This window comes from Pongo pygmaeus, chromosome 10, assembly GCF_028885625.2.
Source record: "Pongo pygmaeus isolate AG05252 chromosome 10, NHGRI_mPonPyg2-v2.0_pri, whole genome shotgun sequence".
Lineage (NCBI taxonomy): Eukaryota > Metazoa > Chordata > Mammalia > Primates > Hominidae > Pongo > Pongo pygmaeus.
Window position 1 is genome coordinate 8329721 of NC_072383.2, and position 51630 is coordinate 8381350.

The following is a 51630-nucleotide window of genomic DNA, read 5'->3' on the forward strand; positions in this document are numbered from 1 at the left end:
CTAGTGTGTTGAGGGTTTTTAACATGAAGAGATGTTGAATTTTATCAAAAGCCTTTTTTGCATCTATTTAGATGATTGTGTGGCTTTTGTTTTTAGTTTTCTTTATGTGGTGAATTACATTCATGGATTTGTGTATGTTGAACCAACCTTGCATCCCAGAGATAAAGCCTGCTTGATAATGGTGGATTAACTTTTTGATGTGGTACTGGTTTTGGTTTGCTTGTATTTTGTTGATGATTTTTGCATCTATGCTCATCAGGGATATTGACCTGGTTTCCTTTTTTATTCTGTCTCTGCCAGGTTTTGGAATCAGGATGATACTGGCTTCATAGAATGAGTTAGCGATGAGTCCTTCCTCCTCAAATTTTTGGAAGTTTCAGTAGGAATAGTTCAGCAGGAACCTCTTCTTTATACATCCAGTAGAACTCGGCTGTGAATCCACCTGGTCCTGGGCCTTTTCTGGTTGGTAGGCTTTTTATTACTGATTCAGTTTCAGAACTTGTTATTGATCTGTTCAGGGATTCAGTTTCTTCCTGGGTCAATCTTGGGAGGTTGCATGTTTACAAGAATTTATCCGTTTCTAGTTTTTCTAGGTTTTCTAGTTTGTGTGCATAGAGGTATTCATAATAGTCTCTGAGCGGTTTTTTGTATTTCTGTGGGGCCAGTGGTAATGCCCCTTTTGTCATTCTGATTGTATTTATATGGATCTTCTGCTTTTTTTTTTTCCTTTATTAGTCTAGCTAGTGGTCTATTAATCTTCTTTGTTCTTTTAAAAAACAAACTGTGGGATTTCTTGATCTTTTGTATGGCTTTTTGCTTCTCAGTTTCTTCAGTTCAGCTCTGGTTTTGGTTATTTCTTGATTTCTGTTACCATTGGGGTTGGTTTGCTGTTGTTTCTCTGGTTCCTCTAGGAGTGGTGTTAGGTTGTTAATTTGAGATCTTTCTAACCTTTTGATGTGGGCATTTAGCACTATAAATTTCCCTCTTAACAACTGCTTTAGCTGTGTCCCAGAGATTCTGGTATATTGTGTATTTCTCATTAGTTTCAAAGAATTTCTTGATTTCCACCTTAATTTTATTGTTTACCCAAAAGTCACTCAGGAGCAGGTTGTTTAATTTCCATGCAGTTGTGTGGTTTTGAGTGAAGAAAATCTCATTTTTGTGCTTCAGAGCCAGTCAATATGAGACGGCCAAGTAAGTAGTAATGAAGACAGATTTTACTTTGGTACATAGACTTTTTGGCCTGGGGAAGGAACACCAAGTACCATGTAGTAGAGTTGCTGATACATTTGGTAGTTTACTGTCTCATTTTAATTATAAGTGGCTAAAATTGCATTGCACTTTGCTCATGTTTTAGTTTTTTTGTAGCCTTTTCAAAAACCATTTCTTAAAAATTGCCTCTCAATTGTACATGAAGGAAATACATATGTGACTATAGGACTAATGTTCAGGAGTTCTTCATTAATCACATATTCTCCACCAGTCACACAATCAAAGGAAGGAAAGAAGGAGAATTTTATTTACTTGTGGATCCTTAGCCTGGGTCTATATAGATGGTTTTCACAGCATTTTTATGGTTTGACATTTATTTCAAAATTTTGCTAGAACTGTCATCTTCAGTTTCCTTTTCAAAGACATACAATACAGGGTGGTATATTTTCAAAAAAGCTCTGGTATACTTAAATTACCTGCATCTGAGCCAGTAGTGAAATAATTGTCCATTGTGACTTCATGTTCTGCCCCATCAATCTAAGGATAACATCATCCCCTCAACTAAACAAAATAATGCATTAAGACCCACTGTGGATTTTTTGGCTTGCTTGTCAACATTTTCTTTGTGCCTACTATATGTATTCTGCCAACGTACCTATTATTGGAAAAAAAAGTCATTGAAGCACTTTGTGTCAGCGCTGCATGTGGCTGCATATTAGCATGCGACCACTAGAGGGCATGCTCCTCCTAGCAACTGAAATAGTTGTAGGAATTTGCTCAGACTCCTGGTGGCAGGGGAAGCATTTATTTGTTTTTTATTTTTTATTTTCTTTTTCAACAATCTAAGATGGGACGAGAACAGGGGAAGCATTTAAAAAGAAAGAAATGAAGACTGGATGGGGGCATTTAGGAGAACAGGGGAAGCATTTAAAAAGAAAGAAATGAAGACTGGATGGGGGCATTTAGTCTATGGAGTCTAAGCCTGTAACTGATCGAAAGTTTGTTGAGAATGTAGAAAATAGCTGTTTGGACAGGCAGAAAATGAAGTACCAAATGATCCCTTCTTCATACTTTAATACTTTAATAAATACTTGAATGGGGAATATACTTAATTTTAATGACACCCACCTCCTCCTAGCTCCACCCATAATAGAGGATTAATGGGCAGTAAACAGTTGTGGTCAGGAACATGGATTTCGGAGAAGACAGACTTCTTTGCTACAAAATTTGTCTCTGCCACTTACTGGCTTTTTGACCTTGGAAAAATTAGTTAAACTTTGTTTGCCTCAGTTTCCTCATATACAAAATGAAAATAGTACCTATGGAATATTGTGACCGTAAAATAAATTTTAAAATTAAATTGCTTAGCTGGGCATGGTGGCTCACTTCTGTAATCCCAGTGCTTTAGGAGCCTATGGTGGGAGAATCGCTTGAGCCCAGGATTTTGAGGTTACAGTGAGCTATGATGGTGCCACTGCACTCCAGCTTGGGGTGACTGAGTGAGACACTGTCTCTAAAAAATATATAACGTAATTAAAGTGCCTAGAACAGGGCCTGGAATATGGTAAGCTCCATTTAAATATTTGTTGCTTGTACTAGTGCTGCTTCTAATTCTGGCTCTCCAGGTGTGTAATGGGATGGTGTAAGGGTGAAATGACAGGAGTTCTTTTTTTATTGTCTTAGAAGTGAGGTAGATGCCCAAGATTGGGGCAGGAAGTAGGAAGAGTCATCTGATAGAGGAGAAACGGGGAGTAAGGGATGACAGGGAGACATGCTTCCGAGACATGTTTCACACTGATTCCATAGTAAGGATTTAAATTCTTATTCTGTCTTTGTAATCCTGCTCAACCCCTTTTATAGCTTTTGTACTATATACCTTTTCACGTAAGAAACCCCAAACCAACTGTCTTCTTATCCTGTATATTTTGAGCACTGATCATTTGCTAGGGACTAACTAAGTGCTTTATAAAGATTGTCTCATTCAATCTTCACACAGACCCCTGGGATTCTTACTTCTGGGATTTCTTAATTCTTACCCTCTGGGGTGAAATATGGTTATCCATATTTCACAGACGAGGACACAGAGGCATAGAGGGGTTAAAACAAATTTACTAATTTGTACCTAAAGTGACAACATGCTAGTGTCAAAGATGATAATTAATGAATTGATTGTGGCCTACGTCTGCACCTTCATTTTATAAAAAGGAAACCTCCATGTTTGTATTAATATTCCAGCCAGACGGATCTAATTGTATGCTGCACTATTTCTTACTACAGTGCCTTTACGTCCTCTGGTCTTTCTGCCTCGAATACTTTTTTCCCAAGTTCCTGTTCATCCACTACAGAACCTTTCCTCAAAAGCTCAAGCAGAAACCATCTCTTCTTTCTCCTTTGTGCCACCACTGCACAGTGTATAACTGGGTCTCGTACTTCTCCCATTGTATTGAAATTATTTATTTACATGCTTCTCTATTAGACATTAGGTTTTCAAATTAGGAATCATGTCCCTTCCTTCCCCCATCCCCTAACTCCTAATACAGTGTTTGTCACATGATAAAGACATGATAAAGTATATAGAACAGTGTGAGTGCCCCCCTTCCTTGCCCTTTTCTCTCCTCAGTCCCTTCTGCAAAGTAAACCATTGTCAATAATTTTGTGTGCATCTTTCTGGACATCTTTTTTTTTTTTTTGAGACGGAGTCTCGCTCTGTCGCCCAGGCTAGAGTGCAGTGGTGTGATTTCGGCTCACTACAAGCTCCGCCTCCCAGGTTCACGCCATTCTCCTGCCTCAGCCTCCCTAGTAGCTGGGACTAGAGGTGCCCACCACCACGCCCGGCTATTTTTTTGTATTTTTAGTAGAGATGGGGTTTCACTGTGTTAGCCAGGATAGTCTCGATCTCCTGACCTTGTGATCCACCGCCTCAGCCTCCCAAAGGGCTGGGATTACAGGCGTGAGCCACCGTGCCTGGCCCAACATCTTTGGTTTTTTTTTGAGACAGAGTCTGGCTCTGTTGCCCACACTGGAGTGCAGTGGCTGATCTCAGCTCACTGCAACCTCTGCCTCCCAGGTTCAAGCAATTCTCCTGCCTCAGCCTGCCAAATAGGTGGGATTACAGGCGTGCACCACCACCTCCGGCTAATTTTTGTATTTTTAGTGGACACAGGATTTCACCATGTTGGCCAGGCTGGCCTTGAACTCCTGACCTCAGATGGTCCACCCGCCTTAGCCTCCCAAAATGCTGGAATTACAGGTGTACCTGCACCTGGCCTTCTAGACATTTTTTAAAGCATTCTCTCTCTGTGTGTATCTGCCTATGCAAAGATCCTTTAATAAAATAAAAATTACATGTAAATTATTTATATTATTATTTTAAAAATTAATAATGTTCTGAAGTTCTTTCTTTGCCCATGCATTTGTATTTACTTATGTTTAGCTTATGTTTAAAACTATTCAGGTTCTCTAATGTATGGATGTACCGTAATATATTTAACCACTGTCCTCGTTGATAGTAACATTTCTGACATTTTTGACACTAAATTTTACACTGAACATCTTTTACATATAATATATATTTAAATGAAAAATTTAAAGGATAGATTCCCCAGAAAGGGACTTGGTGGGAGAAATGCGATTAATTAAAATAAAAAAAAATTTCAACTTTTTTTTAGACTCGGGGTACATGTGCAGGTTTGTTATGTGAGTGTGTATATATATATGTGTGTGTGTGTGTATATATATATATGTAATTTTTTTTTTTTAGACAGAGCTTTGCTGTTGTTGCCCAGGCTGGAGTGCAATGGTGCAATCTCTGCTCACCTCAGTCTCCGCCTCCTGGGTTCAAGCAATTCTCCTGCCTCAGCCTCCTGAGTAGCTGTGATTACACGCATGCACCACCATGCCTGGCTAATTTTGTATTTTTAGTAGCGATGGGGTTTCTCCATGTTGGTCAGGCTGGTCTCAAACTCTTGACCTCAGGTGATCCGCCCAGCTCGGCCTCCCAAAGTGCTGGGATTACAGGCATGAGCTACCGCACCTGGCCTACGTGGGTATATTGTGTGATGCTGAAGTTTGGGATATGACTGATCCCATCACTCAGGTAGTGAGCATAGTATCCAATAATGTTTCAACCCTTGCCTCCCTTCCTCCCTCCCCCAACATTTAAAATTTTGATAGATTTATTTCTATATAATCTTCTGCCTAATGCATATACTTAATATAAATTCTGAGGCTGTTTGTTTCTCTATTTTGTCAACACATTATTTTAAAAATATTTAGTTAAAATATTGGGTGAAAAATATATTCATTTCTCTTACTACAGAGAGATTGTGCTCTTTTCATATATTTATTTACTATCTTTTTTTTTCATGTGTTGTCATGTGTTTAAGTTTTAGTTGTGAGTTTGTCTTTAGTGTGTTTTCCTTATGGGCGATCCTGTTCTACCTCAGTTGTGGGAGTACTTCTTTGGAGTGGTTTTGCATTTGCCTTTTCTAAGTCCTCAGGATTATTATCAGATTGAGACCTAATTTTACATTAAATTCCTGGCTCAGAGTCTCCTTTATATCATAAGTCATATAAGTTTGTACTCCAAAATTACATATATCATAGATAATATAAGTTGGTACTCCAAACTTACATACACAGAGGCCTGGGATTTTCCCTTCTGCTTTTTATCATGAATATTTTCAAACAGAAGTTGAATGAATAATACAGTTAATACCCATATATCCATTATCCATATTTAACAATTGTTGACATTTTGACAAATTTGGCTTTCTGCTTAGGTGATTTGTTTTTGTTTTAGTGTTGAGTTGTACAGTCTTTAAATTCAGAAAATGTTCTAGGGAGAAATTAGCAATGCACTCGAAGTCTCCTTAAAGCTCTACCAAAAGCTCTGATGGCTTTTTTGTCCCCTAGCAGCAGCCATCTGCGGGTACAAAGACCAGATTCTCAGACTCCTGCCCATGCTCAGAATTAGCAAACCTCAGAATAAAGCAGTTGTAGCAATCTGCTCACCTTTCAGATTTCTCTCTTCTTGAATCTTATTGTCCTCTCACCTGCTACCCAGGTTCTTATTGCCTAACAGGAGTGAGAGACTGGAAGAGTTAAATGGGGAAGAGGGAAAGCTAATACAAGGGTGCATTATTAAGTTGGTTACTGCTTTGGGCAACTAGGACTCCATTCTTCTGGACCTCTGAGGAGCTGTGTAGAATGCACCTTAAAATTGTGTCCCCAAGTGATAAAAGATGGGACAATTTATCCACTAGCTTCCTTCCATCATTGGATCAGGGTTTCCTCATGGGGTGTTGGCACCTGCACAGTTTCAGGTTTGTTCTGTATAGGGGGCATCCGTACTTGTAATGTCAGAGGAGCCCTGGGACGGAAAGCAAGAGATTCATGGTTGGCTGAGGCAAGGTGTTATCAGGTTGCACTTGCCCGAGGCTGGTTTCTGTAGCAAGAGCTGAAGTAAAAGGTGAAGATGTGATACCTACAAAAGAGGAGTCCATACAGTGCTCAAATTGCCCTAAAATTGGCTAGTGCCCTTCAAGCTAATTTGTTGCTTTTTGATGTACTTGCATTAATGTTTGAGCAATTCCTTTATTTCTTTTTTCTTTTCTTTTTTTTTTTTTTGAGATGGAGTCTTGCTCTGTCACCCAGGCTGGAGTGCAGTGGCATGATCTTGGCTCACTGCAAGCTCTGCCTCCCGGCTTCACGCCATTCTCCTGCCTCAGCCTCCCGAGTAGCTGGGACCACAGGCGCCCGCCACCATGCCCGGCTAATTTTTTGTAGTTTTAGTAGAGACGGGGTTTTACTGTGTTAGCCAGGATGGTCTCGATCTCCTGACCTTGTGATCCGCCCGCCTCGGCCTCCCAAAGTGCTGGGATTACAGGCATGGGCCACCGCGCCCGGCCAATTCTGTTATTTCTGATGGAACAAAATATTGTAGACTCACCTTGTATTTTCCTACAAATTTTTCTTTTTTCACCGAAAGCCCAGGGAGAGGTATTACTGCTGAACTCTTTCTAGTTTACCTTTCGCTTAATTTACAGTTTTGCAAAAATTATGAATTATATGGAAGTCTCAATTCCAGCTCCCTGTTTAGTGCTTGTCCAAGGCTTTGTTTCCTCATCTTTGTGTGTATTTAAATCCAAACCCTTAGCCATTACTGCATCTGATGATTTTCTACTCCAATTAGATGACTCTCAGCTCATGAAGGTTACCTCAAGTTGCATCTTTACCTGTTGTCCCATGTTGCTATATTCTGATTCACTGAGGACCCAATAGCATTTCTCAAGAATAGACCAATTACTTGCTGAGAGGGAATGATTCTAAAATATCCTACTGGCCTCCTTTGAATTCTCCTACCAATCTCCAGGTTGGTTTGTTTTAGGCTCCAATCTGCATGGATTTGCCAAAGAGGGTTCAAGCACCGCTAGTTTATTAGCGCTAAGTGCAGACTGTCTCCCTGTGGCCTGGCCCACCTGAACAGCCTTTTCAGTATGTCACCAAATCCTGGAAGCTTTTCAATTTTCTGGCAAATATGTTTGAACACCCAAAGTGAAATATATTGCCTTAAAAATGCAAAGAGGCCTATGAATCCTGCCTTTTAAAATGGCACATTATTTGATATTTTGGAGGGGATATTTAAGTGCCCTAGACATCAATCAGAATCAACTGAAGGGCTGGTTAAAACACCAATTTTTGGGCCCCATTCTCGAAATTATGGATTCAGTACGTCTAAGGTGGAGCCTAAGAATATGCATTTCTAACAAGTTCCCAGGTGATGCTGTTGGTTTAGGACCACACTGAGAACCACTGCCTGATAGACCAGGACTTCAATGGCATGAGGCTTACCAAGGCATCTAGGGTACTGTATTGTCCTGCTTTCCTTGTAGCATCTGTAGGATATCATCAATGGAGTGAACCAGCAGGATATCCTGTAAAATGGTGAGATGTTTAAGTTTTCTGCAGGATAAATGGTAGGCCAGATTGAAAGAATTATATAGATCTGAAGAGTTATATAGGTCTGAAGATGATGAAGGTATATTGTTTCTGCCAGGAGAAAAGCAATTTGATTATGATTTTTTGCTTATTTATTAACTGGAAGAAATAATATCCACCAGATAATATACATATATGTCATATATATATATATTTAATTTTTTCTAGACAGAGTCTTGCTCTGTTGTCCAGGCTGGAGTGCAGTGACACGATCACAACTCACTGCAGCCTCAACCTCCTGGGCTCAAGTGATCCTCCCACTTCAGCCTCCTAAGAAGCTGGGACTATAGGTGTGTGCCACCATGCCTGGCTAATTTTTTATATATATATATATATATATATATTTTGAGACAGGGTCTCACTCTGTCACCCAGACTGGAGCGCAGGGGTGATCTCAGCTCACCACAACCTCTGCCTCCCAGGCTCAAGCGATTCTCCTGCCTCAGCCTCCCAAGTAGCTGGGATTACAGGTGCACACCACTACTGCCTGGCTAATTTTTGTATTTTTAGTAGAGACAGGATTTCACCATGTTGGCCAGGCTGGTCTTGAACTCCTGACCTCAAATGACCCACCTGTCTCGGCCTCCCAGAGTGCTAGGATTACAGGTGTGAGCCACCGCACCCAGCCTAATTTTTACTTTTTATTTTTGTAGAAGTGGGATTTCACTATGTTGCCCAGGCTGGTCTCAAAGATCTGGACTCAAGCGATCCTTCTGCCTTGGCTTCCCAAAGTGTGAGGATTTCAGGCGTGAGTCACCATACCTGGCCATTAATAGGTATACATTAAGGGCCAAGTACTGTATTGACTTGCTGTAGACCTCGCATTTGGAAAGCAGCTAAAATTGGAGTCACCTCCTGATTAAATGTATGATCATCTACTCCCATTGTTTATGACCCATCTGTGTTGGCAAGATGAGTGATTTAAATCAAGAATATAATAGGAATTGCTTATGCTTCAGTTTTGAATCCTTTGCTAGTGGTACTAATCTTTGTGATTTCATTATAGATGCTTTACTGCTTTTGATTTTATTTTACTAGGAAGGGGAAGTTCAGGAGCTTCAATTTGGTTTTCCATCATAATGGACTTTACTTCACAGGTCAGGGAGACAGTGTGGGGATTCTGGACAACAGGAATTTGGGAAATAACCGGAGGGTGACTTCAGGCTCTCACTATACCTGCTGCTTTTGTGGGGATAGGAAACTTCTTGGACTTGGAGTGTTTGTGATGCTTTGGGCAATATACGGGTATCCTCCATATATTTCTTTATCAGTTCTTGAGATCACATTTTGTCACAATCGAGCCTCTCGTTTTCACTTGAGACATAGCAAAGCTTGAATTCAACTGGATTTGCAATTTTTAACCGTGGAGTCCAAGTAAAACTTTGGTTTTTGGTCTCTTCAGCCTGCAGCTACAAGCAATAAAGAATTCTTTTAATATAGTTATAGAAATTCTAGTTTTCAGTTTTTTCCTTGGGTCAAGAATTTAGGATATATTGAGTTTGTTACTCTCTTCCTTTGGGTTATCCAGTGCCATAAGAAGCAACTATTCTACTCTTACAGTTCTTAAATTCTTTCCCTTGGGGTTGCTTGGGCTCTTCTTTTTTTTTTTTTTTTTTTTTGAAGTGGAGTCTCTCTCTGTCACGCAGGCTGGAGTGCAGTGGCACGATCTCGGCTTACTGCAACCTCTGCCTCCTGGGTTCAAGTGATTCTCCTGCTTCAGCCTCTTGAGTAACTGGGATTACAGGTGCTCACTACCACACCTGGCTAATTTTTGTATTTTTAGTAGAGACGGGATTTCACCATGTTGGCCATGCTGGTCTCGAATTCCTGACCTCAGGTGATCCACCTGCCTTGGCCTCCCAGGGTGCTGGGATTACAGGTGTGAGCCACCGCTCTCGGCCTGCTTGGGCTCTTAAAGGCTTGTCTCCAATGGGAACTTTTTTTTAGGTGAGAATGTGTTTCAATTTGCCTATTTTGTCATTGCATGAAAAGGACTACCAAGTCCCATCTGTTAATACTAGTAGTACTTCCTCTTTTCTCAGCTTCAACCAGATTGGATAATAAATCTCAAATTTCCTTTATTTCACTTCTGTAGCTTTCAAGTATTTATGGTACAATTTCTGAAAGCAAATGCCTGGATTTGTAGCTGTTGTAGAATATGAAGAGCTCTGTTTCATAAAGTGGGAATATTCTTCAAACATAAGGAGAATTAGATGCCAAAAAGAATGAAAACCATTACTTGTGTAAATAAAAAGTGACTGAGGCAGGTCTCAATTGATTTACAAGTTTATTTTGCCAAGGTTGAGGGCATGCCCAGGAACAAAACACAAATCACAGGAGCATCTGTGATCGGTGCTTTTTCCAAGGAGGGTTTTGAAGACTTCAGTATTTTAAGGGAAAAGAGCAAGCAGGAGGGGAAGGAGGAAAGGGGGAAAAAAAAAGGGCAAGGGAGAGTAGACAAGGAGGCAAGTGGTTACTTTCTTGTGAAGCTCTGATTAGCACCCAGTGAGTCTACATTTTACATGTGAAAAGTGGGGGTAAAAGAAAAGTCATTTATGCATTCATCTGGGAGTAGACAGAGGGGTGATTTCTGGTCTTGTTCTTGTCTTCTACCTGTGAAGATAAGCTAATAATTTACATTGTCAGGTTAGATTCAACATACAATGGAATATTATTTGTCCATAAAAAAGAGGTTTAATTGGCTTACAGTTCTGCAGGCTATACAGGAAGCATAGCAGCTTCTGCTTTCTGAGGATGCTTCAGGAAGCTTCCAATCATGGTGGAAGGCAAAGTGGGAGCAAGGCACTTCACACGACCAGAGCAGGAGGAAGAGAGAGAGGGGTGAGGTGCCACACACTTTTAAGCAACCAGATCTCACGAGAACTCACTATGGCGAGGACATTACCAAGGGGGAATCTACCCCCATGATCCAGTCACCTCCTACCAGACCCACCTCCAACACTGAGGATTATAATTTGATGTGAGATTTGGTGGTGACACAGATCCAAACCACATCATCCTCCAAAACTCAGGTATTGCCAGTGTGATGATATTAAGAGGTGGGCCCTTTTAGAGGTGGTTAGGCCATGAGAGCTTTGTGGATGGAATTAAGGCTCCTATAAAAAAGGCATCATGCGGGGAGGAGCCAAGATGGCCGAATAGGAACAGCTCCGGTCTACAGCTCCCAGCGCGAGCGACGCAGAAGACGGGTGATTTCTGCATTTCCATCTGAGGTACCGTGTTCATCTCACTAGGGAGTGCCAGACAGTGGGCGCAGGTCAGTGGGTGAGCGCACCGTGCGCCAGCCGAAGCAGGGGCGAGGCATTGCCTCACTCGGGAAGCGCAAGGGGTCAGGGAGTTCCCCTTCCAGGGGTGACAGACGGCACCTGGAAAATCGGGCCACTCCCACCCGAATACTGTGCTTTTCCGACGGGCTTAGGAAACGGTGCCCCAGGAGAGTATAGCCCGCACCTGGCTCAGAGGGTCCTACGCCCACGGAGTCTCGCTGATTGCTAGCACAGCAGTCTGAGATCAAACAGCAAGTCCGCAGCGAGGCTGGGGGAGGGGCGCCCGCCATTGCCCAGGCTTGCTTAGGTAAACAAAGCAGCCTGGAAGCTTGAACTGGGTGGAGCCCACCACAGCTCAAGGAGGCCTGCCTGCCTCTGTAGGCTCCACCTCTGGGGGCAGGACACAGACAAACAAAAAGACAGCAGTAACCTCTGCAGACTTAAATGTCCCTGTCTGACAGCTGTGAGGAGAGCAGTGGTTCTCCCAGCACGCAGCTGGAGATCTGAGAACGGGCTGACTGCCTCCTCAAGTGGGTCCCTGACCCCTGACCCCCGAGCAGCCTAACTGGGAGGCACCCCCCAGCAGGGGCAGACTGACACCTCACACGGCCGGCCAGGTACTCCAACAGACCTGCAGCTGAGGGTTCTGTCTGTTAGAAGGAAAACTAACAGAAAGGACATCCACACCAAAAACCCATCTGTACATCACCATCATCAAAGACCAAAAGTAGATAAAACCACAAAGATGGGGAAAAAACAGAGCAGAAAAACTGGAAACTCTAAAAACCAGAGTACCTCTCCTCCTCCAAAGGAACGCAGTTCCTCACCAGCAACGGAACAAAGCTGGACAGAGAATGACTTTGACGAGCTGAGAGAAGAAGGCTTCAGACGATCAAATTACTCCGAGCTACGGGAGGATATTCAAACCAAAGGCAAAGAAGTTGAAAACTTTGAAAAAAATTTAGAAGAATGTATAACTAGAATAACCAATACAGAGAAGTGCTTAAAGGAGCTGATGGAGCTGAAAACCAAGGCTCGAGAACTACGTGAAGAATGCAGAAGCCTCAGGAGCCGCTGCGATCAAATGGAAGAAAGGGTATCAGCCCTGGAAGATGAAATGAATGAAATGAAGCGAGAAGGGAAGTTTAGAGAAAAAAGAATAAAAAGAAACGAGCAAAGCCTCCAAGAAATGTGGGACTATGTGAAAAGACCAAATCTACGTCTGATTGGTGTACCTGAAAGTGACGGGGAGAATGGAAACAAGTTGGAAAACACTCTGCAGGATATTATCCAGGAGAACTTCCCCAATCTAGCAAGGCAGGCCAACATTCAGATTCAGGAAATACAGAGAACGCCACAAAGATACTCCTCGAGAAGTGCAACTCCAAGACACATAATTGTCAGATTCACCAAAGTTGAAATGAAGGAAAAAATGTTAAGGGCAGCCAGAGAGAAAGGTCGGGTTACCATCAAAGGGAAGCCCATCAGACTAACAGCGGATCTCTCGGCAGAAACCCTACAAGCCAGAAGAGAGTGGGGGCCAATATTCAACATTCTTAAAGAAAAGAATTTTCAACCCAGAATTTCATATCCTGCCAAACTAAGCTTCATAAGTGAAGGAGAAATAAAATACTTTACAGACAAGCAAATGCTGAGAGATTTTGTCACCACCAGGCCTGCCCTAAAAGAGCTCCTGAAGGAAGCGCTAAACATGGAAAGGCACAACCGGTACCAGCCACTGCAAAATCATACCAAAATGTAAAGAACATCGAGACTAGGAAGAGACTGCATCAACTAACGAGCAAAATATCCAGCTAACATCATAATGACAGGATCAAATTCACACATAACAATATTAACTTTAAATGTAAATGGACTAAATGCTCCAATTAAAAGACACAGACTGGCAAACTGGATAAAGACTCAAGACCCATCAGTGTGCTGTATTCAGGAAACCCATCTCACATGCAGAGACACACATAGGCTCAAAATAAAAGGATGGAGGAAGATCTACCAAGCAAATGGAAAACAAAAAAAGGCAGGGGTTGCAATCCTAGTCTCTGATAAAACAGACTTTAAACCAACAAAGATCAAAAGAGACAAAGAAGGCCATTACATAATGGTAAAGGGATTAATTCAACAAGAAGAGCTAACTATCCTAAATATATATGCACCCAATACAGGAGCACCCAGATTCATAAAGCAAGTCCTGAGTGACCTACAAAGAGACTTAGACTCCCACACATTAATAATGGGAGACTTTAACACCCCACTATCAACATTAGACAGATCAACGAGACAGAAAGTCAACAAGGATACCCAGGAATTGAACTCAGCTCTGCACCAAGCGGACCTAATAGACATCTACAGAACTCTCCACCCCAAATCAACAGACTATACATTTTTTTCAGCACCACACCACACCTATTCCAAAATTGACCATATACTTGGAAGTAAAGCTCTCCTCAATAAATGTAAAAGAACAGAAATTGTAACAAACTGTCTCTCAGATCACAGTGCAATCAAGCTAGAACTCAGGATTAAGAATCTTACTCAAAACCGCTCAACTACGTGGAAACTGAACAACCTGCTCCTGAATGACTACTGGGTACATAACGAAATGAAGGCAGAAATAAAGATGTTCTTTGAAACCAATGAGAACCAAGACACAACATACCAGAATCTCTGGGATGCATTCAAAGCAGTGTGTAGAGGGAAATTTATAGCACTAAATGCCCACAAGAGAAAGCAGGAAAGATCCAAAATTGACACCCTAACATCACAATTAAAAGAACTAGAAAAGCAGGAGCAAACACATTCAAAAGCTAGCAGAAGGCAAGAAATAACTAAAATCAGAGCAGAACTGAAGGAAATAGAGACTCAAAAAACCCTTCAAAAAATAAATGAATCCAGGAGCTGGTTTTTTGAAAGGATCAACAAAATTGATAGACCGCTAGCAAGATTAATAAAGAAAAAAAGAGAGAAGAATCAAATAGATGAAATAAAAAATGATAAAGGAGATATCACCACCGATCCCACAGAAATACAAACTACCATCAGAGAATATTACAAACACCTCTATGCAAATAAACTAGAAAATCTAGAAGAAATGGATAAATTCCTCAACACATACACCCTCCCAAGACTAAACCAGGAAGAAGTTGAATCTCTGAATAGACCAATAACAGGAGCTGAAATTGTGGCAATAATCAATAGCTTACCAACCAAAAAAAGTCCAGGTCCAGATGGATTCACAGCCGAATTCTACCAGAGGTACAAGGAGGAGCTGGTACCATTCCTTCTGAAACTATTCCAATCAATAGAAAAAGAGGGAATCCTCCCTAACTCATTTTATGAGGCCAGCATCATCCTGATACCAAAGCCTGGCAGAGACACAACAAAAAAAGAGAATTTTAGACCAATATCCTTGATGAACATTGATGCAAAAATCCTCAATAAAATACTGGCAAACAGAATCCAGCAGCACATCAAAAAGCTTATCCACCATGATCAAGTGGGCTTCATCCCTGGGATGCAAGGCTGGTTCAATATACGCAAATCAATAAATGTAATCCAGCATATAAACAGAACCAAAGACAAAAACCACATGATTATCTCAATAGATGCAGAAAAGGCCTTTGACAAAATTCAACAACCCTTCATGCTAAAAACTCTCAATAAATTAGGAATTGATGGGACGTATCTCAAAATAATAAGAGCTATTTATGACAAACCCACAGCCAATATCATACTGAATGGGCAAAAACTGGAAGCATTCCCTTTGAAAACTGGCACAAGACAGGGATGCCCTCTCTCACCACTTCTATTCAACATAGTGTTGGAAGTTCTGGCCAGGGCAATTAGGCAGGAGAAGGAAATAAAGGGTATTCAATTAGGAAAAGAGGAAATCAAATTGTCCCTGTTTGCAGATGACATGATAGTATATCTAGAAAACCCCATTGTCTCAGCCCAAAATCTCCTTAAGCTGATAAGCAACTTCAGCAAAGTCTCAGGATACAAAATCAATGTGCAAAAATCACAAGCATTCTTATACATCAATAACAGACAAACAGAGAGCCAAATCATGAGTGAACTCCCATTCACAATTGCTTCAAAGAGAATAAAATACCTAGGAATCCAACTTACAAGGGATGTGAAGGACCTCTTCAAGGAGAACTACAAACCACTGCTCAAGGAAATAAAAGAGGATACAAACAAATGGAAGAACATTCCATGCTCATGGGTAGGAAGAATCAATATCATGAAAATGGCCATCCTTCCCAAGGTAATTTACAGATTCAATGCCATCCCCATCAAGCTACCAATGACTTTCTTCACAGAATTGGAAAAAACTACTTTAAAGTTCATATGGAACCAAAAAAGAGCCCGCATCGCCAAGTCAATCCTAAGCCAAAAGAACAAAGCTGGAGGCATCACGCTACCTGACTTCAAACTATACTACAAGGCTACAGTAACCAAAACAGCATGGTACTGGTACCAAAACAGAGATATAGATCAATGGAACAGAACAGAGCCATCAGAAATAATGCCACATATCTACAAGTATCTGATCTTTGACAAACCTGACAAAAACAAGAAATGGGGAAAGGATTCCCTATTTAATAAATGGTGCTGGGAAAACTGGCTAGCCATATGTAGAAAGCTGAAACTGGATCCCTTCCTTACACCTTACACAAAAATCAATTCAAGATGGATTAAAGACTTAAATGTTAGACCTAAAACCATAAAAACCCTAGAAGAAAACCTAGGCATTACCATTCAGGACATAGGCATGGGCAAGGACTTCATGTCTAAAACACCAAAAGCAATGGCAACAAAAGCCAAAATTGACAAATGGGATCTAATTAAACTCAAGAGCTTCTGCACAGCAAAAGAAACTACCATCAGAGTGAACAGGCAACCTACAAAATGGGAGAAAATTTTCGCAACCTACTCATCTGACAAAGGGCTAATATCCAGAATCTACAATGAACTCCAACAAATTTACAAGAAAAAAACAAACAACCCCATCAAAAAGTGGGCGAAGGACATGAACAGACACTTCTCAAAAGAAGACATTTATGCAGCCAAAAAACACATGAAAAAATGCTCACCATCACTGGCCATCAGAGAAATGCAAATCAAAACCACAATGAGATACCATCTCACACCAGTTAGAATGGCAATCATTAAAAAGTCAGGAAACAACAGGTGCTGGAGAGGATGTGGAGAAATAGGAACACTTTTACACTGTTGGTGGGACTGTAAACTAGTTCAACCCTTGTGGAAGTCAGTGTGGCGATTCCTCAGGGATCTAGAACTAGAAATTCCATTCAACCCAGCCATCCCATTACTGGGTATATACCCAAAGGACTATAAATCATGCTGCTATAAAGACACATGCACACATATGTTTATTGCGGCATTATTCACAATAGCAAAGACTTGGAACCAACCCAAATGTCCAACAATGATAGACTGGATTAAGAAAATGTGGCACATATACACCATGGAATACTATGCAGCCATAAAAAATGATGAGTTCACGTCCTTTGTAGGGACATGGATGAAATTGGAAATCATCATTCTCAGTAAACTATCGCAAGAACAAAAAACCAAACACCGCATATTCTCACTCATAGGTGGGAATTGAACAATGAGAACACATGGACACAGGAAGGGGAACATCACACTCTGGGGACTGTTGTGGGGTGGGGGGAGGGGGGAGGGATAGCATTGGGAGATATACCTAATGCTAGATGACGAGTTGGTGGGTGCAGCGCACCAGCATGGCACATGTATACATATGTAACTTACCTGCACATTGTGCACATGTACCATAAAACCTAAAGTATAATAATAATAATAATAATAATAATAAAAGAAAAAAAAAGAAAATGAAAAAAAAAAAAAAAAAAAAAAAGGCATCATGCATTGCTGGTCTATCTCTTGCCCATCTGCCTTCTGCCATGTGAAGACATGGAGTTCCTCCCCTTAGAAGATACAATCATCACCAGATAACTGAACATGCTGGTGCCTTGATCTTGGGCTTCCCAGCCTCCAGAACTGAGAAAATAAATTTCTCTTCCTTATGAATTACCCAGTCTCAGGTATTTTGTTGTAACAACACTAATGGACTGAGAAACTGATATGAGCTATAACATGGCTGAACCTCAAAAACACTACGTTAATACCAGCTAAATTAACTATCCTTTCTGCAAAAATGGTCTTAGTCTCATCTTTGGTGAAAATAAGATAGATTTTTTTATTTGTTTGCTATTGTTTTCTGAGACAGAGCTTTGCTCCTGTTGCCCAGGCTGGAGTGCAATGGTGTGATCTTGGTTCACTGCAACCTCTGCCTCCCAGGTTCAAGTGGTTCTCCTGCCTCAGCCTCCCTAGTAGCTGGGCTTACAGGCATGCACCACCATACTTGGCTAATTTTGTATCTTTAGTAGCGATGGGGTTTCACCATGTTGGTCAGGCTGGTCTCGATCCCCTGACCTCAGGTGATCCACCCGCCTTGGCCTCCCAAAGTGCTGGGATTACAGGCATGAGCTACCATGCCTAGCCTGTGTCTTTTTATTATGAAAGAAATACATGCTTATAAAATATCAAACAGTAAAAAAACTTTAAAGTAAAAATAAAAGCGCCCTATTTACTCCATCCTTACTTCTAAATACTGAGATTACTTTCACAGTGAACAGAATGGTCACTTGCCATCATATCAATATAAATAGTCTAACAAATATCTTGTTTTCATGAAATTAACAATACTGAGCTATTAAATTGACTTCTGATATCAACTACCTGGACTTAGGCCAAATTTCACAGGTTGAGGGCATGCCCTTCATAAGACTGCCATTACTTCAGATACCAGCCACAAGTTCAGGGGTTCCCAGGGGTGTCCTCACTCTGGATCAACTGACTACAAATTTGGGGGTTCCCATGATCCCCTCAGGTTTTATGATTTATTAGAATGACTCACTGAACTCAGGATAGTGCCATGCTTATGATTGCAGTTTTATTATAGCAAAAGGATACAAATCAGAACCAGCCAGAGGGAGACATGCATGGGGTAAGGCCTGAGAGGGTCCTAAATGGAAATTTCCATTGACCCCATCGATCTATCACTTTCTTAGAACTTTAATGTGTGATAATACACAGAGTATTGCCAACCAGGGGAGCTTCAATGCCCAGAGTTTTTATTGGGGTCCATTATGTAGGCATGATTGATTGAACCACTGGTCACAAGTTGAACTCAGTCTCTAGCTTCCCTTCCCCACCTGGGCTGATATAACATGGCTCAGGGCTCCAATGCTCCAATCACAAGGCTGGTCTTTCTGGCATGGCCAGCCCCACCCTGAATCACCTTCTTAGCATAAACTTTCTTGGAGCCCATCATGAGAGACCTCATCAGCATGAGATATACAGGCCCACCATGAATAACAAAGACAATCCTATTATTTGGAAAATTCCAAGGATTTAAAGGCTACCTCCAGGAAGTGGGAACAAAATCCAGGCAAATTCTTTATTACCCAAGTTAACTGCAACATGATACAATATTCAGAGAGCAAACGAACAAGTGAAGGCACGCTGTCAACCCCTCAGAGTTGTGGAACTTCCAGTCTTCCCTCGTAATAGGTACCATACCACACATGACATGCAATCAATACTAGTAAAGCTTGTCTTCCTTAAAACTTTAAATAAATATAAATAGATGTTTTAGTGTTTTTTCTCTGTGCCTTAGCAGATCCTCTTTATACTGCCTAAGGTACTTGTGCCCCATTTTGGAGATCACTGCCCAAGAGATCTCTTAGATAAATAATTTTAAAGGGATGAGGGGATAGATTCTATTATTGTTTCCAAATGTCTATGTTCTCCTTTGTGAAAGGATTAAACTTTGATACCCTTGACATGTCTTTCTGTAGACAAAGTATATTTCCCTGTCTCGCTTACAGGTTTGTCCAGGTAACTTGCATTGGCCAACAGAATCAGAGCAAATACAACGTACACCTTATCTGAATAAAGGATGCTACTACATGGTTCAGCTTACAAGAAGCTATTCTGTGGTCTCAGCTTCCAGAATGAGAAAACACTTGGAGAGGAGCCAAGCAGAGTTGCAGTCAACTCCAAGGTGACCCTAAGCACATGTGTAATGTGAGTGAGAAATACATGTTTGTTGTTGTAAGCCACTTGGATTTTGGGGTTGTTGGTGGTACAGTGTAATCCAGTTATAATGTGACTTATTCCAGGGAGAGAGCTATAGTTTTAGGAATATGGTTTGCTTTCTAATTATGAGCTTAGATTGTAAAGACTCTGAGAATCAATGATCATTATTTCAGGGAGTATGTGTGCATGTATACCTGTCTACGTGCATGTGCTGGTTAGGTCCAATAATTAATTTGTGGAGAACTTAAAATTCCCTTATCCTTCCCTTATGCTTTGTCATTCCCCTTTCCCTTTTCTTACTAAATAATTTGATTCTAAATAAAGCAGTAGCAAGATAGGTGTCTATGGTGAGGTGGCTGGGAGAGCAGCAGTGGCCTGGCACAGGGTGAGAGCTTTAGCAGGGTGAGAAGGGTGACTATGCAGGGTGTTGGCTTGACAGCAGTTCTGGAGCCCAAGCAGAGTGAGAAGAACATCCCGTGGGGGTGGGAAAGTATCCTGGCATGCAGAACCAGAGCGAGGAGATGTCCACTCCTGGCAATGGCCCAGTGCAGGGTGTCAGAGGATAAGATTGAGGAGGGTATCCATAGCAGGGGTAGCCTGATGTGAGAGGTCAGAGTCTGAGAGGTAAAGAAGGCATCTATGTAGTGGGATAGTCAGGTGCAGTGAGTTGGAGTGCAAGCAGGGTGAGGAGGGCATCCATGTATGAGATTACCTTCTATAGGGAGTCAGAGTCGCAAATGGCTGAGCAGACTACTCTAGGGCCAGCCTGGTGTGTATGTCAGCATGTGGGAGAGGTGAGGAGGACACCCATGCCTAGTGTTGGCTCAGTTGGGGCTGGGACTCAGCACTTAAGCAGGATGAGGAGAGAGAGCATCCTTGCAGAGGGTAGACCTGGTGTGGGTTTCAGAGACCAAGCATGATAAGGAGGGTGTCCATGTGGTGGGGTAGCCCAGTGAGGGAACTCAGATTCTAAGTAGGGTAAGATGGACAATATTGCTGGGGGATGGAGGACCTGCATGGAGTGTCAGAGCCCAAGCAGGATGAAGAAAGCTTCTATGCAGAGGGTAGACTTGGTGTGGGTGTCAGAAACTTAGCAGGATAAGGAAGTGGTCCATGTGGTAGGATAGCTCAGTGAGGAAGTCAGACCCCTCCAGGGTGAGGAGGGCTTCCACCTATAGGGTGACCTTGTGTGGAGCATTAGAACCTAAGGGGGTCTAAGTGGTGACTAGGGGACCAGCATCAGGAATCAGAGTGCAAGCAGAGTGAGGAGGGCTTTCCTGCAGAGGAATGGCCTAGCACAGGGAGTCAGAGCCTTGGCAGGGTGAGGGGGATGTTTGTGGGGGGATGTTCATGGGGGTGGGGAGTGGGCTGGCCCTTTGCCGGCACTCTCAGAGTAAGGAGGGAGGGCATCAGTGCAGGGGCTGGTGGCTTGGACTGGGGAGTCAGAGCCCAACTAGGAAGAGAGGGACATCTTAGCAGCTGGGAGACTGACGACATGCAGGCGATTGATCAAATAAGGAATAAGTGAAAGACGATGAAAGCAGGTTTCTTACTGTCACAGAAAGGAGTTAGGAATGTGGGAAGGGAGAAAACTAGAATGAAACCTGTGGTGTTAGATTGGAATTAGAGGAGTTAGTGTGAACTCATGGTGTTCAATAGATTTAGATAGAGAAATAATATAGAAATATAGAGGGGTGTGTGTGTGTGTGCGCATGCATGTATGCACGTGTGTTATGCAGGAGAAGGAATCAGCTGGGGGAAATTAAAAGGAGGATCATTTGAGGAGACTTGAGGGCAGAGAATCCAGGTGTGAGCTGGGAGCATGTCTATGGAGAGATTCCACATGAAGGGTTTAATATTTGGAGTGTTTTCTTCTAGGCCTTTGGAAAAAGTCATATTTAGTACTTTGTTTAAGTTTTTCCCCTTCTATACTGTGATTCTATTTAATTATCCTAACTGTTAAAAAATAGTCATATATATTGGAGGTGGTGTGGGGATTAAAAGGTTAGGGAAGCACGGAATAAAGGCTGGCCTTCCCTCTCCTCCAACATCCAATAAAGGGAGCTGCTTTCTGGAGATTCTAGCAAGATGAATGCAGACTTTTGATAGAGTTAGTTAACAACAAGGAAACACAGAAAGCATGGAGGCGCAGCTTCAGAAGGCATGGGGTTTAAACTTTGCCATCCCCACCGTGCTAGAGGAAACTGATTCTTGAAGGTGGGGAGGCTGATATGTGAGTTTTGTGTCAATGATACTCTTCGAATGTGGTACTAACAAGTTGCCTGCTCAGTCAAAAGTGATGAGATGAATGCAACATAAGTCTTTGTTCAGGTTGTTTGGTCAAAAGTAATTACATTTGTGTGTGGAAGCACACAAATTGTATGTTCTGCTGGTGAAGAACACGGTTTTCCAGAAAGACTCTAATTGCTTGGTTCTTCTTTTTTTTTTTTCTTCCTCTTTCCACAACCCTTTGAGTTCCCACTTTTATTACATTTGCTTGCATTTGTTTCAAGGCTGTGATTCTCACTGTACTGGTCCTGAGGAAAGGGCTTCTGTGAACTGCGGCTTTTAGTTTTTGTTGTGGTTCTTAGTTCTCATGAGACCTCTCCTGAGGATTTGTGCCTATCTGGTGCCTCTGCTCTCCACTAGTTGAGTGAAAGGAAGGAGGTAATTTACCACCATGTTTGGTTCCTATTTATAAGATGTTTTAAGAAAGATTTGAAACAGATTTTCTGAAGAAAGCAGAAGGTCTCTTCCCATTATGACTTCGGAAATCACTTATGCTGAAGTGAGGTTCAAAAATGAATTCAAGTCCTCAGGCATCAACTCAGCCTCTTCTGCAGGTAAAGATCATTTTCTGGGGGTCAGAGTGAATGATGAGGTGAAGGATGAGGAGAGGGTTTATGAATAAGGCATAGGTGTTGTCAGTTGCTGGTTGTCTGATTGAGTATGTCTGGGAAACACAAGAGTCCCAGAAGATTGAGTAGCCTGCAGATACGCATTACGGGGTGTACTGTATTGTGGAGAAGAAAAGATTTTGTACCACTCTCTTCAGCCTCCACTCTGCTTACTGAAACAGAGGTGAGAGAAATCCACTCCAGTTCTGAGCTAAGGCAAGTGCTCTGATGCTCCTGTGTTTTCTGAGGCTGAGTGGGGCTGGGGTTAAGAGATTGAGTACAGCTTCTGAAACCATCAATCCAGATGCAGGGGGTCCTGATGAATTTGTGAGATTTGTTTTTAGATCAGTTAGAGGGAAAGAGTTTGGGTGGACAGTGGTGAGAGTATATTTGTTGGTAATGGATGGAAAAGCAACAAAAGGCCATTGCAAATGAAAGACTAGAAAGTCTACAAAGAAAGTCTCTTAAATCTCCAGGAAACTTTTTCTGAAATCAGAGAACCTATTGCATGTTGCATATCTGAGACAGACTCTGTTTTGTTTGGGAGTAGATGCAAGGTAATTTGGGTGTCATGTGATATCTCAAGTATAGAGCAAAAGAGAGAAAAGAATGTATATAGAGTACAAGAAACTCTGGGGGAAGGGGTCAGGACTATAGTTATGCTTTCTAAAATACCTCTGTGAAGGTATGGAGAGCACTTAAGGAAATTTTTTCTCCTTAAAAACTTTGTATAATTTCTTTATTACACAAGTATTAATGTTCATTGTAGAAAAAATTAACCAGAGGTACCCAGATAATTGAATTATAATTACTCTTATCATCTAGAGAAAATCATAAATTTGCAATTTAGTGAATATCCTTCCACATACAAATACATACAATGTGCATATGTATTTTACTAAAAATGTAATCATATTATATAATACTGAAGTTTTTCCTCCCATCATTTGACAAAATATCATAACTCTAAGAAAGTGATCCCTAACCATGAGATGGTAACTAAAAAGACTGACTTTATTCTAAACATGTGATGAGGGATGATTATAAAGATTTATTTGCTATAGCATTATTTAAAGTAAAGTTGGAAACAATCTATTATTTAAATATATGATGAAATACTATGCAACCATAATAAGGAGTGTTAAAGAAGAAAATATAATGGTATGAAAAATGTTCATGATACAGTGTAAAGGAAAATAATAGGTCAGAAATCAGTATTGATGGTATGTCAATAATGTGGGAAAATTTGCATATATGTATATATACATTCAAAAAATTGCTAGAAAGACTTATACCAAAATATTATGGTGTATTATAACTTATATGGCATAACAGTTATCCTCAATTATAGGAATTTGTACTTTTATGTATTTTCTAAAGTTTCTACGGTGACTATTATTATATCCTTTCTATTCCTATTCTCATGTGATTTCAAATGTCATACCATTAGTAACTGTGTGTCATCCAAGAAAAGGGAGAGAAAGAGGAGGAGGAAGAAGAGGAAGTAAAGACCAAACTTATTACTGATAAAACTAATTTGGCTTCTTCTTCAGCTTCCAAGGAGAGGACTGCCCCTCACAAAAGTAATACCGGGTTTCCCAAGCTGCTTTGTGCCTCACTGTTGATACTTTTCCTGCTATTGGCAATCTCATTCTTTATTGCTTTTGTCAGTAAGTATTCCAACTGAACCAATAAGCAATATCTGCTGTCCATGAACAGAGGGTATCCTTTAAAAATGGACTTTTGAAAATGAGCTTATCCAGAAATCTGAAATGAAATTTTCTCTGGGGAGACATAATTCATGGGAATCCACTGTGAATTTTGCTCTTTATTTGGATTTAGTTCCTGTCTTGTAAAAATAATGGAATCCATTCTCATTTAGAGAAACTGAAGCATAAATGTGGCTGTATGTATTTGTGTTGTAGAGTGAAATCTATGGAGCATCATCTCTATACTAGACACTATGTAAGTGAGGACAAATCTATATTTCCTCGGTAGCATTTTTCAGGCCAGTCTGATTTGCATGCACAGACACTTATGTTCTGGGATGAGCAGGTAGACAACAAGGAGATGGGAAGAAATATTTCAGGAAGAGTTCTCCACTGACTTTTACTCTGATTATTCCTGTCCTGCTCAAGACTGTGTGGGATCTAAAAGTCAATTTAGCAAATTAGGTGGATTGCTGCGCATCTTTGGCTTTCAGCATTTGTTGAGTTTTATTCCCCCCGGCTCTGTCACCCAGGCTGGAGTGCAGTGGTGCAATCTTGGCTCACTGCAACCTCCACCTCCCAGGTTCAAGTGATTCTCCCACCCCAGCCTCCCAAGTAGCTGGGATTACAGGTGTGCATCACCACACTCAGCTAATTTTTTTTTTTTTTTTGTACTTTTAGTAGAGACAGGGCTTTCTCATGTTTCCTGGCCTTGTCCTGAACTCCTGGGCTCAAGCAGTCTGCCTGCCTCAGCCTCCTAACGTGCTGCGATTACAGGCATGAGTCACGACGCCTGGCCCAACATTTTTAAAAGGCATAAAAACCAGTATACATTTAGGTAGATTCTTTATTAATTTCTTTGGTCATTTCATAAGTATTGTCCGTCTACTGTATGTCAGGCACTGTGCCAGACAGAGAGTCAAGACAGAGCCACAGCCCCTGGTCTCAAGAAATTTAGAGAATGGTAAAATGAACCAGTGGTTATAACATTGTATGGTAAGTGTTGTACAGTTAAGAAGTATAATAAGTGCAAGAGGCTGAGGTAGGCTTCCTGGAGGAGGTGACATCTAGAGTTGTGTGTACCAAGAATGACCTAGAGATATGAGAGAGCATGGAATTTGGGGAAACGTAAGTATGCATGACTGGAACATATGGTGCTAAGTAAAGAGCTAAGAAATGAAGTTGTAGGTGGCAGAAATAAACAGGACTCAGACCATGAAGAGTGCTGTATATCATGATAAAGAGTTTGGATTTTTTCCCTCCTAAAGGTTATTTTATCAATTATCTTTTGCTGGTTAACAAGCCAATCTAAAACTTGGTGGCTTAAAGCAGCAACTATTTATGTAACTCATAAATCTGGGGCTTGGCAATTGAGACTGGTGTCAGTTGGGAGATTTCCCAGTCCTGGCTGAACTCACTCATGTATGTGTGGTTGGGTACTGGCCACAGGCAACTTCGCTTCTGAGGAACAGGGTGTTAGCTGGAATGGCAGGAGAGATTTGGCCACATTTCTCTTATAATTCATCAGGCTAGCCTGGGTTTGTTCACATGGCAACTGGCAGGCTTTTAAGACTGAGAGTGGAAGTAAGCAAGGCCTTTTGAAATCTCACCTTGGAACTAGCACAGAGTTGCTCCTGCACATTCTATTGGCCAAAAGAAGTCTTACAGGCAGCCCAGATCCAGGAGGTGGAGAAATAGACCACATTTCTTAATTGAAGAAGCTGCAAAATCACATTGCAAAGCAGTGTAGATAGGAGGAATGTTGAAAGTTGTGGCCATTTTTGCAATGTTGCAGTCATGGAGAAAATTGAAGAATTTTAAGCAGGGAATTGATATAATTGGATTGGACTTATAGAAATATGATTTTTACAGAGGTGTGGAAAATGGATAAATGAGGACAAATTTGGAGGGAAAGAGAGGTTAGAAGGATAATTCATTAATTCAATTGAGAAATATTGTCAGACTGATCTATGGCTAGTGTTAGCGAAAAAAGAGAAGACAAAGTAGTTTTGAATGATAAAGGAGGTAGAGGTTTGATGAATATTCAGTTCTGCGAAATAAGGGACCCAGAGAAGTAAAGTGTGGTTCCAAAATTCTGACTTTGTAAACTCAGAAATCATTAAGTTTTTCAAAGAGGTAGACAATATAGGATCAGTAGCAGGTTTGGGTGGGAAGATGATGATTTAAGTTTTGCGCATGTTGAGTTTTATATGACTGTGAGAGCCTCAAATGGACATGTCTACTGGGAGACACATTTGTCTGGATTTAGGCACAGAGGTCTGAGCTTTGGAAGTCCTTCACATAGAGGTAGCAGGTGATGCCGTGGGAATATACGATATCACTCAGGGAGATAACTTAGTGTGAGAAAGAGGGATAAGGATGGAACTCTGGGAAATGTTACATTTTAAAAGAGGTGGATGGAGGAAAAGGAGCTTATAGAAGAGTGTAAGAAGCAGCAGCAAGAAAGGTAAGACAAAAACAACAAAGAGTAGTGTCCCAAGAGCTAAGGGGAAAGGCAACTGGGGTCAAGCCTTTAAGGAAGTCAAATAGGAAGAGGACTAAGTAACCCTAGGATATTACTGAGGATCCATTTTAGGGATGGTTTTAGTGAAATAGTGGAAGTAAAACCCAGAATATGATGGGTCAAGGAGCAAATGAAAGGTAGGGAGGAAAGAGAAAAAGTTCAGTTTCCAGAGGGAGAGGTGGGTTAGTTTTAAATTGGGAGAAACATGAGAGCGTTGGTGTGCTGAGGAGTAAGAGCCAGTTGGGATGGAGAGAGTAATGGAGAGAAGAGGAAGAAAATAATGCCCTCTTGATCCATGTGGGGTTCTTTTTAAAATTCTCCATTCTTCAAGGTAACCCAGAACTCCTCAGAATTAATTTGCCCCTCTCCCCTCTGCTCCAAAGTCCCAGGGTGTGCACATCCTTAAATACAAGTGTTTATTGCCCTCCATCCACCCACCCCCAAGAGTTAGCCTTTGCATGCATCTTATATTAAGTATTGAAGGAGAATGTGGAGTCCCTATAGATCCATTATGGTGGAACTGTTGTGTCCTCTTCCAACTACTGATCTTTCAGCTATTCCTAGAGATATCTATAGTTTCAAAATGGGAAATCTTTTCCCTCTGCTCAAGTAATAGGGCATTTGTAAGTTTTGTTTCAATAAAGAGTGCAAGAAAGTAACGATAAATAGCAAAGTCATAATGCTACCAGGGAAATAAATGGTCTTTATTCTCTTTTCCAGTTTTCTTTCAAAAATATTCTCAGCTTCTTGAAAAAAAGACTACAAAAGAGCTGGTTCATACAACATTGGAGTGTGTGAAAAAAAATATGCCCATGGAAGGTAAAAATTAATGTGCCTAGAATTCAGTTGCTGACTATGCTATGTAAGGATCCCAAATCAATATTTCCAGTAAGATTCCCAGGTAGATCATACTGAGAAGTTGAGTCTCACAATAATTTAAGCTACAAATGTACAAATATCTAGGACATGCTGGGCATGGTGGCTCACACCTGTAATCCCAGCACTTTGGGAGGCCGAGGCGTGTGAATCACGAGGTCAACAGATCGAGACCATCCAAGCCAACATGGTGAAACCCTGTCTCTACTAAAAGCACAAAAATTAGCTGGGCGTGGTGGCACACACTTGTAATCCCAGCTACTCGGGAGGCTGAGGCAGGAGAGTTGCTTGAATGCGGGAGGCAGAGGTTGCAGTGAGCCGAGGTTGCGCCACTGCACTCCACCTGGCGACAGAGCAAGATTCCGCCTCAAAAAAAACCAAAAAACAAAAAACAAATATATAGGACATAAAATTCTTTTGTTGTTGTTTTTTTGAGACAGGGTCTCACTTTGTTGCCCAGGCTAGAGTGCAGTAGTGCGAACACGGCTCACTACAGCCTCGACCTCCAGGGCTCAAGTGATCCTCCCATTTCTGCCCCTGAGTAGCTGAGACTACAAGCACATGCCACTACACGCAGCTAATTTTTGTATTTTTTGTAGAGATGAAGTTTCACCATGTTGCCCAGGCTGATCTTGAACTCCTAAGCTTAAGTGATCTGGCTGTCTCAGCTTCTTGAAGGGCTGGGATTATAGGCGTGAGCCACGGTGCCTGGTCCTAAAATTCGTATATGTACTCATATATCTTTAATTTGTCTGTGGAAAAAAACAGAAGCTTAATTGTGAAAAAGGTTACATTGCTTTTAGACTTCTTCAACCTTTGCTTCTTTCTGAACTTTCTATGCACATTTGCTCTTTTTCTCACATATTAGTTAAAACCATGTGATGAAAATGTGATTTTTTTTTATGGATGTGAATTATTTAAATTCTTTAAATTAATAGATTATTATTATTATTATTATTATTTTTGAGACAGGATCTCACTCTGTTTTCCAGGCTGGAATGCAGTAGTGTGGCCACAGCTCACAGTAGCCTTGATCTCCTGGGTTCCAAGTAATCTTCCACCTCAGCCTCCCAGTAGCTGGGATCAAAAGTGTCCACTACCACACTTGGCCAATTTTATTTTTATTTTTTGAATTTTTGTAGAGAGAGGGTCTTGCCACGTTGCCCAGGCTGGTCTTGAATTCCTGGCTTCAAGCGATCCTCCCACCTCAGCCTCCCAGTGCTGGGATTACAGGAATGAGCTACCGTGCCTGGCCAATAGGTTATTTTTAAGAACAGTTTTATATTTACAGAAAAATTGAGCAGATAATGCAAAGAGATCTCATTTTACCCCTGCTCTGCACACATGCTGTCCCCTATTGTTAACATCTTACATGAATATAGTATACTTCTTACAACTAATCAACTAATATTGGTATATTATTATTAATTAAAATTCACAATTTTCAGATTTCCTTAGTGTTCACCTCATGTTTCTTTTCTGTAATAGGATCCCCATCCAGAACACCACGTTACATTGAGTTCTCATGTCTCTTTAGGCACCTCTTGGCTGTGGTAGTTTCTCAGATTGTCCTCATATTTGATGACCCTGACAGTTTTGAGCAATACTGGTCAGGTATATTATAGAATGTCCATCTATCAGAATTTGTCTGATGTTTTTCTAATAATTAGACTGGAATTATTGGTTTTTGGATGTAAAATGCTATTTTCATTATATCATATCAAGGGCATATATTATCAAAATGATTCTTAACTAGTGATGTTGGCCTTGATCACTTGGTTAAGGTAGTGTTTGTCAAGTTTCTCCACTGTAAAGTTACTCTTTCTCTCCCCGCCCCTTTCCGTACTACACTCTTTGGAAGGTTCAGTCCACACTTAAGGATTGGGGAGTTATGTTCTCCATTCATGACGGTGGAGTATGGTATCAGTCATGGTCAGCAGGCTGGAGACTCAGGAGTAAGAGTTGCAGTTTGAGTCCAAAGACCATCTGCTGCAGAACCTCGAAGAGCCAGTGCTGCAGATGAAGTGCAAAGGCAGTCCACTGAGTTTCCTCTTGCTCAGAGGAGGTCCTCTTTTTGTTCCATTCAGATCTTCAATTGATTAGATGAAGTCTACTTACATTATTGAGGGCAATCTGCTTTACTCAAAGTCCAGCAACTTAAATGTAAATCTCATCCAAAAACATTTTCACAGAAACATCCAGAATGTTTGACCAAATATCTGGGCACTGTGGCCCAGATAAGTTGACACATAAAATTAACCATCACAAGTATCTGTATAATTTATTTGAAATTTTGTCCAGGTGATATTTGTCTCTTTTATTCCATTTATTTATTTATCCAATCATTTATTTATATCTGCATGTACTCATGGAGATATATATATCTATATATATATCTCTTCAACTTTTAAGTTCTGGGGTACATGTGCAGGATGTGCAGGTTTGTTTCATGGGTAAACGTGTGCCATGGTGGTTTGCTACACAGATCAACCCATCACCCAGGTGTTAAGCCCAGCATCCATTAGCTGTTCTTCCTGATGCTCTCTCTCCCCAGCTTGCTCCCTCCACCACAGGCCCCAGTGTGTGTTATTCCCCACCGTGTGTCCAACTCATGGATATTTATTTTAAATTTTGGTTTGTAATCCAATACTGCTTTATTTTGTAGTTCCAGCTTTGGACATTGGGAACTTTTTCATTTGACTCCTGTGACCCTTTAACATATCACCACAATGTGTTTTTTTTTTTGTTGTTTTGGTTTAGCACTTCCTCACTTTCTGGGACTGCAAAATGCTTGAGACTCACATTGCACATTTCATGTCCCTATCCTAGAATCAGATATTTCTTTGAGGAGCCCTAGTTCCTTTGATTGAAGAATACTGTCCTATGAAATTTGATAATTTGTATTGTCATTTTCATTCAGTTCAATGTATTTTTAAAAATTTCCCTTTAGACATCTCCTTTGACTCGTGGATTATTTAGAAGTGTGTTGTTTAGTTTCAAGTGTATGGAGATTTTCCTTTGTTATTTCTTTATTAATTTCTGGTTTCTTTTCACTGTGGTTGGAGAAAACGATATGATTTCAGCAATTTTAAATTAGTTGATGTTATTTAATGTCCCAAGATATGGTTTGTTGCAGCATATGTTCCAGGGGCACTGGAAAAGAATGGGTATTCTGTTGTTGGGTGGAGCATTCTATAAATGTGGATTAGATCCTTGTAGTTGATGATGTTTATAAGTTCTATGTTCTTGCTGATTTTCTGTGTAGTTCTGTCAATGGTTGAGAGAGAGGTGTTGACGTATCCACCTATGATTGTATATTTGTCAATTCCTCTTTCAATTGTATCAGTTTTGCCTTATACATTTTGCAGATTTGTTTGGCGTATACACATTTGGGGTCACTTTACAAGGCTCTGTTTATTTTTTTTTCTGTCTAGTTTTTTTGTTTGTTTGTGTTTTTTTTTTTTTTTTTTTTTCAGACGAAGTCTCGCTCTGTTGCCCAGGCTGGAGTGCAGCGGTGCGATCTCGGCTCACTGCAACCTCTGCCTCCTGGGTTCAAGCAATTCTCTTGCCTCAGCCTCCTGAGTAGCTGGGATTACAGGTGTGCGCCACCATGCCCAGCTAATTTTTGTATTTTTAGTAGATATGGGGTTTCACCATGTTGGTCAGGCTGGTTTCAAACTTCTCATCTCAGGTGATCCGTCCGCCTCGGCCTCCCAAAGTGCAGGGATTACAGGTGTGAGCCACCACGCCCAGCCTTTTTTTGGTATTTTTAGTAGAGACAGGGTTTCGCCATGTTGGCCAGGCTGGTCTAGAACTCCCGACCACAGGTGATCTGCCCGCCTCAGCCTCCGAAAGTGCTGGGATTACAGGCGTGAGCCACTGTGCCCAGCCTTTTCTGTCTAGTTTGTTTCTGTTGTTCAGTTGACATTTTCTGTTGTTTTGTCTTCCAATTCACTAATCTCTCTATCCCCTTCATTCTGCTATTGAGTCCATCCACTGAGCTTTTTATTTTGGATATTATATTTTTCAATTATAAAATTTCCATTTGGTTTTTCTTTTTTTTTTTTTTTGTCTATCTACTGTGTCCCAGGATTCTTTATTTAAGAAAAAAGTGATACATGATGTGGGATTAAAATCAAGAGCATCATTGAACTTCACATTCCCTCCAACCAGTTGCCCCAAACTCCCCTGCCCCCACCCTTTGTGTTCCCAATTCCTTACTCCCCTGCCCCCACCCTTTGTGTTCCCAATTCCTTTCTTAGTGAATGAAGAACTTAATCCCAAAAGCCCTGGCACAAACTCCAGGTTCTCTTTCCCTAGCTCCTCCCCTCCCCCGTCCCCCATTCCTAGAAGGGCAGGCACCTCAGTTTGAATGCATGGGAGAGCCCAGAGTGGTGACGGAGACAGGGGGAAAGGCTTCCCCCTCAGAGAAAGGGACCGAGGAGTACAGTGCAGTGAGGTGAGGGCTCCCATAGTCTGGGGTACCAAAATGAGGCCCTGGGGCCAGAGGAAAGGACACTGGTCCCCCTGAGAAAGGAGACCCAGCAGCCTCAAAATCCTCTCGTTGTGCATAGCCACTGCTTGATCGCTTGCCCTTCTGGCGCCGGTTACAGAACCACACTCGGACCACATCCTTCTCCAGCCCAAGCTGCTGGGCGATGTGGCTGATCTGCTGCAGTGTGGGTTTCGGGCACGGCAGGAACAAATTCTCCAGGTTGCCTCTCACTCGGTTCTCGATACTGGTTCGCTTTCTCTTTCGGGCTTGCACGAGGGTTTCTGCTTTGCATATCTCCTGAAGATTTTCATTGTTGTCAGCTTCCTCCACTCACTTCTGCAGCAAGGGCCGCAGCTCACACGTGTTCTTGAAGCTAAGCTGCAGAGCCTCAACGCGGCAGATGGTCGTTTGGCTGAACACCTTCCCAAATAGAACCCCCAGGGTGAGCCCCACATCGGCCTGTGTATATCCCAGGGTGATCCTCTTCTGCTTCAGGAGCTTGGCAAATTGCTCGAGTTCTTTCTGCAGAGCTTTGATGTCCTGGGACTCCTACGGGTTTTGCTCTAGCTTCTCTTTCTCCAGCTTCACGGCACCAGGGGGGACGGTGCAGGGCTCCGGGGAGGCCCCATCGGAGTTGCTCTCCACCCCGACTCCTGCTTCGCCCTTAGGCTGAGAGGTCTCCAGGCCGCCTTGGGGCACCAGCCCCACTCCAACCTGAGGCACACAGTACGCAATCCCCCCACAGAACTCATACGGCGGGGGGCATGGGGGAATCCCCCACACCTCAGAGCCTGGCCCAACCCCCGGCCCGATTCCTGGCCCTCCAGGAGGGCCTTGGAAGCTTAGCCAGTTCCGAGGATCAACCCAGCCCGGCTCCGGCCCCCCTGGCCCACCACCTCCACCGCCTGGAGGGGACGAGAAGGCGAAATCCGAAGCCAGGTGTCCCGCCATGGGGAAGGAAGGCGCCCCAAGCCGGGGGCCTGGTGAAATCTTGGTTTTTCTTTATATCTTCTATTTCTTTGCTGAAACTTTCTAGTTTTTCATTTGTTTCAAGCATGTTTGTATCTTCTTGTTGAAGCGTTTTTTTATCATGGCTGCTTTAAAATCTTTGTCAGATAATTCTAACAATTTTATTATCTTTTTTCTTTTTTTTTTTTTGAGACAGGTTCTCGCTGTGTTGCCCAGGCTGGTCTTGAACTTCTGGGATCAAGCGATTCTTCTGCCTCAGCCTCCCAAAGTGCTGGGATTACAGATGTGAGCCACCGTGCCGGCCCCATTTTTGTTGTCTTGATTGCAGGCATCTATTGATTATTATTTTTTATTAAATTTGAAAACTTACTGGTTCTTAGCATAATGAGTTATTTTCTATTGAACTCTGGACATTTTTGCATTATATTCTCAGAGTCTGGATCTTATTTAAACATGTTTTCGTAATAGCTGGGCTTTTCAGATAGCACTTCAGGAGGAGAAAAGGGGCCCTGCCTCATTACTGCCTGATTGAGGTAGACTTGGCTTCCTTGACACCTGAGGGGCAGGGGCTCCTGGTTACATCTGAGTGTGGAGGGGAGTTCCAGCTTCCATGTGCTCTCCCTTGGCTCTTAATTTTAATAATACACACACTTTTAAAAGTGATTATTTATATTGCACGTATGTGCCCCTCTTCCCAATACAGAGACAGCCTGGAGCTGTTGCCCAAAGAATTGGAAGTCATTTAGTTCCAACTGCTACTTTATTTCTACTGAATCAGCATCTTGGCAAGACAGTGAGAAGGACTGTGCTAGAATGGAGGCTCACCTGCTGGTGATAAACACTCAAGAAGAGCAGGTACTTTCTAATAGATAATGGGGCTGTGAGCCCTGCCTGATCTTTGTATATCTCTCTTGGCTAAGAAGGAGGTTTTTGTTACTTTGGGATATTTGCGCTGTGGTAGAAGGCTTTCAATAAAATAGGTCGAAAGGGCTCCTAAGCCTTTATATTCCATACCTCCTTCCTGCTTCAGTAAAACTAACCTCCCCGGAAGAAATTGTGACATTAAAAATATATGAGGGTTGAATGGAAGGATGAAAATGTTTCAGTCTGAAATATCAATTTGTTATTTCAATATGTAAATGTTTTATACATGATTAACTACTTAACAGAGAAGCGGTATTAAGTTGAATAGAGAAAAGAAATAAAGTTAACTCATGATGAATCACCATCAACACTCAGGAATGAAAATAAAGAATCCCTGAAGTTATGAAAGGAAAATGACTGAATCTGCCAAAATTTTCTCATGTACAACTTTGAAGAATGTAATCCCTTAGTGAAGAAAAGAGGGGAAGTAAACCTGAGATGAGAATTCATTCTGATCATAGAAATTGCTTCCATACTGACTGGGCATGCTGGCTCATGCCTGTAATCCCAGCACTCTGGGAGGCCAAGGCGGGCAGATAACTTGAGGCCGGGAGTTCAAGACCAGCTTGGCCAAAATGGTGAAACCCAGCCTCTACTAAAAATACAAAAATTAGCCAGGCATGGTGGCACACACCTGTAGTCCCAGCTACTGGGGAGGCTGAGGCATGAGAATCGCTTAAGCCTGGGAGGCAGAGGTGCAGTGAGCCAAGATCGTACCACTGCCCTCAAGCCTGGGACAGAATGTGAGACTCCGTCTCAAAAAAAAAAAAAAAAAATTCCTTCCATATGCACTGAACATCATGCTCACAAGTGATGTCTTTGATTCTGCCCTGCTCAGCCAGAGACCCCCATTCCTACGTAGAGCTCCAATGCAGCTGTTGCTGGATCCTCTCCTTTTCTTCTTGTTTCTCTAAGGTATTAAGAATTCAGTTTAAGGTGAATACTGTAAAGTCTGTGACTACTTCTTTTCCCCCCTCAGGAGTTCATCTTCCAGAATCTGCAAGAAGAATCTGCTTATTTTGTGGGGCTCTCAGATCCAGAAGGTCAGCGACATTGGCAATGGGTTGATCAGACACCATACAATGAAAGTTCCACGTGAGTATAGAATGAGATAAAAGAATCTTGGGTCCTGGATCATGCAGAGAGCTTAGGGTATTCTAGCTATCAGCTATGAAAGTAAAATAGCTCACTCTTCTTTTAGCTCTTGGGTACTAGGTTAAATAATTTCATTATCTCATTTAATCTGCACAAGAACCCTATGAGGCACACATTGTTATTTTTGCCACTGTAGATATGAGGAAATTGAGCTTGGAGAGTGTAGATAATTCAGCTAAGGTCACCCAGTGGTGTCAACAATAGTTCTCAAGTCGGGTGGATCTTACTGTGCTTTTAACCCATATATTTACCTGTCTCTACATAGTGAAAATCCATGTTGATTAAGATCATAACCAATTATTAAGATTTAATAATTCTTTTTTTTCTTTTTTGAGACAGGGTCTTACTCTGTCAACCAGGCTGGAGTGCAGTGGTGCAATCATGGCTCACTGCAGCCTTGAATTCCTGGGCTCAACCGATCCTCCCACCCAAGTCTTCTGAGTTGCTAGGATGACAAATGTGTGCCACCACACCCAGTCAGGCTGAAGATTTAATGCTTCTTATGAAGCAAAAATGCTAAATTCTGATAATCTTATATCTCATATTTATGTAATTCTTTAATTACATAAATTACATACTTTACATATATTACATAAATTACATAAAATACATACTTTACTGGATTACCACCTTTGATCTTCATATCCACTGTATGAAATAAATAGTGATACTACTCTAGTCCTCATTTTTTAGATAGAAAAACTGAGAATCAGGGAAGTTAAATTACTTGTCCAATAACAAGGATAAGTAGAAGATTCAAAAGATTTTACTTGTTCTCTAGATTTTAAAAACAGTGCATTAAAAAAAGGAAAAAACTCTACTGATAAGTGGGACCAGGGTAAAATCTTTTCATCATACAAGGATACCCTATAGGTTGACGGACCCATAGGAACAGGACATAAGGATGGACAAATAGAAGAGAACGTCTAGAAAATCTATGGTGAGGATATTCAAAGCAGTAAGGTAGAGAACATTGAGTGACATAGGCACAGTTTTCAAAGGAAATGCTGGAAACGCAGATGGAGGAGAAGCTGCATGATGAGTGGCAGAAAGGTGGATTTGGGCATATCTGACCCTATATTCCATGAAATTCATCCCTAGCTCCTCACCCCTGTCTCTAACCCTTTTCAAAGCTCTGTTTGAAGAAATGCCCTCATCCTTTTTGTCCCTTTCAGATTCTGGCATCAACATGAGCCCAGTGATCCCAATGAGCGCTGCGTTGTGCTAAATTTTCGTAAAGTACCCAAAAGATGGGGCTGGAATGATGTTAATTGTCTTGGTCCTCAAAGGTCAGTTTGTGAGATGATGAAGATCCACTTATGAACTGAACATTCTACATGAACAGGTGATTGGATTGGTATCTGTCATTGTAGGGATAGATAATAAGCTCTTCTTATTTATGTGTAAGGGAGGTTCATAGAATTTAGGTGGTCTGTCAACTATTCTACTTATGAGAGAATTGGTCTGTACGTTGACTGATTCACTTTTTCATAAAGTGAGCATTTATTGAGCATTTTTTCATGTGCCAGAACCTGTACTGGAGACCCCCATTGTGCACACATGGAGAGAACATGAGTCTCTCTTAATTTTTGTCTGGTTGCTAAAGAATTATTTACCAATAAAATTATATGATGTGGTTTCTCCTCCTGTCTGGTTTTCTCTTCATCCCTACTATACTGATGTATAATTGACAAATAAAATTGGATATATTTAAGGTTTACACTGTGGTGTTTTGACATACATATATATTGTAAAATGATTACCATAATCAAGTTACTTAACCCACACCCGTTATCTTACATAGTTAACAATCTTGTGCGTAGTGAGAACGTTTAAGATCTACTCCCTTCTGTCCATTGGTATCAACAAACACAAAGCAAGATCTACTCCCCAAAAAATTTCAAGTGTACAATGCATCATTATTAACTATAGTCACCATGCAGCACATTAGATCTCTAGAACTTCGTCATCTTAGAACTGAAAATTTGTACCCTTTGACCAACATTGCCTGATTTTCTCCACTGCCCTCCATTCCCTCACAACCATCATTTTACCTTCTGTTTCTATGGATTGACTTTTTAAGATTCTACATATAAGTAGAATTGTACAGTATTTGTCATTCTGTGTATGACTTATTATATTTCACTTAGTATAATGCCCTCCAGATTCATCCATGTTGTGCAAACGACAGGATTTCCTTTTTTTATGGCTGAACACTACTCCATTTTATATACATAGTACATTTTCTTTATCCTTTCTTCCATTGGCCAATACTTAAGTTGTTTCCGTGTCTTCACTATTGTGAATAATGGTCCAATAAGCAAGGAAGTGCAGATATCTGTTCTAGATAGTGATTTCATTTTCTTTTGGTATATACCCAGAAGTAGGATTGCTGGATCATATGATAGTTTTATTTATACTTATTTATTTATTTATTTAGAGGTGGAGTCTCATTCTGTCAGCAGGCTGGAGTGCAATGGCATGATCTTGGCTCACTGCAACCTCTGCCTCCTGGGTTCAAGCGATTCTCCTGCCTCAGCCTCTCAAGTAGCTGGGACTACAGGTGCACGCCACCATGCCCAGCCAATTTTTGTATTTTTAGAGAGACGGGGTTTCAGCATGTTGGCCAGGATGGTCTCGATCTCTTGACCTCGTGATCCGCCTGCCAGGATGGTCTCGATCTCTTGACCTTGTGATCCGCCTGCCTCTGCCTCCCAAAGTGCTGGGATTACAGGCGTGAGCCACCACGCCCTGCCAGATAGTTTTATTTTTAGTCTTTTGAGGAACTTCCATACTGTTTTCCATAATAGCTGTACTAATTTATATCCCCACCAACAGAGCACAAAGGTTCCCTTTTATCTATATCCTTACCAATTCTTGTTAGCTTTTGTCTTTTTAATAATAGCTCTTCTAACAGGTGTGTGGGTGGTATCTCATTGCAGTTTTGATTTGAATTTCCCTAATGATTAGTCATGTTGAACATATTTTCATGTGCCTGTTGGCCATTTGTTCTTTAGAAAAATGTCTATTCAGTTTCTTTGCCCATTTGTAAATTGAATTATTTGTTTTTTTTATTGCTGTTGAGTTGTACAAATTTCTTACATCAAGCTTGTCCAACCTGTAGCCTGCAGGCCACATGTGGCCCAGGATGGCTTTGAATGCAGCCCAACACAAATTTGTAAACTTCCTTAAAATGTTATGAGATTTTTAGCTCATTAGCTGTTGTTAATGTTAGTGTACTTTATGTGTGGCCCAAGACAATTCTTCCAATGTGGCCCAGAGAAGCTAAAGGATTGGACACCCCTGTCTTACATATTTTGGATATTAACCCCTTGTCAGATATATAGTTTGCAAATATTTTCTCCCATTCTGTAGGCTACTCTTTCATTTTTTGATTGTTTCCACTGCTGTGCAGAAGCTTTTTATTTTGGTGCAATCCTATTTGTCTATTTCTGCTTTTGTTTCCTGGTTTTCTTTTTTTTAATGAAGTTGAATATTTTATTTCTTATTTTGCTGCAAAGCTGTTGTTTCACTGTATAAAAATAGCACCAGCAAATGTACTATCTTGGGAAATTAAGATAGTGTTGTTCTTCATCTGACACTGTACATCCACTGACAAAAAATTCTCTACTCCCAATTACTTCCAATGGAAAGATGATTAAGTATTTTGACCCAAATCCAGATATTGATGTAAGCAAGTTACAATATTATATTAGGTTTAAGACAACAATGTTATCCTTTAATTACATAATAACAACTAGGCTTACCATAGATAATTTCATGAATTCTGAATATTAGAGCCTAGTCTAAAAATCATAGGGTATTGTGAAAAAGAAGCATATTGTATTTATCTGCAATCATTAGAAAATTTTTTTGTTTGTTTTTTGTTTTTTGAGATAGAGTCTTGCTCTCTTGCCCAGGCTGGAGTGCAGTGGCACGATCTTGGCTCGCTGCAACCTCTGCCTCCCGGATTCAAGTGATTCTCCTGCCTCAGACTCCTGACTAGCTGGGATTACAGGCATGTGCCACCATACCCTGCTAATTTTTGTATTTTTAGTAGAGATAGGGTTTCAGCATGTTGGCCAGGCTGGTCTCAAACTCCTGCCCTCAGGTGATCTGCCCGCCTTGGCCTCCCAAAGTGCTGGGATTACAGATGTGAGCTGTAGTTCATCTAGTTCTGAAGGGTTACTGAGTGTCATCGTGATCAGCCAATCGTTTTCATAACAAGATTTGTGTTGCAGGAAGTTAGGGACCCCAAACGGAGGGACCGGCTGGAGCTGAGGCAGAAGAACATAAATTGTGAAGATTTCATGGACATTTATCAGTTCCCCAAATTAATACTTTTATAATTTCTTATGCCTGCCTTTACTGCAATCTCTGAACATAGATTGTGAAGATTTCATGGACATTTATCAGTTCCCAAAATTAATACTTTTATAATTTCTTATGTCTGTCTTTACTTTAACCTCTTAATCACATTATCTTCGTAAGCTGAGAATGTACGTCACCTCAGGACCACTATTGTACAAATTGATTGTAAAACGTGTGTTTGAACAATATGAAATCAGTGTGCCTTGAAAAAGAACAGAATAACAGCAATTTCAGGGAACAAGGGAAGATAACCATAAGGTCTGACTCCCTGCGGGGTCGGGCAGAATAGAGCCATATTTTTCTTCTTGCAGGGAGCCTATAAACAGACGTGCGAGTAGGAGAGATATCGCTGAATTCTTTTCCCAGCAATGAATATTAATAATTAATACCCTGGGGAAGGAATGCATTCCTGGGGGGAGGTCTATAAACAGCTGCTCTGGGAGTGTCTGTCTTACGCAGTTGAGATAAGGACTGAAATACACCCTGGTCTCCTGAAATACCCTCAGGCTTACTAGGATTGGGAAATTCCAGCCTGGTAAATTCTAGTCAGATTGGTTCTCTGCTCTCGAACCCTGTTTCCTGTTAAGATGTTTATCAAGACAATACGTGCACAGTGGGCCATAGACCCTCATCAGCACAGCGGGGCATAGACCCTCATCAGTAATTCTAATTTTGCCCTTGCCTTGCGATCTTTATTGCCCTTTGAAGCATGTGATCTCTGTGACCTGCTCCCTGTATGTACACCCCCTCCCCTTTTAAAATCCCTAATAAAAACTTGCTGGTTTTGCAGCTCGGGGTCATCACGGTCCTACCAATATGTGATGTTACCCCCCGAGGCCAGCTGTAAAATTTCTCTGTTTATACTCTTTATTTCTCAGACTGGCCAATACTTAGGGAAAATAGAAAAGAACCTATGTTGAAATACTGGGAGCTGGTTCCCCGATAGATTTGTTGACAACTCTGGATTTTCTTCAAGGGATTCATTAATTTCAGTTACTTCTGATAAAGGAGAAAACAGTTCATTAGTAGCTTTCATACTTTCCAAAGCACCAAACTCATCTTGTTTGTTCAATTTTGTCTCAACTTCAGGCCAACTACAGTAAACAACAGCTCCCAAAGACTCCTGTGCAAATTGCTGATTCCCACTGTTCCAATACCATTTTCTGTTATTATGCGTTCATGTTTCTCTGTGAATTTATGCAGTGAAAGCAGAACGTGTCTGGAAGGCACCCACCCTCAGCCACCAGAGCCTCTGCAGGCAGGGCCCAGCAGGTGCTGAGGGTGCATGCAGGCTACAGACCACTGCCTGCAAGCTCCACGCCACTCTCAGTGCCATGTTCACAGGAGCTTTTCTTCTTATATCTATTAAAAAAATCATTCCCCAGACAAATGGCAAGTGGCTTTTTTCCTGTTTTTCTTTCTATTAATTTTATGGTTTCAGGCCTTACATTTAAGTCTTTGATACATTTTAAATTAATTTTCATGAGTGGTGGAAGATAAGGTTTCAATTTCATTCTTTTGAATGTGGAGATCCAGTTTTTCCAACACCATTTACTGAGGAAACTGTCCTTTCTTATTTTGTTTTCATCTTGGCACCCTTGTCAAATATTAGTTGACCATATACCTGGGAGTTTATTTTTAAAATTATTACTAAATAATCACTTAAAGTAGTTAACTATTTTTAATTATTAAGAAATAACTTTATTACATAATTATTTAAAATAATCATTAATTATTTAAAAAATTTCCAAAACTGTCAAAAAGAATAAACTACTTAGGAATAAATTTAACCAAAGGGGTGAAAAATCAGTACACTGAAAACTATAAAACATTGATGAAGGAAATTTAAGACACAAAGCAATGAAAAGATATCCCATGTTTATGTGTTGAAATACTTAATGTTAAAATGTTCATACTGGAGTAATATTAGCAAGCTAACCTACACTAGAAGCCTTTAGTACTCATCCCCACACAAGGACAAAAGCATGACTGAAAAACTACATCCTGATGAGAATAGCTAAAAGAGGGCACCAGAGTACAGCAAAGGAGAAGCAGAAACCCTGTAGAGTGCAGAAACCCTGTAGAGCATAGAAATCCAGGATGGTCTCATAGAGAATGGAAGGAAACACCTTGCCTCTGCCACCAGTTGGGATCAGGTCAGAACCAGGAAGGATTTCTCACTGCAGAAAAAAAGATAAGCAAGAGGCCCTCAGCAGCCTCTACTGCCACATTGGACATCTATAGTCCTCACCACTGGAAACTCCTGCAGTTGTCACAGGTGCAAAGCCCACCTGAGGGAGCTGCTTGGAGTTCACATGACTGTGCTCCTCCCAGAGGAGTTGACACTGTGCCCCATTCATCATGGCTGATGGGGCTGCTATACTGCAGCATCTTGGACCTGGAACCACTGCTGGAGTGTGTCCTGCTCTACATGTGAGAGGCTATGGCACACTTCGGTCTCTGAGACTTCATTGCCACTGAACCACCCCTGCTTGGTGGAATACCATGCCCGAGCTGAGCTGCTGCTACACCCTACCCTGTGGGACTAACCTGCAGCAGAGTGGCATCATTTACCTCTCCCAGTTGCTGCTGTGCCCTGCTCCTAGGGGCTTGAGCTGAAGCAGCACACTGCCTCCCAGGGAAATAGTGTGTTGGCTGCCCAAAGCACTTGCAACCCTCTGTGCCTAAGCTGAAATGGCAGCCTGTCTCCTGGGGAAATGGTATCTTGGCTGCCCAGAGGAATAATGCTCCTGAGCCTACTCTGAAATGACACTCTGCCTCCTAGGGAATTACTGCCTTGGTCACCCAGAGCAGCCATGACCCCTGGGCCAGTCCTGAAGCAATATATTGCCTCTTGGGAAATTGGTATTTTGGCTGAGGCATGCGTAGTCATCACTGATGTTGACTGCAGCCGAAGAAGCTGCACAGAGGCTATGCCACTGCATCTGTTGGGAAGTAGAGCCACCATATCCTTCCCAATGGGTACACTAAGACCCATCTGCAGGTGAATGTCTTTCCTATTAAAGCCACTCTGCAATATTCAGAGGGGGTGAACGATCCACCAGACATGCAGATGTCAAAGCACGGACACAAGAAACATGAAAAAGCAAGAAAACGTGACACCACCAAAGAAACACAATAATTCTGTAGTAACTAACCCCAAAGAACAGACTAAGCAGACAGCCTACAGAATGGGAGAAAACATTTGCCAACTACGCATCTTACAAAGGTCTAATATGCATAATCTATAAGGAACTTAATTCAACAAGCAAAAACAATACCACAAAAATGGGCAAAGCACATGAACAGACACTTCTCAAAAGAAGATATGCAAGTGGTCAAAAAATACATGAAAAAATGCACTTCATCACTAATTATTAGAGAAATGCACATCAAAACCACAGTGAGATAGCATCTCATGCCAATCAGAACAGCTGTTACTAAAAAGACAAAAAATAACTGATGTTGATGAGACTGTGGAGAAAAGGAAACATTCTACTGGTGAAAATGTAAATTAGTTCAGCCTCTGTAGAAAGCAGTTTGTAGATTTCTCAAAGAACTTAAAACTACGATTTAACTCAGTAACCCCATTACTGAGTTATATACCCAAGAGAAAATAAATCGTTCTATCATAAAGTCACATGCACTTGTATGTTCATTGCAGCACTATTCACAATAGCATAAACATGGAATCAACCTAGATGCCTATCATCCGTGGACTGGATTTTTAAAAATGTGGTACGTATACACCGTGGGGTACTTACGACACGGCCAGAAAAATGAAATCGCGTCCTTTTCAGCAACATGGATGCAGCTGGAGGCCATTATCCTAAGTGAATTAACACAGGAAAAAAAAAAATTCTGCAGGTTTTCACTTATAAGTGAGAGTGAAACACAGTACACACTGATATAAAGATGAGAACAAGAGACCCTGAGGACTACTAGAGGGGGGAGATTGGGAGGGCAGCAGGGGTTGAAAAAATACCTGTTGGGTACTATGCTCACTACTGGGGTAACGAAATCATCCGTACAAAAAAACCTCAGCAACACTCAATTCACTTATGTAACAAACCTGCACATGTACCTTGGAACCTAAAGAAAAGTCGAAAACAGAAAAAAAAGAACAAATTACAATAAAAAAGAGAGAATTAAGTCATGGCCGTTGCAGCAACATAGATGCAGGTGGAGGCCATTATCCTAGTGATTAATTCAGGAACAGAAAACCAAATGCCTCACGTCAGTTCTTTGCTGACGATGTGATCTATACTTAGAAAATTCTAAAGACTCCATCAAGAGGGGAGCAGCCAAAATGGCAGAATTGAAACAGCTCTGCAGCTTCCACCAAGAAGGACGAAAATGGCGAATGAATTCTACATCTTCAATTGCTGTACCAAGGTTCTTTCACTGAGACTGACTAGGAAGTTGATGCGATCCATGGAGAGTGAGGAAAAGCAGGGTGGAGTGAGGGCCCATCTGGCAGCTGCACGGGGCAAAGGGAGGCGTGAGGGATTGTGCTACCCCAGCCAAGGGAAGCGGTGAGGGATTGTGCTACTCCTCCCCGAAAACCACACTTTTCCCAGGGATCCTTGCAACTAGCTGGTCAGGAGGTCCCCTTGTGAGCCCATGCCACCACGGCCTTGGGTCGCAAACACAGAACTGTGCAGACTCACGGTGGCTGCTCAGATGGGTGGCTGCTGGAGCAGGCACTGAGACACAGGAGTTTTTGCATATTCCAGTTCTGGGAATTCCAGTGAGGCAAGAGATCTGTCTACTCCCGTGGGAAAGGGCTGAAGCCAGGGAGCCAAGCAGCCTCGCTCAGCAGGCCCTATTCTCATGGAAACCACGGAAGTCACAAGCTAAAACCCACTGGCTTGGAATCCCTCCCGGCCAGTGCAGCAGGCTGGAGACTGCCTAAGAAGATGGAATTCTGCAGGGGGAGGGGCAGCTGCCATCACTGTGGCTCCAGTCGGCCGTTTTCCCCTGCCACCCCTCCCAGCAAGACTGGGCGGTTTGGACCGGGAGCAATTCCCTACAGCGCAGCACAGTGACTAGGACAGTTCGTGGCCAGACTGCTTCGTTAAGCGAGACATCAATCCAGTCCAACTCACCAGGCGGGGCCTCCTTGTGGGAATTTCAGCATCCCCAGCCAGGGGTTTATGGACAGAACACTGATATCCCTGAGAGGAACTCCTAGGAGGAGGGGCGGTTGTGGTATCATGGATCAACAGTCTTAGTTGTTTCTGCCTGCTGGCTCTGGAGAATCAGGACAGTCTGGACGAGGAGGATTCCTTCCAGTTTAGCACACACGCTCCACCAAGAGGCAGCCAGACTGCTTATTTAAGTGGGTCCCTGATCCTGCTCCTCCTGACTAGGTGAAATGTCCCAACAGGAGCCTCCAGACACCTCCTACAGGAGCATTCTGGCTGGCATGGGGACAGAGCCATGCCAGAGGACATGGGGACAGAGCTCTGGGGGACAGAGCTCCCAGAGGAAGGAGCAGACTGCCATCTTTGCTGTTCTGCAGCCTCCACTGGTGAAATCTCCAGGGGTGGGAGGGAATCAGGTGGATAGGGTCTGGAGTGGACCCCTAGCAAATCATAGCAGCCCTAGGAAAGAGGGGCATGACTGCTAAAAGAAAAACAGAAAGCAACAACAACAACATTAACAAAAAAGACCCCACAAAACCCCCATCCAAAGGTCAGCAGCCTCAAAGATCAAAGGTAGATATACCTATGAAAATGAGGAAGAATCAATGCAAAAGTGCTGAAAACTCAAAAAACCAGAGTGTCTAAATGATCGCAACATGTCTCCAGCAAGGGCTGAGAACTGAGCTGAGGCTGAGATGAATGAATTGACAGAAGCGGGCTTCAGAAGATGGGTAATAATGAATTTGACTGAGCTAACGGAGTGTGTTCTAATTCATTGCAAAGAAGCTAATAATGATAAAACATTACAGGAGATGTTAACCAAAATAACCAGTTTAGAGAGGAACACAAATGACTCAATGGAGCTGAAAAACACAACATGAGAACTTCACAATGTAAACACAAGTATCAATAGCTGTATAGACCAAGTGGATGAAAGAATATCAGAACTTGAAGACAATTCTGTGGAAATAAGGCAGGTAGACAAGATTAGAGAAAAAAGAATGAGAAGAAACAAACAAAACCTCCAACAACTATGGGATTATGTTAAAAGACTGAACCTATGACTGATAGGGATACCCGAAAGACACAGGGAGAATGAAACCAAGTTGGAAAACACGCTTCAGGATATCATCCAGGAGAACTTCCCTTACCTAACAAGACAGGCCAACATGCAAATTCAGGAAATACAGTGAAACCCAGTATGATACTCCACAAGAAGATCAACCCAAAGACACGTAATCATCAGATTCTCCAAGGTAGAAATGAAGGAAAATATGTTAAGGGTAGCCAGAGAGAAAGGCCAAGTCACCTATAAAGGGAAGCCCATCAGACTAACAGCAGACCTCTCAGTAGAAATCCTAGAAGCCAGGAGAGATTGGGGGCCAATATTCAACATTATTAAAGAAAAGAATTTCCAACTGAGAATTTCATATTCAGCAAAACCAAGCTTTATAAAAGAAGGAGAAATAAAATCCTTTTCCTCAGCAAATGCTGAGGAAATTCATCACCACCAGGCCTGCCTTGTGGGAGATCCTGAAGGAAGCACTAAACATGGAAAGGAAAAAGCATTACCAGCCACTACAAAAACACATTGAAGTACACAGACCAATGACCCTATGAAGCAACTACATAAACAAATCTGCAAAATAACCAGCTAACATCATGATGACAGGATGAAATTCACACATAACAATATTAACTTTAAATGTAAATGGGCCAAATGACCCAGTTAAAAGACACAGAATGGCAAGCTAGATAAAGAGTGAAGATCCATTGGTGTGCTGTATTCAACAGACCCATCTAATATGCAAAGACACATATAGACTCAAAATAAAAGGATGGAGAAAAATTTACCAAGCAAATGGGAAACAGAAAAAAGCAGGGATACTAATCTTAGTTTCTGACAAAACAGACTTTAAACCAACCAAAGTCAAAAGAGACAAAGAAGGGCATTACATTATAGTAAAGGGGTCAATTCAACAAGAAGAGCTAACTATCCTAAACATATATACACCCAATACAGAGCATCCAGATTCATAAAACAAGTTCTTAGATACCTACAAAGAGACTTAGACTCCCACACAATAATAGTGGGAGACTTTAACACTCCACTGTCAATATTAGACAGATCAACAAGGCAGAAATTTAACAAAGATATTCAGGATTTGAACTCAGCTCTGGATCAAGTGGACCTGATAGATGTCTACAGAACTCTCCATCCCAAAACAACAGAATATACATTCTTCTCAGCGCCACATGGTACTTACTGTAAAATTGATCACATACTTGGAAGTAAATCACCCCTCAGCAAATGCAAAAGAACTGAAATAGTAACCGTCTCTCAGACCACAGCACAATCAAATTAGAACTAAAGATTAAGAAACTCACTCAAAACCACACAACTACATGGAAATTGAACAACCTGCTCCTGAATGACTCTTGGGTAAATAATGACATTAAGGCAGAAATCAAAAAGTTCTTTGAAGCCAAAGAGAACAAAGAGACAACCTAGAATCTGGGATGCAGCTAAAGCAGTGTTTAGAGGGAAATTTATAGCACTACCTGGCCACATCAAAAAGAAAGATCTAAAATTGACACCCTAACATCACAACTAAAAGAACTACAGAACCAAGAGCAAACAAACCCCAAATCTAGAAGACAAGAAATAACCAAGATTAGAGTGGAACTGAAGGAGATAGAGACACAAAAAACCCTTCAAAAAAAATCAATGAATCCAGGAGCTGTTTTTTGAAAAAATTAATAAGATAGATAGATGCTAGGTAGACTAACAAAGAAGGAAAGAGATAAAAATCAAATAGACACAATAAAAAATAATAAAGGGGATATCACCACTGAAACCAAGGAAATGCAAACAACCATCAGAGAATATTATAAACACCTCTATGCAAATAAACTAGAAAATCTACATGAAATGGATAAATTCTTGGATACATACACCCTCCCAAGACTGAACCAGAAAGAAGTTGAATCCCTGAATAGACCAATAACAAACTCTGAAATTGAACAGTAATAAATAGCCTACAAACCAAAAAAAGCCCAGGACCAGATGGATTTACAGCTGAATTCTACCAGAGGCTTAATGAGGAGTTGGTAACATTTCTTCTGAAACTATTCCAATTGAAAAGGAGGGACTCCAACCTAACTAATTCTACGAGTTATTCTATGAGGCTAGCATCATCCTGATGCCAAAACCTAGCAGAAACACAACAAGAAAAGAAAATTTCAGGCCAATATCCCTGATGAACATCAATGCAAAAATTCTCAATAAAATACTGGCAAACCGAATCCAGCAGCACACCAAAAAGTTTACCCACCATGATCAAATTGGCTTCATTCCCAGGATGCAAGACTGGTTCAACATACACAAATCAATACACATAATTCATCACGTAAACAGCTCTAAAGACAAAACACACGATTATCTTGACATATGCAGAAAAGGCCTTCTATAAAATTCAACATTCCTTCATGTTAAAAACTCTCAGTAAGCTAGGTATTGAAGGAACATACCTCAAAATTATAAGAGCTATTTATGACAAACCCACAGCCAATATCCTACTGAATGAGCAAAAGCTGGAAGCCTTCCCCTTGAAAACTGGCACGAGACAAGGATGCCCTTTCTCACCACTCCTATTCAACATAATATTGAAAGTTCTGGCCAGGACAATCAGGCAAGATAAAATAAAGAGTATTCAAATAGGAAGAGAGGAAGTCAAATTGTCTTTGTTTGCAGATGACATGATCCCATATTCAGAAAACCCTATCGTCTCACCCCAAAAGCTTCTTAAGCTGATAAGCAACTTCAGCACAGTCTCAGGATCCAAAATCAATGTGCAAAAATCACAAACATTTCTTTTTTTTTTTTATTATACTTTACATTCTAGGGTACATGTGCCCAATGTGCAGGTTTGTTACATAGGTATACATGTTCCATGTTGGTTTGCTGCACCCATTAACTTGTCATTTACATTAGGTATTTCTCCTAATGCTATCCTTCCCCTTGCCCCCCACCCCATGACAGGCCCCAGTGGGTGATGTTCCCCTCCTTGTGTCCAAGTGTTCTCATTATTCAATTCCCACCTATGAGTGAGAACATGCGGTGTTTGGTTTTCTGTCTTTGTGGTAGTTTTCTCAGAAGGATGGTTTCCAGCTTCATCCATGTCCCTACAAAGGACATGAACTCATCCTTTTTTATGGCTGCATAGTATTCCATGGTGTATGTGCCACATTTTCTTAGTCCAGTCTATCATTGATGGACATTTGGGTTGGTTCCAAGTCTTTGCTATTGTGAATAGTGCCGCAATAAACATACGTGTGCATGTGTCTTTATAGCAGCATGATTTATAATCCTTTGGGTATATACCCAGTAATGGGATGGCTGGGTCAAATGGTATTTCTAGTTCTGGATCCCTGAGGAATTGCCACACTGTCTTCCACAATGGTGGAACTAGTTTACAGTCCCACCAACAGTGTAAAAGTGTTCCTATTTCTCCATATCCTCTCCAGCACCTGTTGTTTCCTGACTTTTTAATAATTGCTATTCTAACTGGTGTGAGATGGTATCTCATTGTGGTTTTGATATGCATTTCTCTGATGACCAATGATGATGAGCTTTTTGTTATGTTTGTTGGCTGCATAAATGTCTCCTTTTGAGAAGTGTCTGTTCATATCCTTTGCCCACTTGTTGATGGGGTTGTTTGTTTTTTTCTTGTAAATTTGTTTAAGTTCTTTGTAGATTCTGGATATTAGTCCTTTGTCAGATGGATAGATTGCAAAAATTTTCTCCCATTCTGTAGGTTGCCTGTTCACTCTGATGGTAGTTTCTTTTGCTGTGCAGAAGCTCTTTAGCTTAATTAGATCCCATTTGTCAATTTTTTGTCTTTTGTTGCCATTGCTTTTGGTGTTTTAGTCATGAAGTCTGCCCATGCCAAAGCCCTGAACGGTATTGCCTAGGTTTTCTTCTAGGGTTTTTATGGTTTTAGGTCTTACATTTAAGTCTTTAATCCATCTTGAGTTAATTTTTGTATAAGATGTAAGGAAGGGGACCAGTTTCGGTTTTCTACATATGGCTAGCCAGTTTCCAAACACCATTTATTAAATAAGGAATCCTTTCCCCATTTCTTGTTTTTGTCAGGTTCATCAAAGATCAGATGGTTGTAGGTATGTGGTGTTATTTCTGAGACCTCTGTTCTGTTCTATTGGTCTATATATCTATTTTGGTATCAGTACCATGCTGTTTTGGTTACTGTAGTCTTGTAGTATAGTTTGAAGTCAGGCAGCGTGATGCCTCCAGCTTTGTTCTTCTTGCTTAGGATTGTCTTGGCTATGTGGGCTCGTTTTTTGTCCCATATGAATTTAAAGTAGTTTTTTTCCAATTCTATGAAGAAAGTCAATGGTAGCTTGATGGGAATAGCATTGAATCTATAAATTACCTTGGGCAATATGGCCATTTTCACAATATTGATTCCTCCTATCCATGAGCATGGAATATTTTTACATTTGTTTGCGTCCTCTCTTATTTTCTTGAGCAGTGGTTTGTAGTTCTCCTTGAAGAGGTCCTTCACATCCCTTGTAAGTTGTATTCCTAGGTATTTTATCTTCTTTGTAGCAATTGTGAATGGGAGTTTATTCATGATTTGGCTCTCTGTCTGTGTTATTGGTGTATAGGAATGCTTGTGATTTTTGCACATTGATTTTGTATCCTGAGACTCTGTTGAAGTTCCTTATCAGCTTAAGGAGATTTTGGGCTTTAACGGTGGTGTTTTCTAAATATACAGTCATGTAATCTGCAAACAGAGACAATTTGACTTCCCTTTTCCCATCTGAATACCTTTTATTTCTTTCTCTTGCCTGATTACCCTGGCCAGAACTTCTAATACTGTGTTAAATAGGAGTGGTGAGAGAGGGCATCCTTGTGTTGTGCTGGTTTTCATAGGGAATGCTTCCAGCTTTTCTCATTCAGTATGACATTGGCTGTGGGTTTTTCATAAATAGCTCTTATTATTTTGAGATACATTCCATCAATGCCTAGTTTATTGAGAGTTTTTAGCATGAAGTTGTGTTGAATTTTTTTGAAGGCCTTTTCTGCATATATTGAGATAATCATCTAGTTTTTGTCTTTGGTTCTATTTATGTGATGGATTACGTTTATTGACTTGCATATGTTGAACCAGCCTTGCATCCTAGGGATGAAGACAACTTGATTGTGTGGATAAGCTTTTTGATGTGCTGCTGGATTTGGTTTGCTAGTATTTTACTGAGGATTTTCACATCGATGTTCATCAGGGATATTGGACCGAAATTTTCTTTTCTTGTTGTGTTTCTGCCAGGTTTTGGCATCAGGATGATGCTAGCCTCATAAAATGAGTTAGGGAGGATTCCCTCTTTTTCTATTGACTGGAATAGTTTCAGAAGGAATGGAAGTAGCTCCTCCTTGTACCTTTGGTAGAATTCGGCTGTGAATCTGTTTGGTCCTGGACTTTTTTTGGTTGGTAGACTATTAATTACTGTCTCACTTTCACAACTTGTTATTGGGCTATTTAGGAATTTGACTTCTTCCTGGTTTAGACTTGGGAATGTGTATGTGTCCAGGAGTTTATCCATTTCTTATAGATTTTCTTGTTTATTCGTGTAGAGATGTTTATAGTATTCTTTAATGGTAGTTTGTATTTCTGTGGGATCAGTGGTGATATCCCCTTTACCAATTTTTATTGTGTCTATTTGATTCTTCTCTCTTTTCTTCTTTATTAGTCTGGCTAGCAGTCTATTTTGTTGATCTTTTCAAAAAGCCAGCTCCCGGATTCAATTATTTTTTTGAAGGGTTTTTCGTGTCTCTGTCTCCTTCAGTTCTGCTCTGATCTTAGTTATTTTTTGTC

The 51630-nt window shown here is 41.2% G+C and overlaps 2 protein-coding genes and 1 pseudogene across 2 annotated transcripts; 1 reads left to right on the forward strand and 2 right to left on the reverse strand.

Annotated features, from left to right (window-relative positions):
- Window positions 1-303: 303 nt before the first annotated feature.
- On the forward strand, window positions 304-36852 carry CLEC4A (C-type lectin domain family 4 member A). Its single transcript, XM_054442787.2, has 7 exons — window positions 304-462; window positions 19457-22510; window positions 24118-24234; window positions 27518-27616; window positions 33841-33992; window positions 35041-35156; window positions 36392-36852. The coding sequence occupies exons 2-7, from the start codon at window positions 22429-22431 to the stop codon at window positions 36537-36539; spliced, it is 714 nt and encodes a 237-aa protein (XP_054298762.1). The 5' UTR covers window positions 304-462; window positions 19457-22428; the 3' UTR covers window positions 36540-36852.
- Window positions 31126-33136, reverse strand: LOC129009589 (POU domain, class 5, transcription factor 1-like). The gene is given in 1 exon segment (XM_054442777.2): window positions 31126-33136. A coding segment is annotated over 1 exon segment (1083 nt). The 5' UTR covers window positions 33120-33136; the 3' UTR covers window positions 31126-32036.
- A 2158-nt stretch (window positions 36853-39010) lies between the features above and the next one.
- LOC129009913 (glycine cleavage system H protein, mitochondrial-like) lies at window positions 39011-40923 on the reverse strand (annotated as a pseudogene).
- Between the last annotated feature and the right edge of the window lie 10707 nt (window positions 40924-51630).

Coding starts and splice junctions, on each gene's coding strand:
- CLEC4A (XM_054442787.2), top strand. CDS start 22,429: ATGACTTCGGAAATCACTTATGCTGAAGTGAGGTTCAAAAATGAATTC. Junction 33,993..35,040: donor TAAACACTCAAGAAGAGCAG/GTACTTTCTAAT, acceptor TTCCCCCCTCAG/GAGTTCATCTTCCAGAATCT. Junction 35,157..36,391: donor CCATACAATGAAAGTTCCAC/GTGAGTATAGAA, acceptor TGTCCCTTTCAG/ATTCTGGCATCAACATGAGC.